General features: G+C 35.6%; 3 protein-coding genes across 3 annotated transcripts; 1 reads left to right on the forward strand and 2 right to left on the reverse strand.

The window, feature by feature from the left end:
- Nucleotides 1–552: 552 nt before the first annotated feature.
- On the reverse strand, nucleotides 553–5,183 carry LOC113227065 (nose resistant to fluoxetine protein 6-like). The gene is made up of 8 exons (XM_026459938.1): nucleotides 4,954–5,183; nucleotides 4,271–4,559; nucleotides 3,895–4,071; nucleotides 3,326–3,405; nucleotides 2,834–3,027; nucleotides 1,914–2,028; nucleotides 860–1,068; nucleotides 553–750 (listed from the first exon to the last, which is right to left on the reverse strand). Exons 1-8 carry the CDS (start codon nucleotides 5,162–5,164, stop codon nucleotides 553–555), a joined length of 1,473 nt encoding a protein of 490 aa, XP_026315723.1. The 5' UTR covers nucleotides 5,165–5,183.
- Nucleotides 5,184–21,776: 16,593 nt separating this feature from the next.
- LOC113227066 (uncharacterized protein DDB_G0271670-like) lies at nucleotides 21,777–23,188 on the reverse strand. Its single transcript, XM_026459939.1, has 3 exons — nucleotides 23,038–23,188; nucleotides 22,127–22,237; nucleotides 21,777–22,051 (listed from the first exon to the last, which is right to left on the reverse strand). Exons 1-3 carry the CDS (start codon nucleotides 23,186–23,188, stop codon nucleotides 21,777–21,779), a joined length of 537 nt encoding a protein of 178 aa, XP_026315724.1.
- Nucleotides 23,189–25,327: 2,139 nt separating this feature from the next.
- LOC113227067 (O-acyltransferase like protein-like) lies at nucleotides 25,328–39,939 on the forward strand. Its single transcript, XM_026459940.1, has 13 exons — nucleotides 25,328–25,538; nucleotides 26,869–27,166; nucleotides 28,844–29,020; nucleotides 29,247–29,326; nucleotides 31,390–31,583; nucleotides 31,838–31,952; nucleotides 33,069–33,277; nucleotides 33,557–33,750; nucleotides 34,160–34,298; nucleotides 36,539–36,725; nucleotides 37,319–37,461; nucleotides 37,948–38,056; nucleotides 38,739–39,939. Exons 1-13 carry the CDS (start codon nucleotides 25,328–25,330, stop codon nucleotides 38,804–38,806), a joined length of 2,124 nt encoding a protein of 707 aa, XP_026315725.1. The 3' UTR covers nucleotides 38,807–39,939.
- The last annotated feature ends 23,492 nt before the right edge of the window (nucleotides 39,940–63,431 follow it).

Here is a 63,431-nt window from a genome sequence, read left to right on the forward strand (position 1 = left end):
AATTAAACACAACCAATATTTAATTTAGGTATATTTTGTTAATAGTCCACGACAACAAATTCAAACGAAAGCCAAACAAACGCCACAAAACCCAAGAGATGAAAGGAAATGTCCGTGATTGGCCAAGTCCCGCTTATATTTCAACCACTCGGGAGGCAGTAGAGCGTTTGAGTAGTGTCCTATTTGATATTTTATATTATTTTAATTAGCAAAATACAAGGTTCTTTTTTTAAAACTCATAATATTTCTATGTACTAAATAGATCTAGAACTATAATAAAATTTTTCAGTTCAATACCAAGTAGGTAACACAGACAATAGAATTTTGGTTCAGAAGTAAAAAGAATGCCTGTATGACATGGTTTATGAAATTATATTTGACAGATTAAAGGAGTAGAAAAAAATATTACCTATCAACGGAAACTACAAAAGTTGTAAAAGGTAGGTCAAATGTTCTAATCGAGAAATATGATACTTTATATTGGCGTATAAGCAAATCAATTAAGGATATTAAAGATTAGTTTCAATCAATAGATTCATATTCAAACAATACTTACACAGGTCGTAAAAATGTTCCAGTAAAATTATTCAAGAAGTTATAAATTGTTGATGCAGTGAGACAAACTAATAATCCAGCAATCAAAGCCGACCAGGCACGATTCTTTTTCCCAGATAATACCCAGAATAAAATCAGTGGAGACAGAATATATAACTGCATATCAATTGCTAAGTACCAAGTATGAGGTAAACACTGAAAACAAACAATCTCAGATAATGGCACTAAAATATAACATATTCAAGAGAATGATCATAAACCTCTTGAATATTCATTCAAAATATAAAAAAACGATAATACGTACTATTGGTAGTACATAATTTTGCACATAAAGCAAAGTTGACCACCAGTTTAATCTACACACTCGTGTCACTTCAGCTACTGCGTGCCAGTTTGGACCGTCATGAATATAATGAAAAACGCCAACTTGCAGTAATATGGTACTGGCTAGTAGAGGAAACATTCGTAGAATTCGATTGAGGTAAAACAGATGGAGGTTCTTCAAAAGTTTCACTGTAAAATATACAAAAGGATCTATGAAGGAAATAAACAGAAGGATTTATAAATTGTTTCATAGATTAGGAAAGAAGTGTAGAGGTGGTATAAGGTAGAAATGAATTTGTCGTTGGTTGGTAGAGACTCGTTGTATTTTTTTTAATCGACTTTAAAAAAGGAGGAGGTTCTCAATTCGACCGTATGTTCTTTTCTTTTTTGTACATATGTTACGCGATAGCTCCGGTATTTGTGAACCGATTTTCATGATTCTTTTTTTGTTGGAAAGCGGGTACTTCCATATCGGTCCCATTTCATTTTGAAGAAAATCATCCTCGAAGGGTGGCTGTTCACGCATGTAGATTCATTTTTATAAATAGCGCCTAACTTTAATTTAGGAGCAATTACTTTAATAGTAGATTTTGCTATTTCTCCAATTCAAGGCGTTTTTCTCTCAATATACTTTGAGTGTCGTAGTGAGAACCTATTTATATTATCTTCAGTGTCAAGTCCTGTATAGTGGCGAACTAGGGGATATTTCAATAAAACTTAGCATGTAGACGTAATTCCACGTACTTTTGAGGTCGGTTTTTGGCATATCCTATATCCGGCCTGCACATAAGCCGAACTGTGTTATGTAGCATTCAATAATTTCCGAGTAATATCAGTAGTATAGTACAAAAAAGTAGGCTATCCTGAATGTTTAGCACATATATAAATTCATAGAATTTAATATATAAATAGGACGTTAAGCATTTTCATAACAAATAAATGTCTCAATTGTATAAAATAATAAACGGCAAAACCAAAACATTTGTGAAATTAGATTGACATTAGATAGTCGAGATGTCTGAAAATATACTTACTATTGCTAAGTTTCCCAACAGTAGTGTACACAATCAGCAAACCGCTTAGCAAGAAGAAAGTGTCTACAGCAATTGGGGCTGCAGTCACCCATATCGAACTTGATGATAAAACCCACTGCAATAGAATATGAAGAAATTAGTTTATAACGAGTATTGTAATCAAACCATTTAATACGGATACAGCTACCTATTCCAAGTTCAGGGTTATTAATAGTTCTGAAACAGCTAAACAGTGAGACAGATCTCCGGATGGATAATTATAGCTGCAGCCTATATCTGCGATGATAAAGAGTATCATTATATCGCAAGTGTGTTGCCGCTCGAGTGACATAAGATCTTAAAAATTCTGTGTCTCTACAATTATTTGGTTCTCCCCACTCCTCAAACTGGAGCACAGCAAAACGGTGGTGGTGGGCTTTGTGCAGATAAAGAACCCTGCCACAAGTGAAATTATATATTTTTTTGCTTTAAGTCAATGGATTTTGAGATAGTCATCATCATCATTTACACGTCCCACTGCTGGGTACGGGTCTCCTCTAAATTGAGGCTTTAGACCATAGTCCTTCACGCAGGCCCAATTGAGGGTGGAGACTTCACATGTTTTCCGAGGGTTGTGAACCGTTTGCGACCTGGAGGTTTCCTCACTAAGTTGTTCTTCATCGAAAAACTCATTGTAGATTTCAAATTAAATTTTGCTCATAAATTTCAAAAAGCTCAGACGTGAAAACTCAGAAGTGCGAGTCTGCTTGAGAGGCTGTAGGTCAAACTATTAAGCTACCACGGCATGTTAAGATAGTAATATTGTAAATAGAAAAATGTACACCAGGATCTTAGGCATTTTAGAATTCTGTCTTTTTAATTCTTATTATGTATAGTGACAGAGTGATGGATTATACATAAAACAGTAAACATCAAAGTACCTGAAAAACGTCCAGCATATTAATCATATGTGGTGTTGTTGTAAATGTGTGCCCGATTACAACCCAAGCCATAGTTATGGCTCTGATACCGTCGACACATTCTAAAGCACCGCGAGCTGGCTTATATGTAATAAGACGTCGACAATTTCTGTGCACTGAGAACGCCAGATTAATTTTGTTCAATGCCTTGGGATCTGAAATATATAATAAATAAAAATTACAAAAACTAAACTATCCTTCTCTAAAGTGTAAAACCTATTGTAAGTACCACAGTACGATATAAGTTAGTCTGATACTCTAACTTTCAAAATCATTTAAACATTCCAATTTCCAAAATAAAGTAATTTATTATCAGTCGTATATCTAAAACAATAAAGTGCATTTATTTTCAGACGATATTTTGTTTCAATCAAATAATATCAATCAGATATTTTTGACATATTTAGAAGTTTGAAATAACAAGACACGAAAACTTGCTTAATAAGAACTTACCACGTTTACGTATAAGCGTATTCCAAATATCGTAGACTGTACCACCAATGGCCAGTACACCTAGTAAACTGAACAAGCAACTAGAAAAAAAGTCTCTTATTGATTAAGCTAATTAACATGAATTTTTATAACATAAAATAAACAGATGCTCAATCAGAATCTTACCTAATATTAAGCGACGTTGAAGCCGAAAGAAACATTACTTAAAATACAACATTGTTCATGATATTAAAAAATGAAGTAACAACAACAAACTGCGTTGCCATTTTTGCTAAGAAACATGTAATATGATATTGGTAATGACTTATTTTTTCTGATCAAAAACCGCGTTTTTTTGTTCAAACTTACAGGTTTTATAATCACGCCTGACAAACCATTGGTTCTGTAAAAAGCCTGCAACGTTTCTGTCCTTCAAAACCCTGCTTTATTTCCAATGTGTTCGCGATATCCTAATTACTCTATATGTACATAGTAATATATACATTTTTTAAAGAGTTTTACATTCAACTACAAAGCAAACATAACTACGATGAAGTTAAAGTATAAATAAAAATCCCATAAATACTTACATAGCCACATAAACCCCTGGTGACCATGGTTTATCATTTTTGAATCGGCAAAATTGTTCCTCAAAACCGATCAATCCAGTTCTAATGAGATTTGGTAACGCCTGTCTTATGGAGCAAGGCTTTGGTATGCAAACAGATACTCCAAAGTTTAAACCACCAAAGTCACCAGCGCCCGTACTATAATACAAATATATTTATTAAATGTTAATGTTTCTGGGATATCTTGATGGTTTCCAAAGTTTTTCATAAAGCATTGTAATAATTGTATTTTTGTTTTTAATAATCTTGTAATTAAGCTGGAAGAATGTACTATGTCTTCCAGCTTAATTACAAAATTATTAAAAATAAACGATTTTATTTTAAATTTGACTCTTACCTTGTCTTTTCACTTTCTATCCCATTTAGAACTTCAAAATTTTTCCTTATTCTTTCATATAAATTTATTTCATGCAGCAGAGTGTCACCAGCTTTGTATATGTTTTTCAGTTCATCTGTACCTCCCAATTTCACAAGACTTGACAACCCAATGCTTATTTGGCAATACTTCCCATCAATAACCATATCATCGATTTTTCTGTTAATACCAAGGCATTGATGATAGTTACCCTGATCAATAAAATTTCCTTGCAAAATCCCTCTCGGAACTCTTGGGCCAGCTTCGAGGACTGTAAGATTGGTTGTTATTATTTAGAACTTAGTATAGAATTAAATTTACTAATATCCCGCGGCTAAAGAAAAAAGTTGCTATCACTAATTTGCAGATTTGTGCAAAACCATTGACTTACAATTATATGGACGTCGGGTCCGCGCTAAAAAGTGTCCGAAGTTGTAAAGCATTAAAATCGTATACAGAGCGTCAAACTCCGCTTTAGTCTTCATTTGTTCGACGATACTGCGATGACATTACAATTTAAATTCAACGTCATATTCCTTTACATGTCACTACGTTTAAATAGGTTGACTTGGGACATTTTTTTCGTGGTTTTTGTATTAGACCCGTCGTCCATTTATTAGTAAGTCAATGTGCAAAACATTAAAAAAACCTGTTGCAGTACTTACATGTCATCATCAGAAGCGTGTCGTTTAATGTCAGATACTCTATTTGCTTTTTACACTCCTCAGCATCTAAAATTTCCTCGTATATATTTGGATCAAAGGGTGGATGTACGACATCCCATTCAATATCTGCTCTTGTATGTTGGTCACTATTTACTTTACCAGTTACTACTAACGTACTAAATACAACAAAAATAATTTTATACAACGTCATCTTTCTTGAAGTTCCAAAAATAAGGACGCTGGTACTAGGGACACCTACTGTGTCTTTTTTACTAATGATGCTATTTACGGCAATATTTAAATATAGTTCATTAAATACGACTAAGTTCAAGTTTTTTATCTTATCCACACTAATAATCAAAAATTAATCATCAGTGATACTAATCAAGTCGTCGTAAGATTATTGTACTTACGAATGTGCTCCTTCAAATACATGACGACGCACATTTCCTTATCAGTAATAGTCAAAATTAATAAATGTCGTGTTTTGGCTAAAAACTTTATGTAATATTATGTAATATTGTTAAACATAGAGTCACGACATTTTTTAAACATCAAAACTATTGAATACATTTAAATTGTACTTGTCTTAACTCAAGTCTATTTTTCTACGAGTGAGTTTATTTTCGTTTTTGTAGCTATGTTGATTATTCTTTTTTTGTTGGAAAGAAGGCACCTCAATAGTGGTCCCATTTAAATTTGAAGAAAATATTCCACCTCCAAGAGTGGCAAACTAGGCGATAAATGTCTTTTAAGGTCAGTTTTTTTAGTACTCTGTACTGAGATTATTACTTTTCTTTTATCTATGTTATAATCAATATCACTAACATTTTTCATCAATAATTTTTCATAAATATATATGATAATTATGCAGTTATTGTTTTATTTTAATCTTCATAATCTCCAGCGCAAGCATTGGACAGTAAATTACAAGTGCCGGAGCAGCTCTTTTTTGATATTAAGACGGGAAGAACAAGTCATCGGCCTGGTGGTACTATCACACAGTAAGGCTCACATTATGACGTTTGGCAGCAGAAATACTTCCTAGGATCAACTTTATCATAAGCAGTTTGTAATAAGCATAACGTATACATAGAACTGATGAAGATAACGAGGTTGTCTGAACATTATAAATTAATTCTTATTATATTATCAGACTTATAATATAAGACATATTTATTATCATTTTTCACTTTAATCATTCATCATCAACACGACCAACGTGCGTGAAATATAAAAAGATTACAATAATTTCTGTCAACTTCTCTGTGGTGGAATACGCTAAGTTATCTTCTATCCATCAGCACCTGAATAAAGTGAGTGAAACATATAATTTACATCAGGAATGATTAGGCTGGCAAGGAAGGCACACTAGAAAAAAGTGCCTGATAGGTTCTATCGTCTTTTCAAATAAAGTGAACAACGGTAGCATTTTCGTAAATCTGTTTCTGCCGCCAAGTAGTAATGTAAGCAATACTGCGTTTTGAATGCTAAGGTTGCTGGTGAAATGTTCATGAGACTTATCAACTCAGGTGTCCAAGTGACGGGCGCTGTGGCAGTGTCTTTGCGATTTAAAGCTCTGAGTGGCACTGTAACTGTTATAGATAGGCGTGTTGCATAACATCAGGCGCACGATTTGTACGTCCCCTACTTAGAATTTCATACAAAAAATAATTATATGCACTTTTTGAGAATCATATTGCAGTTTTATGCATGCTGTACCTTAAGCGAAACACACTTGCAGTACGGACAGATAAACACGAATAGGGTAGAAAAGGGTACGGTAGAGTGTGAATTCATTATACTAAAGATATTGCAAGAACTCATTAACTGCATTTAAATTATATGGCAATTAATGACTTCTTGCAATAACCCGACGAAATAAAAAAAAGTACTAAGATACAATTTTGTTATGGATCTAGAGAATTGCGGTACTTTGGCTTTCTTAGATGTTTTAATTCCTAATAACACCTTAGGCCATACTGTATTTCGAAAGAAAACCCATACGGATAGATACCTCAATGGTAATTCCCATCACCATCCTAGCCAGTTAGCTATCCTGGACAAATTTTTGTTCTCTAAATCTCAGAGAACACATGGTGTCTGCGATAGTAATCATCTGGCAGGGGAATTTCAGCATATAAAGCAAGTCTTACATGCGAATAAGTTGAAGATTCCACGCAAATGCTACAGGCGCCGTGTGAAACCACCAACAGTCAAGCGAAGACCTGCCATTTTACCTTACGTGCGAGGTATTACAGACAAAATCGGAAGAGTCCTCAGGCGTGCATCTATCAAGACCTATTTCAAGCCCCCGAGGAAGATTTCTCAGTTCCTGAAACCCGTGAATTGTAACGTCCCCTTACAGGATGCAGGAATTTACAATTTTGTAAATAAATACCATTCTCAATACATTTTTGATAAACGCTTTGTCACATACAAATTAATATTATTATCAGTCCACAAAATAAGTCATGCTAAAGACAGTATCGGGGACAAAAACTAATTTCAAAGATTATTACGGGAATTTCATGCATTAAGTTCTAACTGGTTGGAACCATTCCAACCAAAAATAGCAAAATGGTATAGCTAAATCAGGCTGTAAGTTACGGTGTTTGTAAATTGCTTTGAAGTCAAACGCCACGGAGCAGAACTTAAAATTTTGAACTTTCAAAATTTTTTTTGAAAATTTTTGTTCAATTTAAAATTTAAGGTTCAAAACAGCTCTTGAATATCTAATTTTTTCCCTTTCAGCATTTTCATAGTTAGTGCACATCACAAATTTATTTGAATAAATGAATTTTAGGGACAAAAAGACTGTATTAGTGTTCATTTCAGAAGCCGGTTGATGTTCCTTTTTATGCATGAATTTTTGGTATTCATACAAATTTGTAATATTAAAGACCTTACTCTATTCATATTTTCTGTGTTTGGTGGGAGCCCGTTGTTGAAAATGATTCGGTTTTACCTCGGAAGTATATATGAACTGCGGTAGGAATAAAAATGGTGTGATAAGTATTACATTTTAAGCACTGTAAACAATAGGCAGTGATGTAATACGCTTTTTTAAATTTATTCACATGGTTGCGTGGTTTTATAGTAACTTATTATGCCTTCTTTATTTGAAGTATTAAAGTCAACTATACGACCAATAATACTCCAACAGTGTCAAAAGCGTATTGCGTTCCTGCTCGCAACGAGAACCATCTAAAATGGAGCGGTCTTGGATGCTTTGTTGAATAGAACGAGAAACAAAAATTGAATGGCTGTGTTTGACAGTCGTCTTCACAAAGTCACAAACTCACTTAAGGAACAATGTATACGTTTTTATAATAGGATTCCAGTTGACATAAATATAAGAAAACTTTATTTACGCTATGAGAGTATGTGTACTGTAGACTAGGCATTGTGATTTGTATTAGTGCTGGCTGAATAAATGTAGGTTTGTACTAGTTTATATTTAGGATTGTATAAAAAATAGAAGGTTCATGTGAAAAGGACAAGATGGGAGTTCTGGACAAAGCTTCGATTTCAATACACGTAGTCAAGTTTTGTTTATGAATATAATCCTCGTCTCTCATTGAAATGTGCCTCTCGCTACGCTAACCCACGACTAGGCCCTTTACAGTACTACGTCCGATTCGTATCAGGTCCGAATCCGAGAAATGACGGTCCGAAATGTCACAGGCGTCCGAAGTGGGCCTGAGTTTTTTAGATTTATATAGTCTCGGATTTGGAACGACTACGGTCAAGGTTGCGGTAACAATGCGCCTAAAGTTATTATTATACAACTTTCTGCGTACTTGGATAACAAAAATTGTAGTAGCCACAATTGTACTCCTACTACTACTGCGTTTCAGTTTGGAAGGGTAAGAGTGCTGGTGAAATTACAGGCACATAGGACTTGTCAACTTATGCCTCAGGGTGACGGGCGCAGTGGCATTGCCCCTAAGGTCTTTGCGATTTAAAGCTCTGAGTGGCACTGCAACTGGCATGAACACTCGTGTAACTCACCATCAGGTGCATGACTTGTTCATCAAAAAAAATAAAATATCGATATTAATTACCTGTTTAGCTCTTGTAGGTTGTTTCTATTTATAATATTTGAAATAAATATTGTAAATAATAAATATGAACAAATATTTGTTTAAGAAGAGCAACCCCTAGAGTTTCTTACTCATTTGCATTACAATAGAGTTTCATCAATATGACGATTTCAAGTGTAATTTGCTTACGTATGAACTAAATATTATTTGACTTTGAATCTGCCTCACGTGTATGTATTCATACTAATATTATATTAGAGATAGCTATTCTAGACCACCTAGATCCCAAAACTTAATCCTGGAATATCCTGTTCTTCGAAAACAGAATATGCTCACCAGATTCAGTTACAAAATGAATATTCGTCCTTGTTTGATATCGAAATCTACGCATAATTGCATGATTGGATGTTAACCTGAATGTAGGCTACGTTAACGTTAACCAATGCATTTACATAAATTTAGATATTCAAACGGCTTTAGACGTGCAAGCGTTACTTAACCAAACACCAAGGATTGTGGAGAGCTGTGTGATTATCTTAAATATTTTGAGCAGAGAACCAATGCCAATAATATGTCTACGCCAATGTCATAATTTAAGAAATTTGGGTACAGCATGAAATCAAACTCTATTTGTGTAACAATGCATGTAATGCATTGCATGTTAAAGTTGTGCACTATAACATGCAATTAGTTCCATCACGCCACTGTTAGATGGCATTAGTTGTACTCTGAAACGCGCTATCGTTTTGTTAACTTCGATAGTATAAAGTCATCTCATATATCGCACTGCTAATACAATAGTGTATTAACTCAAATTGTGAGTTTATTCAGTATTGCTGAAAAACGAATTACTCAGGTCCGGTGAAAGATTATTATAATTTGTGTATAGGTTAAAATTTATTAGACATCTGAACAATTTCGTACTTGCCAAATGGAAGTATATTTAAAAATAAGTGAAAAGTAATTTTTGAGTAGGGACTGTTTTGGCCTGAACTAGCTCACACAACGTTTGTCTATTTCTGGGTTAAGTAGATATATTTTAATGGTTTCTTACAATATTTTAATGGCATGTAGAGAAAGAAATTTTACGTTCAGAAATGGTATAATCTTGAATTTCACATTTTTTGAGTTACAACACTATTGTAATAGTAGTGCGATATTTGGAATTGTTAGTGCTTTCTGTCGCTGTAGCATTTATATGCCACTGAATGGTCCTCAAGTATTTGAGAAGATTCCGTCCTATTTCTGCTACTTTAAGGTTTGGCACTGAACTGTGTGTTTTCACGCTATTGAGACATACTGTTGGGTCCATAACCCTGTAAATTAACCCTTTTTGTACAAATAATTAAGTACCTCTCAATTTTTCATTCTTCTTTTTTTCAAAACAAAATCGGACATTTCTAAATTTTCTAATAACAAATAAATATTTTGTTGAATCTGGAGTGGCTTTGTGACTTGAAGTAAATTAATTTGCTCTTGGATTAAATATTTCTGTCTTGTAACTTATCTACACTTTTGAGACGTTTTTTTACTATTATCAAGTAATTATTCTCTAGCGTCTATAGGGAGAGGAACGTTTTGTCTTTTTCTAAGTAATCTGTTTTTACCGTGTAGGGAGCGAAAAGTATTTACACTACTAGCTGCGATTCAAATTGATTTAAATGCGTTGGCGCGCTAGAAATTTAATGACTGGTAAACAAATCAAATTTTGTCGAGTCTTCTAAAATTTATTTTCAAATTAAAGCAACTGACAACATACTTACGGACATATTGAGAGGTTAAAAAGAATTTGAATTATGATAACAAAGTTCATACGAGTCTAAGTTGATTTGAACTATTACGTAAGGGTGGCACAGGTTTGAAAATCATTATCATCCTCTCTATCATTATTATTAAACGTAAGAACTACCAATTATAAGAATTTATTTTAAATAATATCGGATATATTTGGGCTTCACATTTTTTTTATCGGGAAATCCTGATGTTATAGATAATACACAAGAATATTGTGATGACTAACATTGTTGTTACAACAATAAAAATAGAAAAAAAACACGTAGAAAATATGGAAATGCTATTTATTAACATATTTTTGTCAAGCGAATCATAATATAATCAGTCACATTTAAATTAAAATACTTTTATTATTTAATTTTTGATTCAATAATTGTATTTATAGTCAAAACATCTATTCTGATTGATTCAATTAAAATTGTGATTGATTCCATGAAGATTTATTTGATAAGAGTCGTTCGTTTTTCTGTGCAGATTATTTATTTTATGTCATTATGTTTAGTGTAATACATTTGTAATATGTAATGGAAATATAGTGGGATTAGTGATATTAATTAAAGTAGTGTTATATTTTTATAAGCCGTGGTAGACTAATAATAGGTCGACCTACCGCCTCTCAAGCATAGCCGCTCACGCGATACATGCAGCCGTAGACGCATACCACACCTAGAGGTGCCGGTGATGATTTTATACCGATTTATCGGATATCGAAGTTATAACAGGTAAAAGAACTAATATTAATTGCTATTTCGGTAACTACTCTAGCAAACCATCAAGTTTTTAATGCCTGGGTCTGTCATTTAAAAAAAATAAACAACTTCAAAAATACGTCACGACAATCGTGTATGTTATTGTTTGGGCTGGTGATTTCGGTGTTTATTTATTGAAAACATACCGTAAGTAGCGTTTTTTAAGTTTACCCTGAATATAAATATTTATAAACTATACTTTAAGGAGTAATTTCATGGTAAACATTAGAACCACTCAAACGGAATATTATCATATTTATCCAAGTACACCAAAAATTTCATTATTGCTTTTTAAGTGCAGGATTTGCGGTGTATTACTGCATTTTATTTGAGATGTTTTTGTTGGTAGTCGGGGAGTATTTATTTAGCAATGCAGAATAGTAATTTTTATTTATAAAAACTTGTATTTAAACTGAACGCTTTTATAATTTGCGAAACCAAATAGCCGCCATTTTGCGGTAGATGGAGCGCATCGCGTGAGCGGGTAAGACGTGGGTTCGAATTCGGGCTCGCACCTCTGAGTTTTTCCATGAGAATTTACAATGAGCTTTAGGCTTTAGTGTACGAAAACATCGTGATGAAACCTGTACATCGAAGAAAGTTCACAACCTTTGGATAGCATGTGAGGTCCCCCAGAGTGGCGGATTATAGCCCAAGCCCTCGCCTGCGAGAAGATCCGTGCCCATCAGTGGAACGTGTAAATAGGTTGATGATGATGATATTTTCGATGTGACGGATTTTCATTACCAGGATTTTCATTTTTATTTTCAGGTTCGAGTCCTGTCAGACCGAAGAAATTTTTTGATCTTTGTATTAATAAAATTATAACGAGCTAGTGGAGTAATGTCACAAAAAAATAAACGAATATCACGGTAGTAAAAGATACAACCAATTTACACTATTTTTACCGGTCCAACCTAGTTTAGGCACCAGTCTTCCACCTCACAATTTTCACTGTATGATGTTCTTTACGATAAATACCCTGTAATTTGTATTGTTAAGGTGGAAAGAACAATAAATAAATTATTATTATTAAAAAAAAAACTATTTTTACTATACTATCGAGTTCTTCGGTTTTCGCGATAGTTACACATTTGTATTTAGTTTTTCAAACAAATTAACGTTTCGAGTCTTTTAGTTTAGTCGTTTTTGGGTCCCATGATCGCGGTTGACTGGGATCATGAGACCTGTCCCGAAACGTTGGTTTGTTTGAAAAAACAAATATACGCGATTTAAATCCGGAAACATACTTTCATTTCCTTTATAGGTACTATTACTATTTTAAGTTTTAGCAACAGTACAGTTCCTTGTGAAAGAGTTCGTCCAGGGAAATACTGCCACCTTACCTACTTCTGCCGCCAAGCCCTAATGTTAGCATTACTACGCCCGGCTTAGAAGGGTAAGGGTGCTGATGTAATTACAGGCACATGGTACTTGCCAACTTATGTCTGAGTATCATGGACGCAGTGGCAGTGTCCCTCAGATCTTTGAGATTTAAAGCTCTGAGTGGCACTGCCATTGTTATGGACACGCGTGTCGCTTACGGCTTCGTCCCGTCACTTGATGTTATAAAAAAAACAAAGATAAGTTAATTACTTCAGCGAAACCCACGATATTTGTACTGAAATGTTTTTTTTTTTTTAATATGTATTAAAAAAAAAAAACACGACGAGACAGGCAAATGACTCCACTCCACTTGATGTTGAGTGGAAAGTGGTATCCAAACGCGAAGGAACCTAGTGCAGCGATGGGACCCTCACTGCACTAGCCACCTCCACCCTGCCTGCCTACAATATGCCTCTTCACGCCTCGTTTGAAGGACCCCATACTATCAGAGGGAGGGAAGACATGTGCCGGAAGGGAGTTCCATTTATCAACCGTGCGGCAGAGAAACGAGCCAATGAACGAACCTATTAGTACGCGATGGAATGCGGCAGGTAGCGAAACGGTGACTACGAAGGCCAGCATGCGTGCTTCTGAGCAGGAACGGGGAAGGGGGGATGAGGTTGAACTGCTCCTCAGAGCACTCACCATGGTACATGCGGTAAAAGGCGCTAAGTAATGCAACATCTCTACGCAGTTGTAGAGGTTCAAGGCGTGATGAGACCTCTTCGTCGCCTATAATTAGAGTAACACGACGCTGTAATTTATCCAAGGCATCGAGTAGGTACTTGGCGGAGCCGTCCCACAAGTGCGAACAATACTCAACGCAAGACCGGACCTGTGTTTTGTACAGCAGGCATAACTGGTCCGACGTGAAAAAACGTCGCACCTTGTTCAGGACTCCGAGTTTCCGTGAGGCTGTTTTGATCACAGATTCGATGTAGCTCCTTGGATTCAAATCACAGCAGATTTCCATACCGAGCAAGGTAAAACTGCTCTGAGGTGAAAGTGCTGTGCTCATCAGAGAAGGCGTGGGATGTAAATTCATCGGCTATGTAAATATTTTTAGTAGGTGCCTAAACATCATCAATCATATCGAAGGCATTGTCTATGCACTAACCAACAGAATTTTGAAACACTAAACTAGGTATATGTTTATTTTTCAATTATTTCACCATAAATATTACGTAACTACAGCGACAACCAAAATAAAGCAAACGATATGAATTTGCATTTATTTTGCAAACGCCTTAACAAATACTATCTTTTGTTTATAAAGAAAATTTGCTACAACGATCATAGAAGGTGAAATTGGAACATTCTTCGTAAAAGTAAAACGAACGCCATAACATTTCTTTAAATATCAATAGTCAAATAAAAAAGTAAAAAGCGACCTAAGATAAAGAAACGCTTGATTTAATAAATTCCAATCTTAATTCAATTGAAGCCATAACATAACATAACATAACATAACCATATAAAGATTATAAAGATCTAAAAATAAGATAATATATTACTTATTATATTATGATGCCCGATAAGGGCATATAACCTTAAAAACTTAAATACGTTAACTAATTGCTATATGCATATTATCACTTAATTTATTTCTAAAGCAATATATTTTATAATTGAACTAATTTATTATAATTATTAATACAAAGATCGAACACTCAGAAAAAACACTCAGAAAAAATTCCTTCGATCCGGTCGGGTTCGAACCGACGTCTTCTTGCATACCGTGTAAGACGCTATACCAACTAAGCCACGGAACGAACCAACGGACCTCACGAATTCTTCTTTGTGCTTGCGTCGTGTCTTTGTACTTGGTCTTTCAACGACTTTTTAGTCGTAGCGCCATCTATGAGAAATCTATTGCAGATTTATGAACTAATTTAATCAAAAAATTTGGTCAGACTGTAATAGTATTTTTGTACAAGAAGATTTCTTAGTTGTTCATTGAACAGCCTAATTATTTTATGTATACCTACTTTTAATTTAGTTGAGAAAATGATTATATTTTTTATTACTATTTAATACGGGTCAAATTTTATCTACCTACGTGTTTTGAAGAAGATATTTTTGAAATGTGGTCATTTCTGTTCATTGACTTACAATTATATGGACGTCGGGTCCGCGCAAAAAAGCGTCCGAACTTATAGGGCGTTACAATCGTATACAGAGCGTCATTCACGCTCTAGTCTTCGTTTGTTCGACTGACAGCGAAGCAAGCAAAATTAGACAGTACTGCGATGACATTACAATTTAAATTCAACGTTTTAACTTTTTCATATTCCTTGACATGTCGCTACGTTTAAATAGGTTGACTTGGGACATTTTTTTCGTGGTTTTTGTATTAGACCCGTCGTCCATTTATTTGTAAGTCAATGTTTCTGTTATTATATTTCATAGTGAATAAGGTTTATGTAATTGTGAGTATGTTCTATTTGAAAAAGGCTGTATCTTGGGTATCTTGAATGCAACGAATGATTAATGTTGTATTATTACGAACGTTTCTTGCGAAAAGCCGTGCCTAACTCTAGTGGAGTCCTACTTTTATCAATCAGTTGATTGCTATGCTATTGAATATCGTCAGAAAAATCTTGTTCAAATTATCCCGTGTACAGCGCGATTCAGTTACGTAAACTATCACTCCTCCAGCATCGCGCAACTATCTCGGGAACCAGCTCAGTTAAGCGGTAGGTTTGTAGAATTAGTACCTAATTGTAGACAAGGAAAAGCCAAGACGTAACTGGATTTGTGAACAAAATTATTTCAAAAATGCTGTACCCACTGTACGAGGAACACTTTCGAGATCACGAACGAAGAACATCCTATGGGGTTCCTTAGGAAACCGTATTGGGCCACTGATTCTTCACTATATGCAAAATTAGCTATATCATACATCAAATGATACTTCTGGACATTGAGGTTCCATAAGGAGCTATATTGTGCCACTAAATCTTCACTAAATGCAAAAAAGGTTGAATCGAATGCATTGTACATATGGACAACAATATGAACATTGTTCGAGTACAACTCCTATCTATAACGTATAGTTGACTCTACACATTCAACATACTACCTTCAATCATGTACGTAGCGTTTAAAGAAACATCCTCAATGTCTAGTCAAGATCGTCAATGGTGTTCCCCAAGAAGTTGTATTAGGACCACTGTTTATATGGACAAAATAAACTCGTGCTAAGTACTAAAGACAACGCTGCCTCTACCTATTTAACCCATTTAACGTTTAAGGTTGTTATGTAATATGTAAGAAAACATATCAGAAGAAAGCAAAAGGTTCCACAAGGGTACTGCAAGTTTATGACTTCGTTTATTGCCCGTTACGTTATACAGAGCTCGTATATTCCTTACTACAAGTGTGTGATGGCCTATAATTTGCTTCTTTGCAACTTATCTGGGAAATTACAGAGATTTGGTATTTGGTAAGTTGTTTTAAGAAATTTAAATAATTATAAATAAATAATATGAGTATATAAATAATTGAAATAAAATTGTTTAAATCATTTTGATTGAGAAACTATTTGTAAATTTTTCATTTTCAACAATATTTCAAACTTATTAACTTGAATTTTTTTATCGCAAATTTGTTTGTAACAAATTTCACCTTTAAATTTCCTATTATTTTTTTTCGTCATGTCTATCCACCGTATTTCATAATCATTGATTTATTTCATTATTTTTATTGCACCTGAAATATATTAATATTAATTATCTGTAAGATTCCACTGTATCTTGAGTTTATCAATAGGATTGTCGTATAATGGACGATAAATAAATCATTTTTTAAAAGGTTTTTTCTTTATCCACGCTATTAAAACAAGACTGTTGTCATTATGAGTGCTTAAGCTAAGTTTTAATAACTTTCCTTTATAGCATTAATTCTCCAATTTTCTAAAAAATCTCCACTTTTTTAAAACGATGAAGTTTTGATACCTACCGAAACTGAAGTTTAGTTATATTTTGAGACATAAAGAAACTTCACCCAAAGAATGATTTATTTGTTAATAAATTTATTTGAAAATAAAAACAACTGAAATTATGGAAAATTAAAATATAAAATAAAAATAATACGAAGAAACTCCCACACTACTGTTTGAAACTTAACGGGCTCCAGTTCCTACGTGTCAAGGAATTTTATTATGTACCGCATTAAATATGGCTTACTCAAGTTGGAACGTGTGATTAGAAAAACTTTACTTCTCCAAGAATTTTTTTCGCATGCGTATATCTTTAGTATAACTTTAGTTATATGAGACAACATGATGGTGGAACTGTGAATTCATATAATTTTCTTCTTTGGGTGTAATTAGCCTGTCACTGACTTCGTATACCAACGTATAATAGTCACGTGATAATTTACTATTGTTGTTGTTAATATTCAATTTGATTGTTTTCATGTGTGTTATGTATCCAGATTTGCACATAACACACATACCTAAAACGTCAGGTCAATGCACTTGCATTCGCGCACCCCGGAACGCGCGCCCCGTGCATTGCAACGAGACCGATGCAAAACTCGTCATTTTAATTATAATTATGAGACACTTTTCGGCCCAACGTTCCTAACATCGGACATAGACTAAATTCCTTTAGTTAAGATCTTTTTCGTAAAAGCACTTTTAGACATAACGTACCTAACTTCAGACGTTCTCAAAATTATTTAGTTAAAGAAATACCTTTGTGGAAATTTAATATAGTTATTCATCATATTTTCTCGTCTTTACTTCATTTCCACTGCGGCCACCCTATATATAGTTTGTGCAAATGTTGTAAGTATCAAATTACATTCAAATTGTCTGATTGTTTTGAAATTGATTGACTAACGTATTTGAATTTTGTTTTTACAGTTTATTTTTTAATTGTGGTGTTTTATTTCTAAGACAGGCCATGGCCGAATATCAGCGAGGGCTACGTAATTAGCATAGTCCTCAAACGTTGAGTCATGGACCTTTTTTGACATGCTTTTTTTGCTTATTGTTTTAACTTTTTTTTCTATTCTTATTGTTTTTTTTTGTGTTTATGAACGAATTATTTAATATTTTATAACGCGTTTTGCATGTCGAATAAATACGATTATATTTTATTTTATAATGCGTCAGTAGTGCTTTTATACGGGGTGCAGGAGAGGAACCTCCTCGCACAATCGGCGAGTACTTACGCAGATTGGCAAATACGTTCACCACCTTACACTGCAATGCTAGCCATCGACACGATAAGGAAAGGTGCTTTATCACACGAAAGTCTTAAAACTAATACGAACTACATGAGACAAATTATGCACATGACAAAAATTTTATACCTTTCTTATCTAAGCATAAATCTAGGGTCGGTGGACTAATTACATAAGTCAAAGTGCTTCATTTGTTAATCTAAAATTACATATTTTTTGTGTTCTTTATAGTGTTGGAAGATGTGAAAATGATAAATTTGAAAAAGACGCCTCTAGAATAAAGTTACAAATTTATGAAATAACAAATCATCGAGTATATAACCAGAAATAGAGACGAAATGTCATTTAATTTGTTTGAAAACTATTCTGCTATATCATTACCGCGACAACTGTGCTCCGATTGGCTATCCCGAGTTCGAAACAATTGACGGGTGTCGTCAATGGGTGTCGTCAACTGTTTCACTTCAAATCGACCAGTTAACTTGAGCTTTGTCTAATGGACGAAAATTGCAAAATTACATATTTAATATTTAATTACCGATGAAATGTTATTCCGTTTGTTTTGTAATTAGATGTTTTGCTGTTTTTCCACACCACCGAATAGAACAGCACGGCATTGTTAGAGGTTTTATCTTTATTACAATAAATACAGAATATTTTTTGGAATATGCGGAGGGTCAGGTCAGTAGTTGGCCTGTTTATATTTCAGTGCAAAAGAGAGTTGATATTTATAAGAGCTGTATCGCTAATGTGTTACCAGGAATATATGGCCTTTATTTCGTCTCTATTACTGGTTATATACTCGATGTAACAAATGAATTTGACTTATGTGCTTTAGCCGGTACATGTATTAATTTAAATGAATGATGTTGGGTTTTGACATATCGCTCATTTGGAACGACAGTGACACAATTGCAAATTTGTTATTTTACACTACACCATTATTAAGATTTTTTCGTAACACTTATGAAGATTTTATATATTTCTTACAGCTAATGGCTACCTCTATTATTTTACTTTTGTAGTTTGAACATTAAGGACATTAATAGTTTTTTTTTTTTAATTATTAGTCCAGTATCTGAGGGAAAAAAAAAAAAACATTTTAATACTTACACTTGCGTCGTTGTTACCCTAGAAAATGAAAGTATTGGTAGCTATGACTTTGGTTGTCTTAATATAAAATGAAAAAAAAAAGATTAATTAATACAAGTAGCTTTATTTCAATTAAAAATTACAATCACAGTCAATGCCGACTTAGAATTAGCAATTTATTAAGGTACAATGTCGCAGAGCTTTATCCTAATGACAGTTTAATAATTATAAACTATTCAATAAGTACCTACTAAATAACATCATAGGATACGTCATGCTATTTTTTATCAGTCTTACCCGTTTTTATCTTTATGGCACAGAAAAATCGCAGATGTTTACTACACTTACCTACACTATATTCTTAAAATCTATAAGCCTGCACTTGCAAAAAGTTACTCCTAAAAGTTAAACTTACTCAATATAATTATAAAACTTATAATCAATGGAATGTTAGACCCCTTATTAAACCATTATTGTTGTGAAGTACTCAAAGGACTTCCGTGAATGACAATTATTTAGAAATATTAAAAAAATATTAAAATAGACAACAGATAAAAATATTTAAAACAAACTTTCGTAAAATCCAGAATAGCATCTTGGAATAATATTTTTTTGTAACAAAGTCCGCAAATCCTGTTTTTTTTTATCAGAAATCGTTAGTTTAGAATTATAAGCGGCTCTTAAACGTATTTCACGAATGTGTAAATTATTATCTGATCGAGTTTTACGCGTATTAATGGTTGCTTTTGATTTTACTGATATCCATTCACCATCATAAGAATATTTTAAATCATAAGTCTCACTATTTTTTACAAATCGTATAGATTTTATTTCAGATAACTTAATCTGGTTACCTTGCAGATCTTTGTTAACATTTAGTGTAGTATCCTCAAACAACTTTTTTAAATCATAAAAATCGTCATAGTTCAATTCGTTAACTACAAAAGCATTTCCAGTTTTCTTTGAGTCTCGTATAAGTTGAACATACTGGTAAGGAATGTAGATAGGACCAGACTTTTTTGCTCTTTTAATTGACTTTTCGATTAGCGAATGAGCATTGTCACCCTCATTTTGGGTGTGGCCACGAATAAAATATTTATGGGTAATCGATTTTATTCGAAGAGTTTCAACGGCGTAATAATACATGCCAACCAGGAATCTAGAAGAGCAAAATATAGAAATTGATCAAAGAAATATTTTGATATTTTATTTTTTTTGAAAAATAATGACAGTGTAAACTTACCTGTTTTTCTGCTGACCACAGCAGTTGTCAGAGTAGAATATTATATTGCTATTTGGATAACGTTCGGCAGTCTCTTTCAGAAATTTCAATACACAAGAACCAATTTCTACAGCTCCTCTATTGCCAAGTCCCTCGTGCCAGAAATAGCAATTAGTAATGTTATCTTTTATATTTGTAATCTGTCAAAATAGTTAAAATATTAGTATTTATATATAGGTAGTTACACACGTATAGAATAGGGAAAATACAAACCGTAAAATTTAAACAATTTAATTTCGATTTGTAGAAGAACGCTGAACTATTACCAATTGGTACAGGCATAACTGCCTGTAAATCATATATTGCAACGATAGTTTCTCCATTTTCTTTTACCAACTCTATATCCTTCGCTTTCTCTTCCCTACTTAATGTTTTCTGCTTTAGGTGTTCTTCGTAACATTCTTTTAATTTGATTTGGTCTTCTCCACTGGCATTTTTATAAGACTCGCAGAGATCGCACTGATCTTTTTTGGGCGCAAAAAACGATAAATTAAATTCAGTGTTGAAAATTCGGTAGTATATATCAAATGATGCTGATGGCATTGTTCCTCTAATAGATACATAATTACGATGCAACTCTTTAACAGTAAGACCGCCATCAATAAATTCACGAGTAGTGTTAGCTCGAGTATAGTGACTCTCAATTCTAGGTACAGAGTTAATATGATCGCGAACCGATTGTAAGATTTCCGGGTTTGTTTGATTATGATGCCCATGTTTGCCACGTTTATCTTCTGGGATCACACCTGTACTACAGCTATTTCTACCTTCAATAACAGTTCGCAATGTTCTCTCGGATATCCCCAAAGTATTGATAAAAAAAATTTTACACACTCGGTTACTTTCGCCATTCACCGTGAAATGAAAAACACAATTTTGTTTCCTAGTTTTGGCAGCTCCTTCTTTTACTCGACGGTAAGGGACTTTTAATGTTGTTAAACAGGAGTTTAAAAAATCACGCTGCCTTTGCAGCGTTCCCAAGCCCCAATAACAATCAAATATTTCCTGTCTTTGTTCTTCCGTTATTTTATTACGACATTTGAGTCTACATTTTTCTGTACATGGTAATTTAATAGACTTTTCTGCGACAGTTTTTCCAGTTCTAGATATGTATTGTTTTCCAGAGTTACGTTGTCGTTTTCGTACATTCTTTATCCACGCAGACTCATTCCGAACTCTCTTCTTTCCTTTCTTGGGTACAGTAGTCTCGGCAGGTAGCGCTACATCTTGGCTGGCATCCATTAAATTGGAATTTCTGACCGAATCATGAGTAGTCGATGTCTATGTTGAGCTAGAAGTAGAATCAGACGAACTGGACGATGAAGAAGAACACGAGGAGCTCGTCGATGAGCTAGATGATGTTGAATTCATACGGCCACGTTTAACAGATTGCTCTGGTTTATATTCGTCACCACTATCATCTGCAGAAAAGTCTTTAGTTTCGCTTTCACTACCATTTTCGTCGTTAGCTAGGATTGGTGGCGAATTTGTATTATTTAGGGAAGATATAATGTTTTCCGTCACAGTCAATGCTGTTTGGTCTGCAGTATGTATCTCTGAAATTTAGGAATGAAACATTAAAACTCGACACTGTGCAAAAATATTAAACAAAAACTATAAACGCACATTACCATTTACACTGGCAGAATTAAAGCTATTGGAAGAAGATTGGTCCTCAATACTACCAGAATCCTGTTCACAAAGTTTGACTAACATTCGTGCTCGGCTTCCCATTTTAGTGGCTGAAATTGTATAACAAATAATAATAATCTTTGTGAGTTATATTTGATATAAATTATTGTAATTAGTCATTATTGTTTTAATTATTACTCATTTCAGGATAGTACTGACGTAATTACATTTATGTCTAAAAAAAATCTAAACTTTTAAAGGAATAACTGCGTAATTGTACGATACGTCTTTGTAGCCATAAAACTATTTGAAATATCACGAACCATTTAATGAAACAACGGCACATTTGTATGATACGTCATTGTAGCTATAAAACTATTATCTTTGCAAGTTTAAAAGTGTCATAAAGTACAATTGCGTCTCTGTAGTTCCTAAGTTTAATTTAAAAAAATGACATATTTACCTTAGAGACGATGTAACTCCCTGACACGTGCACACTATGAAGGGCGCCCCGCGCAACTGAATGTTTGGCCGTTGTTGCTCGAAATTCGCGCGCGAAAATGCAATATTTCAACAACGTCTTTTCGTTCTCTAGCGGACTTTTTTGGAAGTTATAAATATGACGTTTTCACTTCTAACGAAGATTATTATGGTGATCGTTGTGGTTTAATTAAGTCGATTTCGCATTTTTTGCAATTGTGTCACTGTCGCTCCAAATGAGCGATATATGTCTTTAGTCTGCCGACCCTAGAAATAAGTTATCGACTAAATTGGTTCGTAGGCTCTTTAAGCCACTCTCCTGAGAAGGTGTCATTTTGAAAATATGGCCATATAACACCAGTGAGTATACGAATAATGATTATTCCTATTTTATATTAGCGTTCTTATTAATATCTTCTTCTTCCTGCGCCTCTTCGATCCTTAAAGTTAGCCGTCAGCTTCTTGTATTCATCTCTATCAGCAGCCAGCTGTTCAACGGAGACAATGTCCAGCCCCTGAATTTCCGCAGTCACGATTTCTTCCTTCTCCCAGCGCATCTCTTTCCCTGCAACTTTGCCCATCATTATCAATTATAATAGTATGTATATATTCTTCTTGGTCACGTGACCGAAATATATATCAAGATATATATGCCTTCGGGCATCATTTTCCGGGACATATAAACGCGATGAAGCACTTTTTCGTTTCTGACCTTCTATTACATCATTAATATAGGACACATTTTATTACTGTACTTTTTGATAATGAACGAAGTTAGATATGTTATCTGAATTCTAATTTTTTCGCAACAAGTTTAATACCTTCTAACATTTATAATTCTAATGTTTATTGATGGTGATAACTACAAAAATAATACTATTTAAATTAGTCGGCAAAGCCACCTATTATATTACCTGCGTTCCATATTAGTTACTTGTGCCAATAAAATGTATCCGGATGTTACCACGATTGTTATCTATAATTCATTCCAGGATGACGCGTGATCAAATGATGCCTGCCTTCTATACTTTATTATGAAGATGTGTGTATGTGTTATGTAACTATGTTGAAGGCCGTGAAATGGGTCAAATTATTTTGTCTACTTCACAAATCCCCGATGTTTAGCACGATTTATTAATCATTATACATGATGAACTATGTCTTATTACGGTAACCTATCACTTAATAGGAGTTGTGCATGTGCTCACTGAGAGTACGGATAATCCTATTGTCAGATGCACGGAGACGGCCCCAAAAGCTGGCGATGCCAGATCTTATTAATGCGAAAAAATTTATACGGGGAACCCCGGCCTCCGCGAACATATTCGATGCGCTGTAGCATCTCGGCTGGTTCTTTAGAATGAGATATGCATCATTATACTGCAATTTAATGGTGCTCATCGCGCGTTTCTAAAACCTACTCCAGAGTTGACATGTATAGAAGCATAAACAATATGCCCTAAACAACGTCACTCTGACATCACTATTACATCGCGTCAATCAGCGCGCGAGCATGTTGCACCGAACTGCTAGAGCCCTGCGCTCTCGTTCTATGTCGTCATCATCAACTAGACTCTCCTTTAGCAGGCGCCCAAGGTATTATAATTGTATTTTACAAGGTTATAATAATTTTGATTATAGCAACATTGATTTGGATTCAAAATTTTAGCATTTTGGGGTTGGCATTTTACACGATGAAACTGAGTACACTTAAGCGTGCATCGGTATTATGAACAAAGTCATTGTGGTAACCAAAATGTGGACAACTCCACAAAGCTCCACATTTGTTTGGACTGCTGGCCTTGATTGGTTGGTTCGTGAATGAAGGTTAACAGAAGATAAATAAAGAAAGTAAAAAGAAAACAGACGTTAATTGTGAACGACGATGTGAGAATTATTGATGATAATCGTTTATAAAATTAAGAGGTCGTCAGAGATTTTAATAAAAGCGAAAGTATAACTACTCACCAAAAAAAAACAGATCGTACCTTAGAAATGTCATTTCTCAGGCCACTCGATGGTTAATTTAATTAATAAATTACGTTAGTCTCTAATTTTTGGCAATGTCATCATAGCTTCTGTAGATGTCGAAGCGAATATCATAACATTTGTTAAAACTAATAGAGCAAACATTAGTACTTCATCATCATTATCACCATCATATCAGCCGGAAGACGTCCACTGCTCAACATTGGGCTCCCCCAAAGATTTCCAGACCAGACGATCGGACGCGACATGCATCCATCGGTTACCCGCCGCCCTTACCAGGTCATAGGTCATCCGTCACATTAGTACTTAATGAACAAAAAATATAACTAGGATAAAAAAAGAAAAGTATTTAAAAATTAAACGTGAAATATAAGGTATTATAGATGCAATAAAAATTAAAACAATATTTTTTTCAAAATCGATTATACACCAGAAAATATGCTTATAGTATGATGCGACGCAACCCGATAGTTAATTCCGAATGTTCACCGTTACGTTGAAAGACGGATGTTTTATCTATTTCTTTTCTCAAATTTCATAACTATCTACTTGGTTTTTTTATAACGTCGTCTACGAAGTAATGAAGATATAGCTACTTATAGATTTTGATTACTATTACAGATAATAAATATCACTTAAATTAGTAGCAATAGCGTTATTAATAAAAAAGACACCGCATGTGTCAGTAGTATCATTTTTGTTTCTTAGAGATAGTTTGCAATTTTATAAACATGTCGATAAAATTTATTCTTGTAGTCGTAAGTACATTTATATTAATCGGCAATGTACATAGTGAAAGAAGTAACAGAGCCATAAATATTGAGTGGGACCCCGCACATCCACCCTTTGATCCAAATATATACGAGGAAGTTTTAGATCCTGAGCTATGCGCAAAACAAATACAATATTTAATCACTAACGATACGCTTTTGATGATGACATGTAAGTACTGTGAAAAGTTTTTTGTGTCTATTTGGTTATTGGAGAGGCAAAAAATGTACAAAAATGCTCCCGGATACATAATTCGAGCCACTTTGGATTATCAGTATTAATTGTCCTTAGCTTAAATAATGTTTGATTGATGAATAACTAATTCAAATTTGAAACTGGTGTACTAAACGTCATTTTCAAAAGTGTGTGATGAAAATTTGAATTTGCGAAATCGGGAAAAACTCTTCAATGATAATATTTTTTTTTATTCTTGAAAAATCAAAATGCAAGATGGCTCGATTTATGTGTCCGAGAGTGTATTATAGTGTTAGTATAAAGTGAGTATATTTAAAAAAATTATCGAAAGCTCCGGCCTGACGCATCGGAGAATTACTTCTGGTGGCAAGGGCCATAAGAATATCTGCCATCCGAGCTGCCGCGTAGCCGTAATGAGTCCTCGACAAAGTTCTAATATTTCTTTTTAATAAATTAAGATTAAGTGAAAAAGTAAATTAGTTTAATAGTTCGTTTATTTTGTACAATAAGCATATTTAAAGTTATCTGCGTAAAAATATCATCAACATGAATTTTTTTTTCTACAATATTACTTTAAATGCCTTTGCCTTTAAATACCTGATGATATTAAAGGACATAATTGTTTTGATGCTATTTTCATGTATAAAATACATTTAATAATTATTTCTATATATTTTAAAATATCATCCAAATATAAAATACTTATGTATGTACTTTAGTATCATTTAGTAGTAGCAGTAGAGCTCCTTGTGAAAGAGTTCGTCCAGGCAAGCACTGCTACCTTACCTATTTCTACCGCCAAGCAGTAATGTTAGCATTACTGCGTTCCAGTTTTTGAAGAGGAAGGGTGCTGGTGAATTTACAGGCACATGGCACTTGTCAACTTATGTCTCAGTGTGACGAGCTGCGATGTAAAGCGATTTAAAGCTCTGAGTGGCGCTGCAACTGTTATGGACAGGCGTGTAGCTTACCACCAGGCGGACGACTTGTTTTTCCCATCACTTAATATAATATAAAAAAATGTAATATTACTGAATAAAAATGAATGTTGGTTACTCCACTTTTGGTCTTGTAGCTTTTTTTTTTCATACTATGCGAATATTACTCATAACGTCATAAATAAATAACAAACAGAGTTTCATAACGAAACACTTGCTGATAAAAATCTCGTTATTTCTTAATCAGCATATATCATAATCATTTTCAATTCATATCTTCCTTTACTGTCAAGAGATTGTGGATAAATGTGAATCAATATTATAAAACAAATTTGTATGATAGAAATTAATGAAAATCAATCTTTCAGTTCTCGAGTCAGGCCCAAGAATACCGCGAGCAATTCTGCAAGGAAATCTATTGGATCTTGGAAATTATCATCAATGCCTTGGTATTAACAAAGAAATCGATGACATGGTTATTGAAGGGAAGTATTGCCAGATAAGAATTAGATTTTCAGATCTTGTAAACCTAAGAAATGCAAGGGGAAATGAATGGGAAAACTTTAAAAAATCTGGCGATGCTTTAATAGACGATTTGAGTATATATGAAAGAATACAAGAAAATTTAGAAATGCTGAATGGGATAGAAAGTACACAAAATTTAAGGTACTATGAATAATTATATTGCTATAGTGGTGATAGTTCAGAAGAAAAACAGCGTCCATTTTCATTTCTAAATTAACCTCTCTCTAACAATTAAGGAAAACATCGTCATGAAACCTGTATCTCGAAGACTGTTCACAAACCCCGGAAAACGCGTCAAGTTTCCAACTTGCACTGGGCTAGTATCGCAGGCAATGTAACTGGTAGTGCCATCTATTGGCTTTTCCCTCATTAGATCAGTTTATTTCTGAGCTCGTGTTTCTCCCCTAAATTATGCTCCACCAAAGCCGCTTAAAACATAGTGAGGAAAAAATTACATTGGTATAACTTTTGAACGCTATTTTGTGAAGTTCAATTAAATGTGTGAAGTGTGAACAGGAGACGCCTGATACGCAGGTTGGATCCTATTTCCTCTTATCTTACTTGCGAGCTCACTTTTTCCATAGCAGCTCAACACGAGCTATCGTAAGTGAAACAATTTTTTTTTAATATTTAGTGTCACCACTAATCTAAACCCTCTTCTTAGATGAGACCCGTGCCCTGCCAGGGAACATATACGGGGTAATAAAATCGTAATAGTTATTGATGCCGACGTTGGTATTGTCACTAGGCTATTACAAATACTGTTTAATACATTCTTTTTTTCGAAAACACCGGTTTTCTTAAAGTCTCCTTTTGGTTGGTATTATTAAATAAATATTTATTAGTGAACATGGAAAAGTATAAGGGTTTTGGAAATGCGTCTGCAACATTTATAATTGAAACTTTATTACTACACTGACATTTTCATTGGTCAGTTTTCAGTGTTAAAATTACACTTACAATTACACAGGATATTCAATACTTTTATTATATAACGAAGTCCTTACACAAACTTTAATGATTTAGATTTTAGTAAAAATGTTCATTTAATTCCTTCATTCAGCTAGATGTAGATAATGACCGATACGCGTAAACTTCGGGAAAGATCGAGATTTTACTTTCCCTACAAACATTGTTTTACGTTTGGTATTGGTATTGGTGCAACGGGCTGGTTTCCGCAAGTCGACGTCGAGGCGCCTATTTTGCGTGTGGTGGGTGCAGGGTCCTACTCGTGCCACCCAAGCTCCTCCAGGAATCTCAGCAGCCTCTTCGGTTTTCTGAAAACTTCGGGGAGCGACCTCGGCACTCCAAGGTACTTTGCCCTGTAGTTGGCCACACCGGAGCACTCTAGTAGGATGTGTGCGGCCGTTTCCTCCCCCTCCATGCACGCTCTGCATAGAGGACTGTCCGTGATACCTAAATTGAAAAGGTGTTTATTGTATGGACTATGACCCGTTAGAGCGGTAGATAGAGTGCGCAGCTCTTGTCTTTCAAGTTTGATTAATTTACGAGATAGACTGGCGTTGAGCGTTGGGAGTGCTTCCCTAGCCTGTCTACAAACCGTAAGGGTTGTCCATATGTTATTATGAGAAGATTTTGTACCTTTGAGTATAGTTGTTCTTGACCATATTGGTTGGGGAGGGACACTATGGGTTCTGGCCCTACAGCATCCGTCTCCGACCCTTTTCTAGCTAGTTCGTCTGCTGCGTCGTTGCCACATGAGCCGCTGTGTCCTTTAATCCACTGTAGAATTACGTGGTTGTGTGTACATACCTCCATGATTGCTTGATGGCATTCATATATTGTTTTACGTTTTAGCACGGGTGCAGCAAATATCGGTGGCTTAAACTTTAGAGTAGCTGTTTGCATACCAAAGCCTTGCTCCGTAAAGCATGCCGTATCAAATCTCATTGGAACGGGGTTGATCAATGTTGATGAACAATTTTGTCGATTCAAAAATGACAAACCATGGGCGCCTAGTGTTTACGTAGCTATGTAAGTACTTTTTATTTGATTGTAACGTGTTGTATTTATTTCAACTTCAGTTGAGCGTGAAATCCTACTAGATATTGGGTAGATGTTTATTAATAAGATAGCACTGTTAACAACAACGTCTGTCGCCATTTAAGTTTTTCATTATCAGGAACCGATTAGAAATGAAGCGTGAAGAATGTGTAGATATGTGATTGCGCATCTGTTCATAACATACTTTGGTTTTCAGTGTCGTATTAAGTTTACTTGGTTTATTGGCCATTCTTAGCACAAGTTATGATATCTGGAATACCCAAATTCGTAAACGAGGTAAGTTCTTATAATCTTCTCGTACGTATGTCAGTAGGCGCTTCGTGATAAAAAAAAAGCAGCTGTTTGTAGCTAAAATGGACAGTGTCAAGATGTTCTGTGCTTTAAATATACAAAAAAAACTTAACGAATCAATTACATTTAAAATTATACTAAAAACATTTCGTCGCCTTACTTTCTCAAACTCATATGTTAAAGCACAACGTTACTGAAATGCAAAAAATGGACTGTATATACAAATTTTGCAGGCTGTCATTTCCTTCATATCTACACACTGGTTTTTGCCTATTCATAAAGTAATGCATCCAAATTAACACACTTGATATCAGTACAGAGTACTAAAAAAACCGACCTCAAAAGTGCGTGGACTTACATTATAATTACCAACTTTTATTGAAATCGGTTACCGGAAAGTGCGCAAACCCGGATTCATCTCTAGTTCGCCACTATACGGGACTTGACACAGGAGATAATAAAAATCGGTTCTCACTACCCAAAGTATATTGAGAATAGCAAAATCAACCATTAAAATAAATGCTCATTATACTAAAATTTAGGCGCTATTTACAAAAATGAATCTTCATGCCCCTTAGCGGTGGATGATTTTCTTCAAAACTAAAACTATACCAAACTATATACCACTATGGAGGTACCCTTCAGGAGGTTCACAAATGTCGGAGTTATCGCGTAACATACAAAAAAACATGCAGTCGAATTGAGAACCCCTACTTTTTTGAAGTCGGTTCAAAAATTTAAAATAAATAAAAAGTTTAACCATCTCCTGAATAATCACTCTTTATAAGATACGAGTTTAATAAAGAAAGGCATCGATTTCAAAAATAATATATGTATACAACATTCATTCGTTGCGGTTGTCAAACTGATTTTGTACCATATTTAGTGAAGTTTGAAAGCACGTGGTATGTAACATTGAAAATATTTCATTTAAACACTGTATACATGTGTGCTGAAAAATTTGCTATATGTGGTCCATGTGAAACAGCCCATAATTATAACAAATTGAATATTTTTTATTGTTTGTTATTAATCATAATAATGTAAGTAATATGTGCCAGATAACCACACCAATTGCCTGGTCTCCATTTAGCGAATTCCCTGTACCATGAGTACCGGAACAATGGAATTCCAGGGTACTTCCCAGACCGGAACCACCAATGATAGTTCATTTCCTAGATAAAATTGGTCCTACCGAACTTGGAACCTCGGCATCCAACGCCCACAATGTACGCGGTTAAGCCACCGAGTTCGTCAAAAGGATTATGAGTGCTTAAAGGGGATTGATTATAAATTTTACGAAAGATTTATTGAACCTTTTAGTCTGTATGTAAAACTGGTTGTTAAATTAGTAGTAATAGTAACGGCAACCTATCACAAACTCGACTTCAATTCCGAAATAACGTATGTTTGAATTTTCATTACACCGAAAACCGAATTATAACGAAACCGTTGTTCTTTCAGGATATGTTGGATGTTTATCGCAAAGACACGATTAGGTTCGGTTAGGTTAAGTTAAAAGAAAAAACGTTTTCCTCACAAAATTACTTTCGAGGTTATGAAAATTCGAGCAAATGTTATTTCTGGAAAATGTCATTTGTTACTACTGATATGTAACCAATAGTAACTTAACAATTTTACTGTTTCAATTTATTCAGCGTTTTAAGGCTTAGGTCGGAAACCTAAGCCTTAAAATTGCATTCTTTGTTAATGACTTCCACTTTTGAACATCGGGCACTGACTGACCGCCCAATTATTTTATTTGATCTGTCCATAATGTTTACTTACACTGAACCCACTAATTAGCTTTTCGATGTTAGCCATCAAAATACATACACTCATTAATTTTCGTTGCCAAAAATAAGCAATTATATAAATATTACTTATATATAGCGAGAACAAAATATTATCTAAGCAATACTATTAATACTTAGGTACTGGTATAATTTCATCATATGATCGTTAAAATGACATTTATCCCATCTACAGCGAGCCAGCTTTTAAATTTATTAAATTGAATACTTTTGACAATAAATTATTTATTTCAGATCCCAAGTCGCTCAATACAATTTACCAATCATTCTCAGTATATACAAATTCTCGTCGACTGATCACATATAAACCAGTTCGCGGTGCTTTAGAATGTGTCGACGGTATCAGAACAATAACTATGCTTTGGGTTGTAATTGGTCACCTACTTGTCACTTTGCCACCAATTATCAATAACGTGGACTATTTTGAGGTAATTTTGATTTTGGAGTATATATCTATCTACAGGAAACGCATTTAATATTAAGGATATTGGAATCTCAGATATAAATAGGCGACCACTTTTTAATGGGTAGTTCGTGTAATGGCTTCCATTTTCAAATTCCATTGGAAAAAAAATAAATTTGGAATAACTGTACCTGTCCTAGGTACAGTTATTCCAAATTTATTTTTTTAATAAGGAGTTGAATATTCGCCATTAATTAAATTCATATTATTCTTTTGCAGTGGGGTTTTTCCTTTGCTTCAATTTGGTTGACTGCATCCCCAATTGCTGTGGACACTTTCTTCCTGCTAAGCGGTTTACTGATCGTCTACACTAGTTTTGGAAAAGTTAGCAATAGTGAGTATATAGTCAAGTCTTTTCTCACTTGTTTTTTTTTGAGTACGTACAATCCTTATCTATTTAGTTTTATTGCGTGTTACTTTGAAAATATGATACACCCGCTCGTTAATTTGTTTTTTAGATACTTAACATCCTGTTCTATTTTCACAAATTTATATATGGTTGCTTTTCAAGAATAGCGGCTTAAACCAAAATAGTTCATTTTTTGTCTTATAAGACAGTAGCCGTGTTAGCCTAATGGTTTGACCTACTGCCTCTCAAGCAGAGAGACGTGAGTTCGAATTCGGTCTCGCACCCCTGAGTTTCTCGGAATGTATGTGCGAAATTTAATTTGTAATTTATCATGAGCTTTTCGGTGAAGGAAAACATCGTGATGAAACCTCACGTTCAAGACGGTTCTCAACTTTTGCAAAACGTGTGAAGTTCCTAACCCGCATTGGGCCAGTGTGGCTGTTTATGGCCTAAACCTTCGTCTGAAAGGAGACCCGTGCCGTGCCGTGAGTGGGCCGTATAAATGGGGTTGATGGTGGCGGTGGCCGAAGACAGTTGCACTCAGAATGAGTTAAGTTTTATTGTGAAAATGACACAGACCTTTTTATTGTATAAATATAAAAAAAAAACTTGTCTACAAAGGTCTGTATAACATTTATCGGCCTTGCATTTTAGATATTCTGCATTTAGATTTAAACCTGATTCTACCTGATGAATTAGGTGATTTTAAGATAGGCAGCTATTCTGGAAACCCATCGATATACACACGTCCGATAAAAAATTTAAGATCAATGTAATAAAAGAAAAATATAAAAACCAATGTGCCACCTTCTTTCGTCAATGTGCGCTTTCACAATACTAAACGAATGACCAAAATTATGTTTTTTGACTGTCGAATGAGAAATTTAAAAATATAATTTGTACTGTGTGTTTTTCACATGTTTTTAATGACTCTTTAATACAAATTTCTTTAATGTTTCCTGGAAATTATATTGTGTGTACTTGTATCTTACCTGATCTGTAGTTCGGCTTCATCCTAAAGTTGCTCGTTTCATCTTTTCTGGAAACTTGTATTATATACTTTTCCTAATCTATCTTTACAATGCATTTTGTTTGTTACAGTGAAACTAATAAAGAACCTTCATCTGTTTTATCTCAATCGAATTCTACGAATGTTTCCTCTGTTAGCTACGGTCGTGCTGCTGAGTGTTGGTGTTTTACATTATATCCATGATGGTCCAAATTGGCACTCAGTAGCGGACATCGTTGAACAATGTCGAATAAACTGGTGGTCAACATTGCTTTATGTGCAGAACTATATTCGACCAGTGGTACGTGTCATCGGTTTCTTAATATTTGCAAGTGTATTGTTATATAATGCAAAAAAATCATTTCTGATTATATTTTACACCAAATTTCCAAATTCCATTGACCGAAAGTTTAAAATGTGCGTTATTTTTTTGAATCAGTTTAACCTGTAAGTACAAAAATTCTTGTGATACTACACCCTGTTGAACAGGTGACATAAAATCATGAATATTGATTTTTTTATAATCGGTTTCTTCAACTGGTTAAGAATTTTCTTCCATTAAGATTATGTTTGCTTTCAGTGTGTACCTCAAACCTGGTACTTAGCAATCGACATGCAGCTACACATTTTGTCTCCGCTGGTGTTATTCTGGGTATTATCAGGAAAAAAAAATATCGCGTGGTCGGCTTTGATTATTGCAGTATTAGTTTCTCTCACAGCGTCATCAATATACAATTTTATGAATAATTTTAGTGGTTCTTATGTTCGACCAGAGTAAGTATTGCATAAATACAAATTGATTGGTAATTGTAATCTTCTACGTCCTAAAGTTTATATAAAAAATGGTCACAATTTTTTGAACGTAATAAACACATCTTTACCTTATGATCTATTACATGCCACAATTCTTATCTGAGTCCTGTAGTCATCCAACACGTTGGCTCAAAGCGGGTTCGGTTTCTCACGCCTTCAAAGAATTTTGTAAATTTTCTCATATATGAAAGTTCCTCCACGATGTTCTTTACCGTTGGGTATAACTGGATAACTGACAGATTTCTGAAAAGACTCTGTGGCGTACGCCCTTTTGATGGAAACTTTTAACCGAGAATCTCCCACATAGGCAAACGTCTTCAGTGAGAGGCTATCACTACTACACGAATCTGTACAAAGTTTTTGATTTTAGAATGAGTGGAGCAGAACATCTAAGATACAGGAGATATTATTACTACAATACATTAACAAGATGCTCACCTTTCTTTGTTGGTATGTGCTTTGGATACTTGATACATTATTGGAGAGAAAATAATATTCGATTAACAAAGGTAAGTTTAAACTCTTAGCAGTTCGAGATACTAACGAAAAGTAATATTTATTTTATTTTGATTAATAATAACTGCCTCCATGGCCGAACGGTTATGGTACCATGCAGAGGTTCCAGGTTCGATTCCCGGTATTTATAATATTTGTATGGTCTACATTTATTTCTCTCGTAAGTTTAGGTGTAATTTGTGGTTGTCTATGTGTGTGTCCATGACACCCGCGACACAGGATTTCCATCTTATAGGCCAATAACTTTAACATCTTGTATGGGAAAATAATCGAGCAACTTTTAACACAGAGATTAGAATTCTCTATAGAACACAATAATATCTTACCTTCTAATCAGTTTGGATTCAGAAAGGGTCGATCTGCTAAAGAAATGAATCTGAGAAAGTGTATCTCATTTACAATTAGATATGTTTTATTCAGTGCAGGGCTATGTTGAGTGTGTGCATGTGTGCGTTATTAATAACGACCATCATTTTGTTGTAAAAATGTCATTCGGGTCTTGAACGAAATGGCTCGCTGCAATATTTCGATGTAGTGCTCTGATCAACGCGTCATACCGCCGTATTAGTACAAATAAAATATAATTACACTTGAACTAATATTTAAAAAATCCATTAGAAAACGTGTACCTACTCCAAAACGTCGAGAGCCCCATTTACACAGTCACACGCAATAGTGTGCGATTACATGTTTGAAGTTTTTTACACTAAGGCTCTTTCGCACACGATTGCTCGTGTTCGTTTTTGTTACAACGGAAAGAGTTTCGGTGTAAAGGCTAATAGCGCAGGATAGACCGCGTGGAACTGGCTCGTGTTGGAGTGCGCGATTGCGCGCGCGACTGATGAGCGCAATCTCGCGGTCTTTCCCTGTTCCTTCCAACATCTTTACACGTGCACTGAACCGCGCACGATTGCTGTATCACGCGCGATAGTGTCTGTGTAAAGCTCGCTACTAAAGTCACTGTAGGAAAGCTAAGAACTCGTCGAGACTAATTTAATGAGCCCAAACACGATACGATTGTTCTTGTTGTGTAGTCTGCAGTCTGTTCTAGTTGCAGGGTCATATCAAGGTTACTTATAATGAGATTTAGAATACCAAATTTCAAATCGATTGGACAAGTGATTTTTTTTTCGCACACACTCATAGCCCCGCACTAAGGAATCCCTGTGTCGCGGGTGTCACAGACGCACACATAGGCCATACAAATATTTCTCCTGGCCTGGGAATCGAACCCGGATCTCAGCGTGGCAGACCAGCATGATAACTGTGCAGCCATGGAGGCATTGAAGTGTATTAAAATACATATTCATTAGCCCGTTACACCAAGTACCAAGTCCCAAGTATTTATTACTTGGGGCGCGTTCCCATTATGTCGTTACGTTTTATTTATCGTTAGACGACTGTCGCTTCTAAACTGTTCCCACTGGATCGTGACGAGAATTTATCGGTTCACGTCAGCCTCCTTATCGTTTGCTCGACTGAATAGTTTGATGCACGGCAGTGGGCTCTACGTTCTGTTTGATGAGCCACAATAAATAAAACTACAATAATAGGAGCTGCGATTATCTGTCGTCACATTTTAATTGTATCGTTTTATTTCTTGTCTGATGACTGTCGTCTTAGCTCTTCCATTGTCTTGACAGTCTGTTGTCATAACTTCAAAAAAGTCGTGAACGACATTTAATCGTGTGCTGCTCTATGTGTGTGTATATAACTCCATTTACATATACAAGCCACGACAATTTGAACTGCACGACCATCTGTCGTCACGACAAAGTGGGAACGCCATCTGAGGGACACAATCTGATAATCTTAAAAGAGCTGAATAGATGTTCATCGAACATACGAGTAGCTAAGAACCGTCCCGATCAAAAATTTGCCTTCATATAAAAAAACTGTTTGGACATTATGATGCTACAGACAAACACACAGACCTCAAATTTTTGGTCGTCAGGGCTTCCTCACTCGTCCAAGGTTACGCGATAAGTGCCTACCGCTGAGTGCGCCGACGTCGGCGCAAGCGCTCATACAAGTCTTTCATTTATAGAATAGAATAGAAATTCTAAATTCTCACCTCTATGAGCGCGTGCTTAGGTTTCTTTTTCCTCGTAGTAAGCGCCTAGTGTCATTAGTCAGATTTAGTAGGATATTATAGCATAGGTATTTTCGTATTTGTATGAGAGTGATATATCTGTTACGTAGTAGCTAAGTAATCTGTGGTGTCGCTTTCCAGATCTGGAATTGCATATTATGGATCGTCAATTTAGCCGTACTGTGGTTGGCTTTCTACGCGACTGAACCGCTAAAAAACGCTGAGTTTGATAATCAAACTTATGATAACTTTGTGAATTCGTTCATGCGACCAGTGTGGGCTCTTGGAGTTGGCTGGCTTGTTCTTGCTTGCGCTGAAGGTTATGGAGGTAAGAAATATTTTAACACGGAATAAAATAAAATTCATAGAAATGCGTATCTAAATTTGAATCTATATTTGTTTTTCTGAAACAAACCAAAATTTTGTAACGGAAAAAAGAATCATATTGATACTATAAAATATTGTAAATTGTATGTAGAAGAATGTTCTACGGTAAATTAAAAATAAAATATTTAAATTTATAATTTTCTTAACTACAGTTCAGAATAAATTGGTTTGCATTAGTATTAGATAAGAAAGCTTATTACTTTATCATCTCAGTCAGCTGTGAATATGGAACTTGTAAATAGTCCGAAACGCTGGTTTGTGTAATAAACACATATGCGTAATTTAGAAATGGAAAAAAATATACTTCACTACTTTGGTACAAAGATTATTGATACAAAGATCAAACAGACGCAAAGAAAAATGCCTTTAATACAGCTGGATTCCAATTATCAATTGGAACCAACGACTATTTGCCAAATCGGAGCTACCGCAAGCCAATTGTGCTACGGAACAAATTAAATTTCTCCATATATTTATTGCCGATCTTTATTTTTGGGCTTAAACGGTTGTATAAATAGAGTTAAATCCTTTCAGGCCCGATCAACTGGTTTCTGTCGCTGCGAATTTGGAAATTGCCATCTCGGCTTTCTTACGCGATCTATTTGTTCCATTTTCCAATACAATACGTCATAAGGGGAGCCGCTTCCCAACACATACACTTTTCTGTTATGAATTTTGTGAGTATCTACTTGTTTAACTAATTTTGACTATTGTAACCTTTGTTGCCTTCTCATAAAGTCCACCTTGCTCCTGACATACTTCTATGTCTTCTAGTAGATAGCACGTTTAAACCAATATCGTAACTAAACGAAAATATAGGTTTTTAAAATTGCGCACCATGCTTCTCACGTATTTAAATAAAAGAATATTTAAATTTACTAAGTATGGGAGAAAAGAATGTGTTTTTATCTTTGACTTAAAGAGTGTATTGTGTATTATTTAAATTTAAAGTCGTTAATGACATATAATTAAACCGAGGAAATTGTACTTTCAATATTACACCAACGCTCATGAAAAGATGTAAATATAAAAAATACCATGGAACAAAGAAAAAGAGAGGCAGAAACATAAAGAAGTACAAAAAATTCAATATCTTACCGTATTGAAACAATTTGCAATTCAGTTTAAATTTTTGCGGCCCTTAAGATTTTGTTTTGTTCTAGATTTACATATTCTGCGGCCAATTTGTAATAGTTTTCATAATCAGCTTTGTTTTTACAATTCTGGTGGATTCTCCGTGTTCTACTATTTCCAAGGTGCTCTTAGGAGGTGGTAAGTAATGAAATTTAATAACAAGCATTTCCACATAAAGATTTGTATATGTCAGAGTAATGCCGATAAGAGCGATGTTGAGGTAAAAACCTTGTCACTGATTTAGTCAGGAATTATTTGATCATATATCGATTCACTTCGTTATTCGTCGCAAAATAATAACGTGAGTTCGATGCAATTAATAGTTTTATCCACTTTTCACAGTAATTAGCTCGAAAGTACTAAAATGGATAAGGCTAAAATAGATTCTAAATATCACGCTGCATGTTTGCAGAGAGCGGCCGCGCTTGTTCGCTTTCCAAGTAGCTCACACATTAAAAGTTCCTCTTGACAATGCTCGTTCATTTATAAAAGCATGGAACATAGACTTCCTCCTTATTTTCAAATGGCAACCCTGCCAACGACTAAATCAAAACGACATATATTCAAACGACACCAGCGCCATCCCCTCTGCGACCTCACCAGTTTGAGCTGTCAAGCTGACGTGACATTGTAAACAGAGAAATGTGCTCAAGAACAATTAATGTGACTCGTACATAGTCTAGTACATAATATTGTAGTACCTAATAACATTGTTACATTATGTTTGTAGTGATAACCGACTCCGACATTATGTATGTCATAAGAACACCTGCATTAGAAATGATATCTCTCGATTAATATGAAAAACTCCACTTTACAGGTATCAAAAAGTCAGACACAGAGCAACAAGATGATAAAAGAGATGTCCAAAAAACAAACTGTGATTAATCAAGGAACACACGACATTACCAATAGATAAACGAAATCGCAAAATTACATACTTTTTATTAAAAACTACATACCGAAAATGTTATTTTTCTTATCATTATTATTTTATACAAGAGACCACCATGTGTCGAATTTACGAGTTAATAAAACATGAATTTAAACAGTTTCAGTGTGCAATGCACAATGGGAATTGAGCGCGCCAACATCTCCTCTACCTATCTGAAAAATAGGGAGACCCGACCCGAGGCTCTAGTCTTTTGAAAACCAGAAGAAGTCTGTGTATATGGACTAATATAGGGTCAGGATCTGACTGATAAGGTCTCCATGCAGACTTGCTTGCACAGGTTATAGTGCCCTTCCTGCATAACCAAGAGGTTGATAGCGAGGGTCACTACAAACAAAACTTACGATAGATACGGAACTGTCCCTCAGCGTGAAAGTGGGACCTGTAACGAGCCCGAAATGTTGCTTTGTTTGAAAAAAACAAGTATATACAGTTGAAATCCGAAAAAACAGTTTCATTTCCAATATGTAGCAATCGTGACAACGTAAGAACTCGACACTACGAATTGCGTTCAACTCAAAGTGCTCTTTACTGTATTTATACTTGCTGGATTATTTTCTTTAATCAAGGACCGGGAGAATTGGCATGCCGAATTAATTAGCTCGATTAGGAGCTACGACGCTACAGCCAGACATGCACAAGGATACACAGACATAGGCTTTAAACTTATAACACTCTTTGCATCGGGAGTTTTCTGTCCCCAGCTCAATCACGGCACAAGCCTTCTAACAACTGGATGAAGTCCGTGCAAACGGGCTGGTCTGTGGTCAAGACCTGACTGAGAAAGTCCCTATGCGGGCTTGTTCGCACAAGTTATAGTGCACTTCCGGCGTAACCAAGAGGTTGATAGGGATATATCAACCATATCAACAAAGCTTATATAGAAAGATACGGAGTCTCCCAGCGTGACCATGGGACCTGTAACGAGCCCGAAATGTTGGTTTGTTTAAAAAAACAAATATACACTTATTTTTCGATTGAAATCTGAAAAAATAGTTTCATTTCTAATATGCTGTAATCGCGACTACCCAAGAACTCGACACCTTAACACAGCAACATTTAACGGGATACTGGTTAAGTTCCCAAAACAGTAAAGTATGTTTCCAAAAGTTTGGTCGATTGTCTTACGTTTTATTTTCGCTCTAAGTTTCAACGCACCCTTTTGATGTAGAGCGATGCCACATGACGGGTTGCGTCGGCGTTGCAACGCCTGATCGATAACGCTGAGTTATACTACATAATAATCAGAACTACATGCCAGATTACCATGTAAGCAGGTATCCCTGTTTTGAAACGACGCGGCGACAGAACGCATTCGTATCGGGCGAGGAGCCAGGAGACGAAACGGGGAGGAATGCTGCGACGCGTAGTATGCGGCGTCACGTTGCGACACCGCATTGCTCGTGTGGCACTTTATAGTTAATTTTTATTTATTTAAATATAAATATCACTATTTTTTTTTAAATTAACTTTGTTTTTGTTCCGCTAAATATGACGGCGTGTGTAATACCTTATCATTTAGCAAACGACGTTATATATTTAGTACGATATTGATCTCAATGTCGGCTGCTCGTTGCATGGATATTAAAATGAATTAATCACTAATCTAATCATAGATAGAATAAATATATTATTATGTGATTGAAACGGATTTAATAGATATGACTTTTTAAATCTGTAACAAGGTTGTATCGGTAATCTAATCTCAACTATATTATCACATTTTGTACTATTCGAATACAATGATGCCCTTAGGGTTGAGTCCGACTTATCAGCACGCTTGATTTAATTATATTATCAGCACGCTTAAAACTGAAGCACGATATTCGAAAAAAATGGCCGTAAAGAATTTTTTCGAGAAAACAACGGTGTTAAAAAAAAACTTTTTTTATATATTCCGCTGTGGTAGACTAACGATTTGACCTACTGTCTCTCGAGTAGAAGCCGTGGGTTCAAATTCGGGCTAGCACCTCTGAATTTCTCGGAATCTCCTCCTCGCCTGAGACCTATGCCCAGCAGTGGGACGTGTAATGATGGGTTGGTGATGAAAACTGTAATTTATGAAGCGGTGATTGTAAACATTTTTCTTCAGGTAACAAAGTACAGCAAAGGGATTGTGAGAATTTATGACAAATGACACGATAATATGTATTTTTACAAAATGTTTCCTTTTAATATTTGCAACCTCTGTTTCTTTAAGTTTTTTATAGTGTTAGTCTTTGAAATAGATTAAGTATGTACAGATCAAAATTTTTATTAATTACATCATCTTTTTTTTTATGATACCTACTAATTGATGGGACAAAAAAGGCGTGCGCCTGAAGGTAAGCGACACGCTTGTGCATAACAGTTGCAGTGCCACTCAGAGCTTTAAATCTCAAAGATCTGTGGTGCGCTGCCTCTGCGCCCTTCACCCTGAGATATAAGTTGAAAAGTTCCTTGTGCCTGTAATTTCACCAAATTACTGGCACTCCTTATTATTATCATCATCATCATTTCAAGAAAAAAGAAGTAGAAAGACATTCACTGCTGAACATATACCTCCCTCAGCGAACGCCACATCGACAGGTTTTGTGCCGCCTGCGGATTCTCGCAACCTTGACCAGATCATCGATCCACCTTGTGGGTGTCCTGTTCACGTTGCTTCTTCGGGCACGCGGAACAGACGAGGAACCCACTGACACTCAAGTTTTGCAACTCTTTGGTCCATGTCGGTTACTCTAATTACATTCGTGTAGCAAATATGTTCGAGGATTTGCTTTCACATGGCTTTCACGGTATAATTATCAAATTGCTTTACTTTTGAAATGACTGAATAAAATGGCGCCTGATACAAGAACCCAAATTTCCTTCCGTCTAAAAAACGAAGTATAGACTGCTTTGTACCAACGTCAAAGTAAAAGGTTGGAAAACGAATGAGAGAAAAACCTACAAAGGAAAAGAAAAATTATCAGGAGAGCTAAGGTTGGAATGTGAGAAACCTTCCATCATAAAAAATATAACAACATTCGAAAACAGGCAATCAGAAAACGAATTTCGCATTAGGCCAATTGCTTCGTAACTTTTTCAATAGACGAATTACGTGGCCTACCAGAGAAGTATATGGATTTAATTTTTATATAGCTATATGGATTTCAATTTGTACCGTTGAACTTTATAAATATATATAGGGTGCCAAGAAATTTGGTACAGATACTTTAAGAACCAATTATTTAAGCTCTTCATTATCATTTTGGAGTAAGATAATCGAAAAATTTAAGAAAAGAAATTACTACTACAGACTGTTAGTAGCAATTGTTCTTTGTGCTTAATACCTCTTCAATGTTATCTTTTGAGACTTCACTAAAATGAAAGAAGAATGTCAATGTCTACATAAATTTCAAAGAAGTAATTACTTTGCTACGGTAATGTATTTAAAAAAAAATTGCGAATGTGAGTAAAATTTAAATATTTAGTTTTGATTTTATCGTTCCGGGGATTTTTGAGGGAGGTACAATCCACTCTATGGTTATTACTTCCTCGTATATATGTATAAGTTTGCGTAAATACGTATGGTATACACTATTTTTATCGATGTCTGCTTATAACACACCATAATGATGATGTTGATAGGTAACTATGTTTAACTTCTCGACGAAGACATAAATGTTTCTTTCCCATAGAAACTCAAATTTTAAAATAGCTTAAAAAGTTTTAATTAAATTTTTATTGAATTGATATATAATTATTTTTTGTGAAATGACTCCACTAGTTTGTTATAATTATTAATACAAAGATCGAACACTCAGAAAAAACACTGAGAAAAAATTCCTTCGATCCGGTCGGATTCGAACCGACGTCTTCTTGCATACCGTGCCAGACGCTATACCAACTAAGCCACCTACGGAACGAACCAACGGACCTCACGAATTTTTCTATGTGCTTGCGTCGTGTCTTTGTACTTGGTCTTTCAACGACTTTTTTGTCGTAGCGCCATCTATGAGAAATCTTTAACAGATTTATCATCCAGTTAGTACCTTTACAGTTATCAGTCCTGGCGAGAGATGTCGCTATTCACTGTATTAATTAAATTTTAAATTTTAAATTAAATAAATTTTTAATTCCGGATTTAAGACCGGATCGAAGGAATTTTTTCTGAGTGTTCGATCTTTGTATTAATAATTATTTAAAAAGTTTTTTTATTTGAATTTTAAGTAAGTACTTCTGACCCAACTGTAAAATTATCTGTACCTGATTTGTCAGCACCTTATATTGTTCCATCCCCCTGTTGTAAACTGTTTACACAAGTTAAAATTAATAATCTAAACTTCACTGTCATGATTTATAAGGACTCAGTAAGTTAGGCTCATGCCGGGAATTAAATTTCGTCCCTCTTGGTTGGAAGGCAGTTTTCCAAGCTTAATTATCCTTGTCTGCTTAAATGTGTTACTTTGTATCCTATCTCCTATGGTTATGGTATTGACACATTTCTCTCGTTCTCTTGCAATTTGGTCATCCATTTTAATTTAAAGTTAATGATGCAAAGCCCCTTCCTCGTTTCGAACAAAGAATGCACTGACTATGATTAACAACTTGCGGTAACTTGCTGTATTGTAATGTTGTTAAATTTTGTAATTATAGTTCAGAATATGGTGGTTTTGTATTAATATTAGACAAACTCGTTGATGACTTTACCGTCTCAGTCAACCGTGACTATAGGACCTGTAAAGAGCACTAAACGAAAGTTTATTTGAAAAAGCACTATCCATAGATCAATCATTATCCGAAACAATAATTTTATTTCCAATGTTATTTAAGTTTTTTGGTGAGAATTTTTTATTTTATTCAGAAAGAAAGAAAAAAAGAAAGAATAAAATTCTTTTTTTTTATTTTGTATTTTATTTTGATTAATTATTCAAATTTCTTCCAGAAAACAAACCTTTTTTTTATGATGCTGAGATATTCAATTCAATTCAATTCAATTCAATTCATTTATTGCGTCATATAAAGTTACAGAGGTCTTAAAATATGTAATAATAGTCCTTATTATATGATACCCTGCAAGGGCATAGCAAAGAATGACAGATATAAGTTTGACAAGTCCCATGTGCTTGTAATTTCACCAACACCCGTACCCTTCAATACACAATAATGCTCACATTACTGTTTGGCAGCCTGAAATAGGTAAGGTAGCAATACTTCCCTAGATGAACTTGTAACACATTTTTTTGGTAGATCTCTTAAATACCAAAACAAAAACAAAATGTATCTTCTCTCCTTGGTAATTTCAACATTCTTGTACAAAATGTCACTTTGACATTATAGTTTAAAAATATTTAGTAAATTAATTGAAACTCTTTAAGTGTTGGTGTAATCTATTATTAAATCCATTCACATATATATTACCTGTTGGTGAACGATTTTTCTATAAAATCAATATCGTGAATGGGTACCCTTTAGTTTGACATATTTTTGAAAACACAAACCCTGGCTAATTTTTCTTGTATGGTATCACAGAACACTAGTGCTGCGTACCAATAAACTCGATTTTATTTCTGTAGTCGAGCTTCATGTAAATTATAGCTTTTCTTTAATATTTCCACGTCGAACGCCGTCAAATAGTTTGCCAAGTACTTTCTGTAAAGTAAGAAACGTAAACCTGGAATCGCCATGTATTCTTGCGGGTTTAGGTGATAAGACTTGGGAGCTGTATCTAGATGATTCGATACATTGTCTGTGGCGTTGTTCGCGGGTAACATCTCTTAGGAGGAATTCGGCGGAAGCTCATCTTTTCTGTTCGACACGTCGGTGCGCAAGGTGTTCCAGATTTCCTAGATCGTCTACGGTGATTTATCCCATTGGGGGCATGGTCCCCCAATGCCTTCTTAAATAAAATAAACTAGGAATAGCCAGATGCCGTAATTATGGGTCTCCGAACCCTGTACCAAAAGTAAAACCCGTGTCACCGGACCGCATGGTGAGTTGACCTCTGGATTCTTTCCTTCATTAGATGCTTCGTCATTTATATCAATGTACTGTAACAATCTGTATTGTTGCAGGGTTCTTCTTTGTTGTCTTAGTTGTACCTTTGGTACTTGTAATTTCGAATCTCGCCATCAACTGAATGGCTGAGACTAAGCTGCTGTAACTTTTGTTCGGCTGTGCCCGACCACGTGTCATGAGCTCCACGGGTGCTCGGCACCTACATATAACTTCGTTACTCCTGTAGCAACTACGCTGTCTTCGCAGCGGAACTGGTATGTAACTTAAATGTGCATCCGGTGAACTCCAGGTCAGTGACGTATAAGTGAAGTATCCATGTGTCACTCATGTACTTTCATAAACTCTTAGTGCAGTGTATTAGCTCTAAGTATACTTAAAGGTAATCTTTTGTATGTAACAATTAAGGGCAGTAGACATATCCGTACCCTCCCTTTGTAAACTCGGGGAGGTAAAAATACTAGTTCTCCATACTGTACCCTTAGATTTAATTATAACATGTAACTAAAGTAAATTTAAAATAAAGCTTCTGGTTATTTCTACTTGAAACTTGTTTTCGTTGTGTGTAAGGCGTCCGTCCTTCTCCTCGCTTATAAATTTTACACGCAGCATCGGGTCAACCAGAACTCACAGGCCACAAACCAGTCTCATGCTCACTCAAACCGACTGGAGCTGACCATTACAAACTCTTTCACAAGGAGCTCTGGTGTTCCAATATAACAACTACTACAAAAATTTATTTGTGCTTTAATAGAAGTATCCACGTCACTTTTGATATAACTACTTGATCGTTCTAGAGTATATCAAATCTTCTTCTTTATAAAATATTATAATAATCGGATCGACGAAATTTTTTCTGAGTGTTCGATCTTTGTACGAATTATAATAAAGTAGTGGAGTAATTTCACAAAAAATAATGGAATATGAATTCAATAAAAATTTAAAATATTATATTATGTACGTACAATTAATAACATAATATAATATTTTACGTACCATATTATGTTTAAACATTTAAACATATTATGTTTATTAAATAAGGATATGACTACTACACTGAAAAACATTTCACAAAACGCGTTCTTTTATAAATTTATGCAATACTAACTACGTAGTATTCTCTTCACGTCGTATAAATAAATCCGGACATTAAAAACATCAAAACCAATGCAAAAATCCAGCGCGACAACATAGCTAAAGCACATATCAACAACGAAAATAATATTTATTTCAGGCTTAAAGTATTTTTTCACTCCAACGACAATCATTTGTTACTGCCCTTTATGCGTGCCATTCACGAACGTCCAACTAATTCCGAGAGTAGTGGGACTGTACGATTACAGTGGGAATGTATAACTCCTGAAAAAAAGGCTGCTGATTAATGAACTGCCATTACTCAACGGATAAGGTTCTATAAGTATTTTAGTGAAAGGTGGCCAGTTGATAGAACGGTTGGTCATTTTGGTCTGGTTTGGGTTTTTGAATTGCCCCAATAACTTGCTGGTTGTTCAATAGGGGTCAGTCCACTTTTTTACCAATACTGTGGTGAGTACATCAAAAAAAGCCAGACAACCACAGTAATTGCCTGCATATTATCAAACTAGGGAATTTCCTGTACTATTTATAAGTACCAGAGCAAGGGAATTTACTCCATGACACTACCCAAAACCCCAGACCAGAATCAATTTAGAAATGTTCGCTGCCCAAATAGGTCCTACCGAGAATGGAACCCAGGACCTCCTCATCCAGCGTGCAAATCGTTGCGCGACCGAGGTCGTGAAAATTTGGCACTTACTCTTAGTTTTTCATGCATTATAAAAAGAAATTGATTTGTGAAAAAATGTACCTATTTTGTGGCTTACGACAAATTACGTAAAAACAGTCAGTATAAGGCGGAAACAAACGACAAGGATGACATGTAACATACCAACACGTTGTACATAACACCGCATCGATCGCCGCATATCAATTCGGTTTTGTTGCACCGAAGTTATATAATACTGCAGCATTCAGCGTTCTGTGTTTTATAAGTACGGTTTAACAGTAGCGGTAGCAGAAATTGTATATTTTACTACGTAAACCATAATAGCAGAGAAGTGGATATTAAGATACAAGTCATGCTTAACCTAAGTGGCAATTTCAAGCGAGCGGTTGCAGCGGACCAGACCAGATACTATTTCCAAGCCTTTCAGAAAAGAAGCTGCACAACGTCTTAAGGTGGCACTAAATGTGTCACTATACGAGCTTGAGTCAATACTTTAAAAGAGTTACAATGTCGTTTTAAACGCCTCGTAAACGATCAAATAATTTGTCAAATTTATCCTTCAAACTTCACGTCTTCTTCAACCAAAATCGCAAACTATCAAACCATCAATAAAGTTCGACAAACTTGCCTGTAGTTCACACTCAGTCATCACTTTCTCTACAGTCCGTACTATAGTTAATACAATGAGTCATTATCTTTGTAATTTGTGCAATGAGTAAGAAGAATAGATAAAGCGTGCCTGGCATTAACTCTAGCTCTATGTATTAAGAAAAAAAATAAATATAGGTACGTTGGTTGAAATTAAGAGAAAAACATATTCACTAAAATTTGTTAAAACAAGTAGGCGACAACTGAAGTTTGGTTTGACAAACGCTTACCTTCATACATGTTTGTCAATCTAGATTTCCATCAAATACATGGAACACGCACGTTGTTTGACAAACAAAAAGTTTAAAAAACACATAAAATTTTGCAAATTATTTGATCATCTACGGGGAGCGCCCCGTATACGATCAAATAATTCGTAACTAATGTTATAAACAAGTATAGCAGCGTGTGACGCTACTGTGTAGCTTATTCCTCGTCTCTAATAAGTTGAGCGTCATAATTTATCTAAAAGTTAACAACTAATTAAAGTCGTTCCATAAAAGCCTCAACATTCCTAATTTAAGTTCAGTCGTGCCACTGTATTCATCAAAATCATAATACATTTAATTTCTTTTAAACCCTCTTTTCCTCTGAGTTTTTGTCATCGGCTTGCTTGTCACGTCTGCCCTTCCACTTTTTCGTTGTGTCGTCGGAAATTAATTCATGCAAATTAGGTACAGTGTCTGAAACGAGCCTAATCTTACCGCTCGTATAATTGTATGGTGCACGCAAATAGGGGCTTAATTTTTTATTATTCCCCAATTTGGTCAGTTGCCAATTTGTGTGAGCCTGCTCTTTAATAAAACATTTCGTTTCCGTTTCTTTTTTTTTATGATAACAGGTATTAGGACGAATAAGTCGTGCGCCTGGTGCTAAGCGACACGCCTGTTCATAGCACTGTGCAGTGAAGGAAAGAAAGAAGATAGAAAAAGTTTATTCATTAAATTGAGTCACTAAAGGTACGCAGTGCCACTCAGAGCTCTAAATCATAAAGATCTGAAGGGCACTGCTACTGCGCCGTCACCCTGAAACATAAGTTAACAAGTTCCAAGTGCCTGTAATTTCACCAGCACTCTTACCCTTTAAAACCGAGATGCAGTAATGGTCACATTACTGCTTGGCGGCAGAAATAAGTGGCAGTACTTTTCTGGACGAACTCTTTCACATATGCTACATCATCTCTATTTGCGAACGGGAACCAAACTTTCAACTAGTTTCTAAACATGCGTCCTTAGAAATGCACCCAAGCCAATAAGCGAAATGCAATTTGCCTAAAGAAACTTTATAAACGTGACAAGTTGCGAGCATACAGCTTCTCGTTCCTAGTTTACAAATTCACAAAGCTGTAAAACGGAGTATTTTCTCAAGTAGAGCTGTCACGTTTCCATGCTTTTCGTTCCGGAAGGAAGCAATCCGGTGCAGACTGAACAGTTGTTATTTTAGCTGGCTGTACTAGCTCGTTTGTTAAACTGTCTTCCATTTCGTTACAGCAGTGAATATGGATTATATGTTAAAAGTCATTGGAATATTTGTGTAGCTATCCACCTAAGTAAAAATCAACATATCAACATTGAGAATGAAACAATTTTTTACAGAAACACCAGACAGGATTTTAGAAACTAATATGAGATAACCAGAACACACATAAATGTTTGAATGAACCATATAACAAAGCACGAAAGTTCTTTTTTTCTTTTTCTTTTCGTGGGTAAATCCGCCTGGGATATCATCACTACGCCGCGGGGGCAGCGGACTTCTCCAGGCTAAAACTCCACAGTGGCTTGGAAAACCAAGCACCTGGGAGGAGCTACACCCTCCCCCTCCTCATGACGAAAAGACAAGGCAGAACTTGACGTAACCAGAACAAAACATTAAAACCAGAACACAGAAACTAGAACCAGTACAGTATGCAACCATATAACAATACACAAAAGTTCTAAAACAAGATAGAACATGAAATAACTAACCTAGTTTAACAAGCAACATTAAATTACGTCTAAAATTTCCTCTTCGGGTCAGTATAATTTTCAATTTATTCAGCACATAGCTCCAAGTTGTAACAAGTTACCTCTGCCAAGTTTATAACGTAATCAACACGTGAAGGTCCACGTTTTAACTGCAATATCAGGTAACTTTGTTCTTCAGTGGTCTAAACTTAAAAATTCGTTTATCAAAATTGGAGTATCCCAGAATTTACTCGTATAATACCTTAATTGATAGACAACAAGATATCCATGCAACATGCATGCATGCATGTTAACATTTATTTTAAAATTGTTTAATTATTTGTACGGATTATCACCACCTTTAATAAGCTTCTGTTATCCGTGGGGATTTTTTTATAATACCAAGTGACGGGACAAACAAGTCGTACGCCTGGTGGTAAGCGACACGCCTATCCATAGTTGCAGTGCCATTCAGAGCTTTAAATTGCAACGATTTTATAGGCACTGCTACTGCACCCGTCACCCTGAGACATAAGTTGACAAGTCCCATGTGCCTGTAATTTCACCAGGACCTTTATACCCTTTTCAGACTGGAATGCAGTAATGCTCATATTACTGTTTGGCGGCAGAATTAGGTAAGGTGGCAGTAAGAGCTCTGTTGCTACTAAAATGGGTAAAGTACTGTAAGCTGAGATACATGTTAAACTTTAGTTCGCCTGCAGAGGCTTACATTGCAATGTACAAGTTTTCCTAACCCTTATAATAATTTATTATTTTGTATTCAGTTCTGTACAATAATGTTTAAAGCAAAAAAAGAATACGATAGAAATGTCGCAGTAAAACGTTTCGATTAGTCGTTTGACAATTGTCTGATTTCCATAGGTATTTCCCTTAATGACTGCAATTAATTAAAGGCCTAATAGAGGTTAATGACATAGTGTCTACAAAAGTTAACGAATCATAAGGTCAATGACCTTTTTTTTTAAAAAAAGCTATTTATTAATAATAATAATGAGTGTCTGTCGTATTTCAAATTTGCAGGAGAAAATGGAAACGAAAGCGTAGTCGTAGCAGAATTAAAAGCTCGTGCGTGAAGACTCTGCGAGACTGGTTTCGTCTTAGCACATACACTCTTTCGTGCGGCAGCTTCAAAAATGAGGATGTGTCTGTCAGTGATGGTCGCCAACCTTCGTAGATAAGCGGCATTCTAAGAAGACGTATTTAAAAACTTTAGCTTCTTACGGTCTCGTGTACGTCAAAATATACATAACACATAAAGTGATTCAGACGCAGATAACATTATCCCTATTATGATTACGTGTTTATTCACCCGGTGTATATATAATGAAAATATCGTATTCAAATTTAGAGCTATGTTATATTCTATATTATGACCATAGGGTATCCAGTTTACGTTTTTCTTATAAAGCTAAAGAGCACACATGCTTGAGCCTGAAGCATATAATTATATTTGGTACATTTTAATGTACTTTGGGCATCTAACGTTCATTCCATTATAAGAGAGAGCACTTTTTAAATCACAGGACACTTCCATTATCCTAATTTCATACGATTAATCAAATATTGCGAGGAAACATACCCACAAATGTATTCAAAAATATATACCTACAAATTATAACATTAGAATATAATATCAATAATATTAAACAAAATATCATGACAATCGAGAAATAATATAAACATCATATAAATATAACTTATTGTAGTTCTTGAAAGCTTATTAGTAGAAATCTTTAGAGTTTATTAGTAAGGCATCGTAAGGCTGGCAACATTTCCCATTTGAATAGCTTGTACTTTGACGGAAATAACTGCCAGTCTTGTGATCACCGGAGGTTTGTACTAGGCGATCTGATAGCTCGTTCGTTAGAAATTTCGCCTGTAGCCCCCAGGGATCCATGGTTTCAACCGCAAAAGGCACAAAGCTGCAGTACTGACCAAGTTTGGCATATTTGAGCCTTTTACGATTCTCGGCCGCTCTGTTACAGAGCCTGCGCCGCCCACGCTTGCAAGAACATGTGAGGGAGCTACATTGTCCACACAGGTTGCGTCCCATACTACCTGTCTTCCTAGCTTATATATATTTTTATATAATATATATATAAACAAAAATACAGAAACATCGATACAAACATACTTTAAAATTGTACCGTCATAAATATCTCTCAATTGGACGGGCAAACACTACGTACCTTAACTTGTTGCGCTGGAGACTATGAGCTATTTTCCATTAAGGTACAGCGCAAACGTGTGTCTTACGTTGGATACAAGCAACAACCGGAAACTAGAAGCGACTATTCTAATTTCATACAAATTGCGGTTGCGGTAGCTGGCGATTGTGTCGATTTCATATCAATTGTATGAAAATGGAATATTCGCGTCGCAAGAGACCAAAACTATAGCAGCTAGTTTTACTTCAGAATCGCCGCCGCGTCAACGGGTATGGTATGTATATATGTATAATAATATGACTTATTATAGTTATTATAAATAAGTAGGAATCGCGCTAGCCGCATAATACAGTAGCACCATTATAATAGAGTAGAGCTGCTTGTGAAAGAGTTCGTCCAGGGAAGTACTGCCACCGTACCTATTTCTGCTGAACAGTAATGTCAGCATTACTGTGTTCCGGTTTTGAAGGGTAAGGGTGCTGGTGACATTACAGGCACATGAGACTGGTCAACTTATGTCTCAGAGTGAAGGGCGCAGTGGCAGTGCCCCTCAAATTTTTGCGATTTAAAGTTCTTAGTGGCAATGCAACTGTTATGGACAGGCGTGTAGCTTACCATAAGGTGCACGACTTGTCCGTCCTGTCACTTGATGTTATAAAAAAAAAATTGAAAATAGCCTCTGGTAGCCTGCCATTGTCACAATCATCGATCTTGGAAGAATACATAAGGTTACTTCTTGGCGCCGTATTTGATTTCACAAACCTTGACGGAAAATAACTTTAAAATTACTTTGCGGGTTTCGATCAGGTAAGTCATTAAACTTTGACGCGCCATTCGATTTTCGACATCCAATTAAACGCCTGAACGTCTTAATTTAGCAATTAATTTTATGGCGGGATTTGGTGCAATACCTAGGTCGTTTGTTGAATGACTAATTAAACCACTTGACTGCAACAGACAAATTGATATTTCGGATTGTTTGTTTTACCTTCTTACTTAATTACAAAGAGTACAGTATAGTTTAATAAAACTTATTGCTTTTTTTATGACACCAAGTGACGGGACGGACAAGTCGTGCATCTGGTGGTAAGCAACACGCCTGTCAATAACAGTTGCAGTGTCACTCAGAGCTTTACATCACAAAAATCTGAGGGGCACTGCCACTGCGCCCGCCACCCTGACACATAAGTTGACAAGACCCATGTGCCCGTAATTTCACCGGCACCCACATCCTTCAAAACCGAAATGCTGTAATGCGGAGTCCCTACCTTGACGCGACTCAGAGTGCAGGTCTCTCTTCACCATCAAATTCTATATTTCGTTTCTTAACATGACTTAGTTTTGGTTTATGTACGTTACACTTTGAGTTTCTACTCCTGTAATCTTGAAAGCCGAGGGCTTTGTGGCCAACGGTCAATAATTAACTCTGTACCAATAGTGGTAGCTGCGGTCGTCATAAAAAAAATCTACAAATCTAAAAACTAAATTATTTAGTGCCTTTAACCCCCGCTTTTGGGTTTTACGCATTGACTTACAAATAAATGGACGACGGGTCTAATACAAAAACCACGAAAAAAATGTCCCAAGTCAACCTATTCGAAATTTAAATTGTAATGTCATCGCAGTATCGCGCTGTCAGTAGAACAAATGAAGACTAAAGCGGAGTGTCGCGCTCTGTATACGATTTTAGCGCCTTACAAGTGCGGACACTTTTTAGCGCGGACCCGACGTCCATATAATTGTAAGTCAATGGTTTTACGATACGAACTACCAGAGGCGCAAATTGGAGTCGCCCCTAGAACTTCATCTAATGCCGCTGGTTTCCAGGGGAGTAGTTGATCTACTCGCTATCCAAATAATAGTAGAACCTGGCAAGAACCCGCTTCCCACTGCACACATACGAACCTTATAATAGTGATACTAGTTCCACTGTCTTACCTGTTTTCGACCAATTAACGAACATTATAATAAATTTGTACCTATTGTGTTTCCGTAGACTAACAATAAAATGTATTGTCACTGTGGTCGTTTGAATTTCATTTTGTAATTCACTGCTCTAGAAAATATAAACATTACAATGGCATACACATTATACTTAGTAGCAGAAATAAATAAGTAAGAATTAAATCAGTAATACTAATCGTTTAGTAGGGAAAACGCTTACCTGGCATGTAGGTAGTTCTACGTTCCATTTCCACAGTTGTGGGATCTAAATCAATTGTGTGCCAGATAACTAATTATGATGATGAAGGAAAACATTCTCATTTACATTGCAATGGATAAACCTTCTCATGCCCTGCCGTCTTCTTACAAGAAATTGTGTCCAGCAGCAGGAGGATTATGGGTTGGTAATGAATGACGATGAAATAAAAAAAATGTTGCGTTTTTTATATTACAGTTATGGAGTGGAATTCCATGAGAGTGTCCAATATGTACTTGTTTCTTAGATAAAAAAATGATAATTAATTTTTATCATAAGAAATTGTTAAGAATTACTTATTATGACAATATTTTTATTTAAAACTGTTAATAAGGTATGCAATATTACTTCATAATTAAGTTTAAATTATTTGCCTCTACGGCTTTAGGTAAAGAGTAAGAATTTTTATTCATTTCATTTTGTATCAAATAGCTGTAGCTGTTTTAATCGACTATAAAAACGTAGGAGGTTCTCAATTCGATTATATTTTTTTTTTTGTGTATATGTAACGTGATTACTCAGACAGTTGTGGACCGATTTCGATGATTCTTGTTTTTGTTGCAAATTAGCCAATGAATTTGGTTTATTGGTTGTCACCCACTTTCCTCTAGGGAACCCTTTTTTTTTTTTTTTTTTAACGGGGGGGAAATCTTTATGGGTACCCCTGAGCCCAGGGAGACTAAGGGGTTATGTGGGGACTCTCCCTCCAGACTTGAGGGCCTACCCCACTAAAACCTCCCCGGGTTTCCCTCTCGCCGGTTGAGTCGGCGCCGTGGGATCAGTGAACATTCACCACGACGCCGCCCGGCCGCCCTAGCTTACGCCAGGGCTCCCGCGCCAACGGAGGGGCGAGTCGGTTATCCTCCGACCCGCCCCCCAGACGAGTGAGGCCGTGCAGTGCAGGTTCCGGAGTCCCTGTCCAGAGCCCGCTGGTCTCACTAGGGGATCAGGCGAGCAGCGAACTGCCTTCGCCTTCTCCCCGTACGTCTGCGCCGGAGCGGGTGGCCGCGGCCTCCTTTTGCGACATAACCTCTGCGCAAAAGGAGGCCACCGCCTCCCAGGACTCCTCGCTTTCGAGCATGGCGGCAACCACGCTCGGCAGCGAGAGGTCCTGCCCTACAGTCCCCGTCAGAGTGCGGCGCTGCTCGTCCCACCGGCTACACACCTCTAGGGTGTGCTGCGCGGTGTCATCCGCAGCGCCGCACTCGTGCCACGACGGGGACGGTTCCCTCCTCGCTTCCTTTAGGGAACCCTGAGTGCAGTGGTACAGGATGTAACTGGTTTCGGCTCCTGTCTCCCATATCTAAGCGCTTTGTTATTTACTTATACATTTTGTATTTGTTGGTTTATTATTAACGGTCTTATTATTTATTTATTTATTTAAGATTTACCAACGTTTGGGTACATACATAGGACTTATGCAAGGAATAACTTAAAACTAAATGCATCAAACAATACCTGAAATACCTCTTGCAATTAGTTACTAGACAATGCAAAATCAACTTGAATAAATTAATAAAATTTTTCTTTCCCTACAAAAACATCACAAGTGTAAGAAATATTTTTGAATTAAAAGAAAAGTCGCTATTAAAAAAAATAATAATAATTATGTAGTTAATTTGGACTTTTAATAACGGAGCGACTCCTGTTAGGTGAGTCAGTGTGAATATCCATTCAGTGATTATTGCATATCGTTATCTTTATTTTACAATTATATCGAACACGGAACTTCATCTCGTTATTTTCTTTATTTACAAAAGAACGATTTGGATACCTATCCAAATCGTTCAAAGGTTTAAAAATAAACTTGTTGCTCGCTTACTACAGAATCTTGAACCTGACAAGTTCTCACTGGAGTAGGTAATTCAAACCATCTTGTAAAGCCAAGCAATGAATTTGTGAGAAACAAGTTTTATGATAGTTTTCCTACACGTAGCAGAGCATGTTCCATAGGAATTTCGCATACTTAACTATGGAACAATAAGACAAGAGGGTTGTTCATCTCCATAATAAAGGCCGTAACTCTGAAAAAGGTCAAAATCTTATATCAAGATGGCGCTGATCAATAGCATGGAAGTAGTTTATATATTATGTAAATGGCGGAGGATATCATTTAATTTCTCTTTAATATGAAATACAAGTAGTTAGTTTTTTCTTTATTATTTTCCGAATTTTGACAAATACGCGTATCAACAGATTGTGGCATTGTATGTTACAAACAAGTTTATAAATTAACATTTGGTAATATAGGTAGGTGGAGTTAATCCTAAACTCATAAAAATCAAATAAGTGCCATCTAGTTGATTTGTTTGTTATCACTAGATATCATATTAGCTTTGATTTGCAGCTCATCAATACAAAACAAATTAGTTAGGTACAAAAATAGCTATTTGGTCACAGAATATAAGTACTAGTAGCAGTGATTAGTTAGCATTACACGCGTGACAACAGTACGGAAAGTTGTTCATATTTGAGCTCAGTCCGGTATTTTTGTTTTGTATGGTATAGTTTCTCAATCTTTCTAGCAAATTCTCTAAAATTCTAGATAAATGCCTCATTGGACTATTTTGGAGTGCAAAAATGATAGCCGCACCAAAAATATTACACGCATAGTGGTATTTATAGTGGTATCGTTGGTAAATCTTATTTATAAATATTCCATTCCAAATTTTCTGTTTATGTAACAAACGAAAGTGAACATTATCCCAATGCAATATGGTCAAGTTTTATATTATGGAGAACTTGATAAAGATTTCGAATTTTCCACGCTAGTAGCGAACAAAAACTTAGCGAAAAAAACTTCAGGAGTGTTTTGTTAATTTTAAACTTAATTGATCGTAATAAAGTTCATTATGCAACGTGTGCGTTAAAGAACACATCTGTTGTCGAGAAGATACTACTTTCTCTTCGTTCAGATGTTAGTCTTTCATCGTAGTTCAGCTACTGACCGCAAGATGGCAGCACGTTAGCAAAAACTTTCAACGATATGACGACTTGGTAAAGTTTAAATTATATTAACAGTCCAGAATTTCATCAATCATTATCAAGATTATTACATAATGTTTATTAATTGTTTGTGTGCGTTTTAGCGACAGCGGTTCTGACACGGCACTTATCGCGACATCTGGTATATTATTAGGTACTAAATACCCAACTATGGTGTCTTATATCGAGATTAGCAGATATCTTGAGTTATTAGTACATGGCTTAACTAAACCGATAACTACATATATCTGGGCTCCAGTAGAAACAGTCCCATAGCTGTAATCAAATTTCCATAAACTTATAGCAAACGCACTGCTGACCATTAAAATTAGCATGTTATTGTCACATTTCCGTTAGGCCGTTTAAACTTGTATCAACTTGTCAAGATATTATTATTAAACCATTGTCTGCGTGTTGACGCAGATTATTAAAATACAATCAATAATAACGTAAATACATATTTGTACATATTATCAATTAATAAATGTATTAAAAATTGTATCTTGGTGAAGTGTAATGTAACTTTTCTTGGAGTTAAGGGCCTTAAAGAATTGAGAATGCAGAGGCTCGGACCACAAGATTTATTTTAAGTGATTAAAAGAAAAGGATTGTTGAAACAAAACATAAAATGATATAAAAAGTTACAATTATTAACAAACACTCCATGTAAAACTAAATAGTAACTCCATGTAACACAATACACAATACTAATCCCAAAAGGGCCTATCTATAAGCCTAAGGCGGATCGGATAAACATAAAAATAGTGAAGGAAAAGGGAATTCGTAAACGATTCAAATTTTTAAAAATAAATGGCCAGGAACCAAAAAAGACGATGGCAAAAAGGTAAATGATGATAAAAGAGGTCAGCATCACATGGTGACTTTTTGGATACCAGGGACCTTACCATGAACTCTTATTACAGTTCAGTATGGGTTCGTAACGGCAAAAAGCGCGATGGTGATACACACTTCATTTAACGCTGTGTCACAACGATTCATTTTAGGTCCTGAACTGAATCGTAATAAGAGTTCATGGTAAGACCCCAGATTACCATATTGCAGTTCGGAGATTACCAAGCACCAAACCGTAAATTGTTACTAAGGCATTAACGAGATTTTCGTCAGTCATGGTTGTCAGTGAGCTGTTAGAACAGAGACTCGGAAAATAGAATAGAAATCATTTATTCCTTGAAATTATTTATTCCTAGCTCCTTGTGAAAGACCTCGTCCAGGGAAGTACTGCCACCATAAATATTTCTGCCGCCAGGTAGTAATGTCAGCATTACCGTGTTCCGGTTTTTAAGGGTAAGGGTGTTGGTGAAATTACAGGCATATGGAACTTGTCAAATTACGTCTCAGGGTGACGTGCGCAGTGGCAATGCCCCTCAGATCTTTGCAATTTAAAGCTCTGAGTGGCACTGTAATTGTTATGGACATGCGTGTAGCTTACCACCAGGCACACGACTTGTTCGTCCCGTCACTTGATGTTATAAAAAAAATTAGACTAAGAACTAATTAGAAATAATAATGTGGTACAAAGCGCTTGTGCTGTGCTACCAAGGAAACCGTGATCCACTCAGCTTGTTGTCGTCTCATGTAAACTGATTTTCAGCGGCTCCGGCAACTGAACACACGTGGCGTGGGACACAGTGGCCTTCACAGATTGACACTAAAGATATTGAATGTCACAAGCGCACATTACTTTAAAAACAGACGTGATCGAGCAGACTATTCCATTAAAGTTCAATTATTAATGAAGTTACCAGATACATAGCCAAGAGTCAAAATGTGTATTATTGTTTATGTTAATTTAACATGTGTACGTTTCAATTGTAAATAACATTGCAATTTGATATAATTGTAAATATTTTGTGTAACAGCAAATAACCATTTGTAAATATCCTGTCATTTCGCTTGTTTCTTCTTTCTAAACATCTAACAATATATAGATGACCCCGACTCATAAACAGCCACGTTAAGATTGCTGAGCATTAATACATACATTGCCCTGAATTATCTTATAAAAGTAAAACATTGACTGACAACTTGAGTTTGTGATACAAGTACGACGGTTGTTTGGTCATAATAATCCCAAAGCAATACAGCAAACTGAAATTCTGTGTAATAAGTCAGCCCAACCTTCACGTAATAACAGCATTCATCTTTGAATTAGATAGCATTTCAATGTAATTTTTGATAAGTCAATTAACTTTAGCAGACAAAATAATTTAGTGTCAATTTTTTAGATCATCGGAGCCTGCCAGTTGGTTAACAGCCCCGGCATGGCAACAGACACTGGTTCGAAGGAATGTTTCTTCGTGTTGTTAGGTCTTTGTATATCAATTATAATAATAGAGTACCTAACGAAACTTCAAGGTTTTTGGAATATGATGTAGCCTACACTATTAAAGGACCTAACTGAAAAAAATCCCATTTTCTGGGGCAAACGATGCTATATTATCGCTACATCATAACGGTTCAGTCCCGGGTCCATCCCGCGGGACTCAGTTATCAAAGTCGCAGAAAGTGCCCTTGTTTGTTTTTTATCGGAACTAGAATATTTTTTCTTCTACTACCAACTTAATATAAGAATTTGTGAAGTTTTTTCAAACTTTACTGGAGTGTCAACCCAATTACGACCTATAAAGCCACGTTGCTTTATTTATTACAGCTTCCAAAATTTTTTTTATATATCAGCAAGTGATGGGACGAACAAGTCATGCATCTGGTGGTAAGCGACACACCTATCCATGGCAATTACAGTGCCACTCAGAGCTTTAAATCTCAAAGATTTTAGAGACACTGCTACTACGCCTGTCACCCTAAGATATGAGTTGACAAGTGTCACATGTGCTTGTAATTTCACCAGCACCCTTATCACCACATTACTGCTTAGCGGCAGAAATAGATAAGGCAAGAGCTCTACTGCTATTTATATTTTCCACCGTTGGGCACTGGTCTCTTCTAAATATAGAGTTCAGACTTAGACTTCGCAACGCTGGCTTCACATGCTTTCCGAAGATTACGGATCTTTCTTCAACATAGTTCCATCACAAATTGTGGTGGAACGAGCATGAAGAAACATTGTGATTCACAATGTTATCACAGTCAGGGATTCGAACCATCGACCTTAAAATTAAGGGGCACCCGTCTTCCCACTACCACCTTCACTTCAACACATCACTTCTACTAACGCTCATATTCCATTTTTTTTTAAAGTGATTACGTAGGGATGAATTGGAACGTTATGCCGTTCGTAATCACTGAGGCTATTATGAACTTTAAAAAATCTAGCGAGTAACTCAACACTCCCTCAGAACCAGCAAAGCACAGTCAAATCTCCGGCGGAAAACACAACGCAGACTTCTAAAAACAAAAAAAAATATAACATAGCTACTCGTATTCTTACCACGAAATGAGTCTAGTGAAAACAATGCGCTCCGCGTCTTTCAAAGGTTTCCCCTTTGAAATGCTTCAAAGCTTGAAAAACTGGGTTTTTAGTGTTCCTTACTCCAATCGCAAAAACCTACACTTTTGCCAAACTACACCACGAACTTGTTCTTTCTTTACTCATCCACTTACCTTTAACACTTCCGATGCGGCGTAAAAAATGAATGTATTCTGTTTACTAGAATACCAAATAAGGGTCCAGTAACACCGAGAGAGCAGCGGTGGGAGGAGCATTTTTGGTGCAAAGTATTACTTAGCATTTTGAGTCTTATCTTCGAAAAAAAAAGTTCTAATTGATTTGAAATTATAGAATGTATAGTGTGGCCACATAACACTATACTCACAAGGAAATTGGTTCAAAGAGGCATCGTGTGCTAGCTCCTTTGGTCATTCCACGCCTCTGCTATTTCAGTGTGATTTGACCCTTAGCGCTAACAACGAAAATGAAAAATCTTTGCACGGACGACCTTTAACCTTCTTTCCTTTAAAGAAGATGATGCGCATTTTTTGACTCTAATATTTTATTTTTATTCAATATCATGATGTTTTACTACTATAATAATATTCATTTGTTTTTTGTGAAAATAATCCACTGGTTTACTATTATTATTGATTTAAAGATCGAGCAAACACAAAAAAATCCTTCGATCCTACTGGACTCGAACCAGCGTCTGATGCCACGTGACTTGACTGTTTTTAAAAGAAATATCTACCTAACGATGTGTCAATTGAATTTACATGTTTGGTAAATAACACAAAATGTAACAATGTAGGTAGGTGCTCTTGACAAAATGTACACGGCACTAAATCAAGGAAATAAATCAACACTTAATATGCTTAACATAGAAGAAAAGAAAAATAAAACTAGAATATCGGTCCGCGTCCCGAGGTATAGTGCTCATGGAGCTTATTTCATGCTTCCCTTTTGGATGGTCAATTGTGTTGCTAGATAGAGAACTTACTCCAGAAGCTCGTTGAATTGCGTAACAGATATAGGTAAGTTCTTCTACGGAATTCCAAGACAATTTAAGTCCGACACGCTGTTGGCAGTTTTCAGAAATATTGTTCACAGCCTCTAATGGAACGTGAATTTTTAACCCACTTCCATTGAATCTGTTTATAAGCGAACACTTTTGCAATTAGCCAGGTGTAATCTTCACTTCTGAAACGGCTTTGCTCAAGGAATCGTTTCTACATGTATTAAAAAATCATTCGTTTATTTCAGATATTTTATGGAAGAACAAAAATCGCAGGTGTTAAAATTTTGTAACGTTACAAAGAAGAATAGTGGAAACCCAGTGCAGTGCATGTGCACTAGGAAGGTCCATAAGTCTTAGAAAACGCCTGAAGTCCCCAAGCCACTATGTGTCCAGTAGTTCTACGTACAATTGAGTTCATGGTGTTGTATAAACACAATAGCTACATCAATATAATATGATTTTATTTTACCTGATTGTCTTACCTTTTGCAACGTTGATAGTTTCAATCTGTAGATAATTCTGTTCACTCCTTATACTTATACCTCCTCATATAAACTCGTGACGTCTCTCTTTTAAGTGCAGTTCTTATATACTTATTCCATAGTCCAACCACAGCGATCAATGTAAGTTGGGTACTTTACGTGCCTTCACAGAGTTACAATATGTTAAAATTCAATAGTCGAAATTCAGGTTTCATCATCTGTTGGTTTTCAAACAAGTCTTCTTCTTCTAATGGCATCGATGGCGTACAGTGTATTATTTTTCCCAGACGGAGACAGCATCACAAGTATCGGCCATGATGAAGTGTGGGACAGTTTACCATCGTGGTGGAAGAATTTGCCAATCATGGTGGGATATGCGGAGATTATTGATAAATAGCCCACTAAAGAGCACTTTCGAACAAATTGATGACGAAGACCCAAATGAAAGGAATAATGTTTTATTACAAAATTAATTCATACCCAAATTTAGTTATACTATTATAACTGTAGAAATAACTGTTCGCTACTATAATTGGACACCGTAGTTTATAACTTTTAAGTGCCTTTTTAAAATTCTAATTTCACACAACTTCCTTTACGGAATCTTCATGAATAGTTATTTTTAAAGTTCATTGTTAAAACTACGACGTCTTAAACTTACTTTGCTCATAATTAATTCAAATTCTCAGCGGATATGTAAATCTTTTGCTGAAAGTGTATTTGTATGCATCCGTAATATTCTACAGTCATTCCTTATTCATATCCCTTGGGTGCGTAGAGAGTAGGATGACCGTATTTTATTGTTTTTATAATAGTCGTTGCAAAAAAAAATGTTAATTGTGCATAATTATAAAGTATCTGAATGCGGGCTCTGATGATTTATCTGCTATTTTTAATAAGTGTTGTGTCTCGGCAGTGGAAAAGCCGTTCACAAAATCATAACACTTTTATATAACGATATTCTGAGGTTAAATATTAAACACTCGGAACGGAAGGCAATTACATTTGTGCCTGCATTAAGTCTGAAGATATTCTTAGTAAAACTTTTATGTAACATTGTTCCAGTTCAAGCTAGATACTTTTTTATCTGTACGTTTCTCTGTGGCATCATAGATTCCCAATGTAGGACGTAATACGTTTTTCATTGAAGGGAAAAAAGACAGATTTGTGATAACGAACGATAGCGGTAAGACTGAAATTTCAATCACTTTATCACGCTATTTCCCGAGTTTATATTTTTATAACTTTCTATGACATTTGTGTCATATACAAAAAAGCGATTTCATGGGAATCGTGCATACGCCTAGTAACTCCTAAAATATGAAGAAGACACAGTGTTGGCTATTACAGCTGTACGTGTATTTATATCTGGTTTAATATAAAATCATGGTCACCATGCCACCGCCCAATGGTCATAGCTGTTCGAACACGCGGCACATGATTTAGTCAGGGCCGAGTAGTGTAGTGTTACTCAGTGAAATGTGGCCCAACTTGACGACGTTATCAGAATATTAACGACCATGTGAATGTTATGTTCTCATATTTATATCCAAAAGTTTGGATAAAGGGCACCAATGGTGCCAGTTTTAGAAGTTCTTAGTGCTATTTCTCTAAATCATTCTTGAAACTTTTTTTAGAAGTGGCGATTACCAGATAAGGGATAAAGTTTGCATTGTTTTATAATATCTTGTAAGTTACGACGACATATAAATAAATTCTTCTTTCGTAGACTTCGAGAAATGATCAAAGGAAAGTAGTCTCACGTATTAATTTATAAGGCTTACATGACATTATAGTATAATAATATAAGTATGGTAACTCCATATAAACGTAACAGCGCGACTTATATGTGCGCACGCATGCCGCACGCGGTGTTCGGACTCACACATTCGTATAGTCTCGGGGTATATTCGCATTGCATAGCGAGGGTCATCACA

This window comes from Hyposmocoma kahamanoa, unplaced genomic scaffold (genome assembly GCF_003589595.1).
Source record: "Hyposmocoma kahamanoa isolate Upper Pololo Valley unplaced genomic scaffold, ASM358959v1 202, whole genome shotgun sequence".
NCBI classification, from domain to species: Eukaryota; Metazoa; Arthropoda; class Insecta; order Lepidoptera; family Cosmopterigidae; genus Hyposmocoma; species Hyposmocoma kahamanoa.

Bases quoted from the DNA above. Each gene is read 5' to 3' on its own strand.
- LOC113227065 (XM_026459938.1), bottom strand. From the start codon at position 5,164: ATGACGTTGTATAAAATTATTTTTGTTGTATTTAGTACGTTAGTAGTA. The intron at 4,560-4,953 runs GTAAGTACTGCA...CCAATCTTACAG, and splicing joins CACGCTTCTGATGATGACAT to TCCTCGAAGCTGGCCCAAGA. The intron at 751-859 runs GTACGTATTATC...GTTTGTTTTCAG, and splicing joins AAAATTATGTACTACCAATA to TGTTTACCTCATACTTGGTA.
- LOC113227066 (XM_026459939.1), bottom strand. From the start codon at position 23,188: ATGGGCAAAGTTGCAGGGAAAGAGATGCGCTGGGAGAAGGAAGAAATC. The intron at 22,238-23,037 runs GCGCAGGAAGAA...ATACAATTTCAG, and splicing joins TAACTTTAAGGATCGAAGAG to CCACTAAAATGGGAAGCCGA. The intron at 22,052-22,126 runs GTAATGTGCGTT...CCTAAATTTCAG, and splicing joins TAATTCTGCCAGTGTAAATG to AGATACATACTGCAGACCAA.
- LOC113227067 (XM_026459940.1), top strand. From the start codon at position 25,328: ATGTCGATAAAATTTATTCTTGTAGTCGTAAGTACATTTATATTAATC. The intron at 29,327-31,389 runs GTAAGTTCTTAT...TATTTATTTCAG, and splicing joins TACCCAAATTCGTAAACGAG to ATCCCAAGTCGCTCAATACA. The intron at 37,462-37,947 runs GTGAGTATCTAC...GTTTTGTTCTAG, and splicing joins ACTTTTCTGTTATGAATTTT to ATTTACATATTCTGCGGCCA.